Here is a 72,089-nt window from a genome sequence, read left to right on the forward strand (position 1 = left end):
AAAATATCACTGTGTAATTTCAAGTTCCTATTAGTTTTGTTTAAATTCTGCGAAAAGTATGCACTTAGGAACTTTCTACAATTCACCTCCCTCTTGTAGGGTTGTTCATAGTGCGGGTCTAGACCGCACCAAATCGCAATTTTGCGGTTTGGTGTGATTTGTGGTTCAAAAATTGCGATGCGGTTTTCGAAAATGTCCAAACCGCACTTTTGTGGTTTGATGCAGTTTTCAAAACATTTTAGACCAAACCGCACTTTCCATGATGCGATTTGCGATTTAGACTGTCAAACTGTTATACCAATTTTATACTATTTCTATTAAATATATACATTAAATAGCTTTAAAATATGATGTTTTTACTATTAGCTAATTAAAAGTTAAAAAAAGTTTAATATTTATATATAAATTAATAATCACAAAATAAAATAAAAATTCTTTTTCAAAATAATATTTATAATTTTCAAGAAAATGTGGCTAAACCGCAAATCGCACCGCACTAAACCGTATTTTGCTGTGCAGTTTGGTTATAAACGCGGTTTGAAAAAAATGCAAACCGCAAATCCCAAACCGCACCGCGAACATCCCTACCCTCTTGTAGCAGCTCATCTCTACTGACACTAAACTTTGATATATATAAGGAAAATTTGTCAGAAATAGCCTTTTAAAGTGTCCACTTTATTTAAAACAACCTTTTAAATTTTTTTTTTTGCAATTTCAGACCAAATTATAAATTTTTTTTTTATCAAAGACAACCAAATGTTACTTTCGGGCGTTGACTCTATTTTTCCCGATGTTAACCACGAGTGTGCGAGTCACGTGACCTCCTATATTGCTTAATACACCCTTTTTCCCTCCAATTAACTCCTATTAAAACCCCTGCTTCTCTTTCGTCCCTCTTTTAGTACGAGTGAATTAGAGGGAAAATTGGTATATTAAGCAATATACGAGTTCATGTGTGTTGCACACTAGTGGTCAACATTGGGAAAAATAGAGTCAACGCCGGAAAGTAGCATTTGGTTGTCTTTGATAAAAAAAAAATATATATATATAATATGGTCTGAAATTGCAAAAAAAAAAAAAAAAAAAAAAAAAAAAAAAAAAAAAAAAAAAATTAAATTAAAAGGTTATTTTAAATAAAGTAGACACTTTAAAAGGTTGTTTCTAACAAATTTTCCGATATATAAATCTGGGGTTTGATCCCTCAACTTTTAAAGGGTTGAAGTTGGTCCCTTAGAGCAGCAGCATCGGGACCTTTCCCAATCCTTTTAGGACCCTTTAGTCAATCCTGATGAATGTTGTGTGTTGGGAAAGGATCCTCTTAAAAAGAGGAATGACCCATTTCCTTTCTGGTAAAAGGAAGCTTACCTCGTCCCTTGTGCAAAATTACACATTAAAATATACAAAAACTCACGCGTGCTGCAATCTCCAACGGCTAGTTCCTTTTTTTTTCAATTTTTGGTCATACTTCATTCCGACAAGTGGCAGCATCTTATTGACTTTGATTTTTTTTTGCTCCAAAATATTATAACGGCTATAATTTGCAAACGGTAACTTATTTTTGAAATCCGAAAACATCAACGGTCATAAAATTTTTTTATCTATAAAATGAGTATAAATTTGCTATATTTTCACAAAATTTCAGTTTCACTTGTACAATACTGTTAAACACAAAATTATTCTAATCTCCATATTTTCAAGTTTATTTTTCTCCATTTCACTTCCAATTTCTTAGAGTCTTCAATATGGATCGTAATAATTCTAATTACGGTCGTAACCCGAATTTTCCTAACAATTCAAACTTTCAATTTAACCAATCTAATCCTCCTGTTGACCCTAATCTGTTGAGTAATCCTCAAATTCAAGCTGCATTTTTTCAATGGTGTAGTAGTCAACCAAGACCAACAAATTTCAATAATATTCCACCAATACAACCAAATTTTCCTCATAATTCCCAATCCTATCAATAAGCTTTTGGTAATACCCCTTTTTTCCCTATATCAGAACATTTAACTCAAAATATGAATCAATCTCCAGGTGGAGTTTGTAGTAGCAATGCTACTCCAATAGAGTTAAGTGGTGAACATGTTGAAGAATTAGCGGTTGCATCTAGGGATTTATGGATTTGGGTATGGAAAAATTGTCCAGCTGGATGGAAAGGAATGTATCAAGGCCGATCTAAAACGGCCACTGTTATCTTGGAAGCGGTTGCATCTAGGGATTTATGGATTTGGCATGCCTTCTTTGGGACTCCTGGGTCGTGCAACGATATTAATGTACTACAACGTTCTCCTGTGTTTGATGATATAATAAATAATCGTGCTCCACAAGTTCTGTTCACAGTTAATGGAAACACTTACACAAAAGGATACTATCTCACCGATGGGATTTATCCAAAGTGGTCGACATTTATAGATGCGGTTACTGCCCCTCAAACAACTAAGGATACGTTATTTACTGAACGTCAAGAGAGTGCGAGAAAGGATGTTGAGCGTGCTTTTGGTGTGTTACAAGCTCGTTTCGCAATAATCAAGAAGCCTGCTTTGGCATGGAGTGTAGATCTGTTGTGGAAAATTATGATGACTTGCACCATTATCCACAACATGATTGTTGAAGACGAGTGTGATACATATTTAAATTATAAGGATCCACTCTGAGAATATGTCGAAATCGTCCTCAACTAGGAATGCAACAACATTCACCGTAACTCCCGGACAGTATGATCCAGATAATTTCGGTAGATTGATAGCTTCGAGAGGGGAAATTCGTGATAGAGACGTCCATATGGCTTTGAAGAACGACTTGATCGAGCATTTATGGGCACAGTCTATGAGGTCCGATGAAAATTAAACATTTCAGTTATTTTTAAACTTATGTTTGTTATTTTCTTTGCTATTTTTATCAACGTAATTCATGGTTTTTTTTTTATTCGTGTCGTTTAATCAATGTATTTCATGTTTTTAATCAATGAATTTTATGTTTTTGAATTCGTCTCGTTTAATTAATGTGTCGGTTAATAGAACGATCTATTATTAATTATTATTAACAACATTTTCAACAATAATAATAATTAAGTATATTAATAAATATATGTAATTTGAAAAAGGAATAAATGGTGGGGTATATGTAAGTAGGAGAGAGAAAGTGGGAAAGGATACTCATTGATGTTGGAAATTTTTAAGGGAAAGGATGAGTAAAAGGATGGAAATAGTGGGAAGTGATGTGGAGGAAAGAGAAAGTGATGTGTCAAGTGTAGGAAAGGAGAGAGAAACCGAGAAAGGATATAAGTATCCCCAACACTAATGATGCTCTTAACCACCACTTAATAAGTTAATAGTAATTTTTCTGCTTTGACAAAAATTGATGACTGGGCAAAGTTTAGGGAAATAAATGATGAATTGGCAAAAAGATTGAAAGCTTAGGGACCTTGCACAGGTGATGTAACACACTAACACTAAATTTTAAAAAATTGTGAAAGTTTAGCGACATATAAGCATAGGTGGCATAATTGATTTTTTTTTTTTTAAAAAAAAGCATAGGTGGCATAAGACATATTTCCTAGCAAAGTTATTGTGAAAGTTTATCACCTTAATATTGACGGGTCATATTTTTCAATTAAATACTAAAGTTTAGGGACCTTAATTACTCTGTGCCTTTTTTCTTTCCTTTCTTTTATAAGCAGATTTACATAGTGATTTTATCATTTTTTCACCCAGAAAATACATATTTAATTCATCCATAAAAAATTTGAAGTTAAAGAAAACAGAAAACCATAGCTTACAGTTTAAGCTAATAAATCCCGAGTCATTAGATATATTAGCTATGGCTATATACCTAAAAACATTTTACATCGACCCACTTTGACAAATGTATGCGAATTATATATAAGAATGGAAAAATTAGCCTCAACACTCTAAACTATGCCTTTAGTGCACCCAACACCCTATACTTTGTGTAGAAGCCAAAATACCACAAACTAATAAATAACTTGGTGTGCAAAGTGGCCTTTAGTGAGCATTCCGACCACTTTACTATTTTCACTAGGGTCGGTGAACTTTCAATTTTTTTTTTTTAAATATAATTAATTTTTATTTTTTGATTTGTGTGCCGATAATGTTTCATTTAGATTTTCGATGATCAATTTTGCTCTTACAGAATGAATTGAGCTCAGAATAAGCAAAAGAAAAAATATATATATAAATGACTCATTTTATGTGTCAAGAAATTTCTCCATTTACGTTTCATTATTTTTTAAGTGGCGAAAAATGCTTAAGTAAGGTTTCGTGTTGAGAAATATGCCTTAAATTGGTGACCAAGTAGGTACACATGTAGACTATTGTACACGATCGTGTATTCAGTGTTATTATGTACTCTTCAATATACAAGTCCATGTGGTTTATGACTTCATGGTATATGGTCGTGTAGTTTCTCTACTACAAGATTTGTCACACGATCGTGTGATTCAGGGTACACGACCATGTAGATGGGCGCACTATTTCACTGCGCGATATACAAGGCCATGTGGGTCAAGGTACATGGCCGTGTGGTTTTGGTTTGTGTGGTTATTAATTGGGCTTTGGCCCAAATCGGTTTCTATTTTAGAGAATTCTATATATACCCCTTAGGGCTATTTCCTAGTCGTGACAATCATAAGTTGAGTGATTATTCAGAAATCTGAGAGTCTTTTGTGTATTTCTCATCTGTGAGATCTGATAGAGATAACATTAGAAATCTGATAGACAATCAAGTTGTTTCTGTGATTGGTCTCAAGTCTGTTCTGAATATGTAATCTGTATTCCCCAGGATCAATAAAACTATTACTCTCGCTTGCCCGTGGACGTAGCCAACATACTGTTGGTGAACCACATAAATATGTGTGTTATTTATTTATTTTGCATTCATTAATTTGTTTTTTCTCACATCCGTTATAACAAGTGGTATCAAGAGCCAAGGTTCAGGGCCTAGGGTTAAATTTTGGTGAGAAAGATGTTTGGCATGAATGTGACAATTGATAAATTCACAGGGAGGAATAGTTTTAGTCTGTGACATATCAAGATGCGGGCTTTGTTGAAGCAACACGGGCTATGGGCGCAGTTGAAGAAGAAGTCAACGGATCCTATAACCGCTGAGATGGCAATCTTGGAGGAAAAGGCACATTCAACAATCATGTTATGTCTGGAAGACGATGTTATCACCGAGGTCGCGGAGGAGGAAATCGCATCGGGTATGTAGTTGAAGCTAAAGAGTCTATACATGACGAAGTCTTTAACCAACAAGTTGCTGCTATTGAAGCAACATCTGTTCGGCCTGCGAATGTCTGAAGGTACATCCCTTAGAGAACACTTAGATTAATTAAATACGATTTTGTTAGAATTGCGTTATATTGATGTTAAGGTGGAGGATGAGGATGCTGCCTTAATTCTGTTAGTGTCTTTGCCAGTATCATATGAGAATTTTGTGTAGTCTTGTATTATTGGTAAAGAGACAGTGTCTCTAGAGGAGGTTAGATCTTCTCTCCATACTAGAGAGTTGTGCCATAAGGCGTCTAGTACAGGTACAGATGATCAAGTTACTGGATTAGTAGCCACTAAAGGTAGTGGACAGGGGAATTCGAGGAGAAAATCCAAGAAATCGTATTCTAGGGGTCCTAAACCTAGTGATGTCTATAATTACTGTAAGGAGAAGGGGCATTGGAAATCTGAATGTCCCAAGAAGATGAGACAACAAGAAAATTCTAAGTCTGCAGATATTACAGATGGAGGCACCTGTTCAGAAGAGGGTTATGTCTTGATTGTTGATGAGCGTGCGCATCAATCTAATGTGTGGGTTCTAGATTTGGGGGCGTCTCATCATATGTGTTCACGTAGGGAGTGGTTTACGAACTACAAACAGGTTGATGGAGGTGTTACTATGGCCAACAACGAAGTCTGCAAAACAGTTGGTATAGGGTCCATCAAAGTTCGAACACATGATGGTAAATTATGTATGTTGAACAATGTTAGGCATGTTCCATAGGTCACGAGGAATTTGATTTCATTTAGTCTTTTAGACAGAAAAGGGTTCAGTTTCAAAGGTGAAGATGGAGGGTTGTATGTCTACAAGGGTTCAAAGATAGTTCTGAAAGGTGTTAAACGGGAGACATTGTATGTGTTACAAGGGTCTACATTATCTGGTTTGGAGTCTGGTGCTGTCACATCATCTGTTTGTGGTAGTGTTGAGAAACATGTGGAGCATAGAGTCACTCTGGGTGGTCCACGTCTGGAAAAGATTAGTCAACACACACAATATGAAAATGAATCTGAAGCACCACAGTCTTCACCGTTGAAATTGGGTCAGCCTAGTTTGGCTCTTGGTCAGCAAGTAAGCTTTGGGAACACTCCCAAAGGAAAGGTCGGGAAGACAAGGTGGCTTTTACATTATCTGTTGGAGAGGTGGATATATCTGAGTCGTCCAAGGGAGGTATTTCTAGTGCTAGGAAGAAGCATTATTGGCAAGCCGTTTGTTTGAATCTGGTTCCGCAGAGTAAGTCACAAGCTAAGGTTGCTTGGACTTACAAACTATTCGAAGTTGTTAGTAGCCCTTAGGGGCTAGTCTATGCCCGACGAAGCAAATCTGGTCTAATGCTCGATGGAGCAAATCTGGTGCCTAGCGGAGGTAAATCTGAGGAAGGAGAATCTGTTTCTAGTTATCTGTGTTATGTTATATCCATCCATTTTTCTAGTACATTTGGCATCGTGTTTGATGCATCTGGTACATCAGTTTTATTGTGAGGGGATTCAAGTCAAGGTGGAGATTGTTGAGAAATATGCCTTGAATTGGTGACCGAGTAGGTACATGATCATGTAGTCTATTGTACACGATCTTGTATTCAGTGTTATTATGTACTCTTCAATATACACGTCCATGTGGTTCATGGTACATGGTCGTGTAGTTTCTTTATTACAAGACTTGTCACACGATCATGTGATTCAGGGTACACGACCGAATCACACGATCGTGTAGATGGGCGCACTATTTCACTGCGCGATATACACGGCCATGTGGGTCAAGGTACACGGCCGTGTGGTTATTAATTGGGCTTTTGCCCAAATCAGTTTCTATTTTGGAGAGTTCTATATATACCCCTTAGGGTTATTTCCTAGCCGTGACAATCATAAGTTGAGCGATTATTTAGAAATTTGAGAGTTTTTTGTGTATTTCTCATCTGTGAGATATGAGAGAGATGACATTAGAAATCTGAGAGACAATAAATCTGTTTCTGTGATTGGTCTCAAGTCTGTTATGAATCTGTAATCTGTATTCCCCAAGATCAATAAAACTATTACTCTCGCTTGCCTGTGGACGTAGCCAACATACTGTTGGTGAACCACATAAATATGTGTGTTATTTATTTATTTTGCATTCATTAATTTGTTTTTTCTCACATCCGTTATAACGTTTCGGCTACATCTCTAACAAATAACTTAAGTAATTAATTAATACATAATCCTTAATCATTATATTTGAGAGGGTGCACCTTAGCTTATTCCCAAATGCATACAAAAAATAAAAAAATTGGGATGGATACCACCAATTTTTGTTCAAAGGTTGATTAGTTTTGTACATGTTTTGAGTAATAATTCTAGAACAGTAGAACGTAGAACTTCTAGTCGTACGAAGGAGAATTTGTCAAGCCTACATGAATCTACTCCTAACTGATAATTAATCGGTGGAAAAAGGGTATAATTTCGTTATGATTCTGTCTTTCATAGAATCTTTCCAAGTTATAACTAATAGAATATAAAACTTGCAAGACTTCATTTTCCTGAAATAATAATTACAAGACTTTTATTAATTAAACTAGGTGTTAATTAAATGTGACTGGAACGACAAAATCACAAAACTGAGATCATGTAATAAAACCATGGTCCAACCACCTTACTTTGTTAAGCCAACGTTGACTTAGCCGCTTCCCTAAGCCAATAATGGTCCATGTTATGAAGAAGACTATTATTCCAACAAAGTAAATTTGAAGAAATCATTTTATGAAGACTATGTTGGTTATCATTAAAAAGTCTAAATTGAACACATTTAAGGTGTTTAGTTATTACTAGTTGAAGAAAAAAAATGGTAAGATTAACTTCATTTTATTATCCCGCAAATTTTTTCTTCGTGCATGTTTTTTGTGGTCAAAGCTTTGATGATATTCTTTATTGATTGAGAAAGGTAAAACTTTGATGATATATATAGTTTTATTATTTATAGAAGATTTTATTTGAATGTAGGATTTTACCTTTTTTTTTTTTTTTTTTTTTTTCTTCGTGTATTGAAAAGATAATACAAGTATAGTGCATCATCTTCAGTTGAATTTCTCTAACAATAATTTGATTAAATTAATTTACTTGAATTTATCTACACAAATTTGAACATAGAATATATATATTGCTCTTGTGTAATGAACTTGGATTGCCACAATGTTTCTTAACTAAATTGAAAATAGTATACACCTTTAATTTAACTTAATATTTAAATAAAATTATTTAACTTATAATTTGTACAAACTTGGTAGGGAGGCCATAGACTCTGAATTGAGTTGAACCTTAGTAAATCTATGTGTGCTATATTGTTGCTTTATGTTTTTGCTATGTAGAATAGAGATGTATGTATTGAAAAATTTGTAAAGCACTTCATCTGTTATCATAGTCACTTTAACATTACCTTTTAATCTGAGTATCAACTATACATTCAACTGTTATGAACTCTAAATCATGCATTTAAACTAATTTGTGATTTATATAAGAATAAATATTGTGTTGTGGATATTTGTTGAAATCGTCTAAATTAATATTGTATTAATAATTGTTATAATTTTTACTTAGAAGGGAGTGTATGTTTGGCATTTTTTTTTTTACATCATGTGGCATTCTCTTGTTTATGAGCATGTTGGTCTATTCTTTAACTGGGAAGCACCCTACCAAATGGGCATTTCTCTTTAACTGCTGGTAGCACCATCTTTATGAGCATGCTTATGAACATATTGGTCTATTCTTATTCTTCCTCTTCTCATGAACCCACCTTACAAATGAGAATATCTAGCTTGCCTTAAAAACTGAACTCATCTTAATCACAATAAAATCATGCACTTGTAACAAATAAATGCAAGAAACATGACTATAGATGGTAACGGATGGATCTAGCCAAGGCTCTAATGGATCCAAATTCATATCCGTTTTTCTAAATTAGATCCAGATCCGGCCCATAAAAATAATTCAACTTGTTAATTAGTCAAATAATAAATTAACTAAATTTATCTATAGATGAAGAAAACATCCACTTTGCGGGAGGCAAAAGATGCATGGGATTTCTCATGGAGTCATGGTGTGTGGTGAGATTTGACCCAAGAGAAATGAATCCTCTATTGAATTGGTCAACGAATATGCAAAGATGACAGTTGAGATCGGACATCATTTCTAGGAACATTAAATTTAAATGCTTGTCTTATTTTATATTATCAAATATCTACAAAGCAACATGCCATGTATCACAAATTATTTTTCTGACGCAGGAAAATAAAATTAAAAAAAAATAAAAAATCTATTGGTCCAATTTTAGTGTGCACCTAATCGAGCCACAATGCCGCATATAATTAGTTGGATATTTAAATTGTGATTAACAATTTTTATTTTGATTGTCAAAAAAAGTTATTTTGATCAGAACTTTTATTTGATTTAAATGAGATATAATGTGAAATCTTGGAAGATTGAATTATTTATAAATAAGACACTTGTTCACTTCACCTTAAAAAAAAATACCCAGTAAAAATAATTTCAGCTCAGTCAAAATAAGTCCAGTTCAGAAAAATTGATTTCAGTGCAGTAAAAATAATTTCAGTTCTGTAAAATTAATTTTAATTTCAGTTCAGTAAAAATCAGTAACTTCAAAGAAGAAATATAATAAAAATTCAGTAAAAATAATTTCAGTTTACCAAAAATAATTTCAGTTCAGCAAAAATAATTCCAGTTCAGTAAAATTAGTTTCAGTTCAGTAAAAATAATTTAATTTCAGCAAAATAATTCAGTTCAGTAAAAATAATTTCAGTTCAGTAAAAATAAGGTGAAGAGAACGGGGCCAAATGAATCTTTTTCGGAAATAAAATCAGACAAATCAAATATAATAAAAGGAAAAAAAGATAAGTGTACTAAATAAAATTGGAGCATAATGATGTATACATCTCAGATTGTGTCCTACTATGTTTCGTTGAGCTTTTTAACTTGCCACTTTATCCTTTTAACTTTTTTTTAATGAGAAATTTTTTAAAAAGTAAGTAAGATACGGCAATAAATAAATAATAGGGGGTTCTTCATATATAGCTCATTGTTATACATAGATACATGGCACAATGTTGTTTTGTGATAATACCAATAATGTATCACAAAGTAAGTGTATTATGATATAACAATATATAGAGTTACATATATATAGATAAAACAATGCCAAATTAAAGTAAGTGTGTTGTGATATATAACATGCCAATAATATATCATTGTTATATATAGCTCATTGTTATATATATATATATATATATATATATATATATATATATATATATATATATATATATATATATATATATATATATATATATATATATATATATATATATATATATATATATATATATATATATATGTGTGTGTGTGTGTGTGTGTGTGTGTATGAGTGCGCGCGCGCGCTAAGAGAACATCACGAAGGGCTAATTTGGTTTGGGAAAGGGTTGTGTGACCATAATCGATAATAGGAATGCGGTGACCATTGCCAACTAAAATATAATTATTAGTGCTCAAATTAAACAAGGGCATGAGATTACCTGAGTTATTGGTCATGTGAGAAGATGCACCCGAGTCCATGTACCATCCATCATTTGGGGTTGCCAAGGTCATGGTTGAGAAAGCATTCCCGAGATTCGTAGGAGTCATTAAGGGGCCATAACCATTAGGGGCAGCCACGTACGCCTTTTGTTGTGTTTGAGATGCGGTAGGTGAGGGCTGGGCCTGGCCGATAGTACCCTGCTGCCCATAGTGGGGGTGAGGAAAAGGAGGGGCAGCCCACCTTTGTGGATAGAACCATTGTTGAGGCCAAGGATAGTGGCCTGATTGTGGTGGGCCGGCCCATTGAGGTGCCCCACTTTGATTGTTGTTCTCACCTTGTTGATTTGGTTGAGCAAGAGAGTTGCTCTTTGATGAAGATTGTCCCCTGCCTCTGCCACGACCACGACCGGAACCTTTGCCGCCCCTCTCTGACCCGCGACCGGAGCTGCGACCACCCGAGCCTCCGCCGCCTTGGCTACCGCCGCAAGTAGGTGAGTTTTGTGGGGCATTAATAGGCACCGATTCAGATTGTTGGGAAACGAAAGATTGTGCTGGAGCCGACGAATCACTGGAACACCTCGTCTCCTCCAAAAGAAGACGAGATCTTGCTGTCTCAAACCTCGGAAGAGGTTCGGTTTGGGCAAGCATTGCGGAAACGGTGTCATAATCTGTGTTTCGGAGTCCGGCAATAAGGCGCATCACCAACATCTGTTCGGAAACCGGATGATCAACACTAGCAAGTTGATCTTAGAGATGGCAATTCATCTGTGAATTGCTTTTCAAGATAAAGAGCCCGAGTCGCTTTATTGTCCTGAAATATCGCCTTGATTTTGTCCCAAACTTGTTGAGCCGTGTCACCCTTTGCAAGAACCGTATCGAGAAGATAGGACGAGATTGTGTTGTAGATCCACTGCTTGACAATGGAGTCAAGGCGCTGCCATAGAGGGTCAGAAACTCCGGTTGGCCGCGATGTTTTCGAGTTAATATGGTCTAGCACATTATAGGCGTGAGCATGAACTTCGAACAATTCCTCACAATTAGAGTATTTTGCAAAATGTCGATCAAGAATTAAGGGTATGCAATTCTTGATGTTGCTCACAGAAAGCGCCGGGTGGAACTCAGGTGGTGACGGTGGACCAGAGTCGTGAGTCTGATCATCGTCTTTAGCCATGGTGTTGGGACGTTACTGCTAAGAAAGGAAAGAAAGAGATATGTGCGTGAATGCGGAAGGAGTAAGCACAGATCCCAAGAAAAAGTAAAATTAAAACCTAAGTTGTGATACCATGTTAGATTCCGGGAAAACTCCTCAGATTGGAGTGTGTACCATTGATTAATATATATAGAGGTTTACAAGGGTCGTGATCCTATTATAATAAGGATACGAGGTATAACAGAATATATATAAAATTATCCTACCCTGCGACAAATATTATCGTAAATATATACATATTAATAATATCATAATACACTTACTATGTTATTATAACAACATGCCATACATAGAAATAGAGAGGAAACGAAAGCAATTAAGCAAGTACTTTATGCTGATTAAGGGTCTGTTCACATTTACTTAACTTCATTTCAGTTCAGCTCCAATCAGTTTAGTTTAGTTCAATTCAGATCCTAATTTTCCTCTCTCATAAAATATTCAGTTCATTTTAGTTCAGCTCATCTCCAATCAATTCAGTTCCGTTCAGATCAATTCATTAAATGTGAACAAGCCCTAAATTTATAATTTTGTAATATTTGCATTAATGATTATAGGTATAGGTCATGCATATGAATTTTAACATCTTGTACCCGTGTCTCCTATTTTGAGATTGACGTTTTCCCGTATTCGTTTCTACCCGTATCAATGTCAGTACCCGTTCTCGTGCAACTTAGGTTTATATATCTTATCTAATACTCCCTTCGTATTTTATTAATTACTTGCTCCTTTCTTTTTGTAGTCGTATTTAATTATTTGATCCACTTTTCTTTTACGACCATATTCTTTTACTTGTTCTACTTTCCTTTTATGGCCGTATTTTATTATTTAATTTACTTCGATTTTTTAGAAACCTTTTACTATTTTTGATAATTTCATTTCTCCTACTAGACCTCGCAATTATCATACTTCAATATTTTTATTTTCTCTCTCTTCTCAAATCCCTATCATACATTATTCGTCCAATAACCCTTCCATATTTTACTCCCCACTTTAAATTAGAACAAGTAATAAAATATGTATAGTGGCGGAGCTAAGTAGCTAGCAGGGTACAAGAGGGAACATCTGTCTCTCCACTTTGAAAAAATTTCAGCTTATAAATCCAAGGAAAAATACAGTTTTATAATCACAACTATTGGCGATTTACCTATAATAATCCCAACTAACGTCTATTTTCTAATAATCCTAACTATTGACCCAATTTTCCTCCGGCAGTCCCAGGTCACTTGCCTACTAGTGCAGGTTAAAAGCCTACGTGGCATTTGTTTTCTTGTATTTTATTTTTAAATTTGAATTCTTTGTTTTTTTCTTGTTAGTAAGCTGAGTCAGCATTTCTGTAGGGAATATTTCAAGCGTTAACCCCTAGCATGAACCCCACTGTGATCATACACTAAAGTACGGTGGCGTCCAAAGGGAAAGAAGATAGAGCAAAAGAGTCGCCAACAAGTTTTTTAGGAACTTGTAAACCGTTCACGAGGTGAAGGTTACACCCCTTAACGATCCAAGAGATCGTTAACTCCATAAGGTCTTGAACCAAACGGGGTTCGGGGATGAAGGTACAAATCCAACCTAAAAGAGATTGAACCTGCCCTAATAATAGGCCTCTACTTTATTCTGATCATATTCATGTGCGCTTTCTGACTAACATGCAATCAATAGGTTTACCCTAAACCTGTTTATCTATGTTGGTTGAATATTAATGCACAAATAAAACTATTATTGACGATCACTTGAATTATAATCATATTAACCCTAACAAGATTGTTAATTATCTTATTAAGCGTAATTACAAGTACCAATTCCCTTTAAACATGCATAAAAGGCGTGATCAAGCAATAAAAATAAATATCAAGCAACATAATAAATCATAATAATTATAACAATAATTATAATCATAAAATCATAATCATAAATCATAATTAAAATAACCATATCGATGTTAAAGCATAATACTAGCAAGATCCTAGGCATGATACTAACAAGATTAATAACAAACCCTAGCATGTCACTAAACAATAAGAATCAAAGCTTTAACCCTAACATGATACTAACAATCATAAATATTAGGAAGAATACAAAAGGCAACATAACAATCATATTTAATATTAAAGTTACCCTAGACATGATACTATGAATAAAAATAACAATCTAAACACGATTCCTACATCATAATATTAATAAAGCAATTAAAGCACTTACTTTGATGTCTCGTACCTCTTTCTAATAACAAAATACACACGTTAGTGACTTCAAGGAAAATAATAAACAAAATAATTAAATTAAATAATTGAAAGAGAGATTTGGGACCAAACCCTCAGAAATTAAACCTTTCACGTCTAGGGCGAAGGCAACTTCGAATTTTTATATTTGAGAAGGCTTGTTTAGAAAAGAGAGAGAGAGAGAGAGAGAGAGAGAGAGAATTGGTAGATTGTAGATGATTGTGGGTGAATGAAAACGGAGTTTTTACGACGTTATTTATAGAAAAATCAACCAAAAAGATAGAATATCAAAAAACAGAGTTCTGACGCAAAAAACTAAGCTGGCGCCAAACGCTGACCTTGGCGCCAGACGCCAAGGCTAGCGCCAGGCGCCAATCGTAGCGTCAAGCGCTATAGCTGGCGTTTGGCGCTGACTCAGAAATTCACGCGTTTTCTTAAAATCAGATAGAAATTGCCGTACAGGAGGATAAAATCGTATTTTTCTTCAAAAATGCTCTTTGATTTTAATTAAAACTCTAAAAAGTCAACAAAAGTCAATTTATCAATGCTAATTGAATTAGGAATGAAAAGAACCTTCTAGAAGAATTTAGAAGACTAAAATCATTCCTAATTGCATTAAGAATGATAAATCCATATTAGGCCCTCCTCTAGATCATTGGGCCGCACATAAGACTCAAACCGGGCCCAGTTCAGTAATTTGGCCATAACTTCCTCAATATTCATCGGAATTGGGCTTATAATATATCGTTGGAAAGGTCTTTTCAAGCCCTATCCAACTACACTGCTATTAGACCCATATCATGGACCAACCAAACTGGATTGACTGTTTTCTTAAAATAGGTTTTCAAAAACAGAGAGAAAAGAAAAGAAATTAAAACTATCCGCAACACTAAACTTTCCACACTTTCACTTCATTCGATTATGATTCGACGTGAAAGTTACTCATCACTGGGTTTGGTTTTGGGGAGACACAAATGGGTGTCTACACTTTCCTAATTTTTTTTGCCCGTTTCTTCTCTCTTCTGTCATCTATCCTCCTCTCCCCTGTTATTTCCTATTTTTTTTCTTTCCTCTTCTTTTGAATTAACCATGGCTACTAGAAGGAATCAATTTGATGGGTCCCCAGCATCATCTTCAAGCTTTAAGGGAGGATTGTATGCTACCACGAGATGCAATCGTGGGCTAGATGCGGTTGTGCGTACGGTGAAGAAGGGCCTTAATATTGGTTGCAAATTCTTTGGTTGCCCTAAATGGTCTGTAAGTTAATTGATTGTTTGTTTATTGAATTTTAGTTTTTGTTGTTGGTAAATTAATTGTTGTAATGTTGAAGGTTGAAGTTGAAATCTGATTGAAATTAGGGTTTTTGTGAAATTATACAGGATACAGAGTGTAATTTCATGAAGTGGGTTGATTGTACCAATGGAGATGACTTGCGATTTCAGATCTTTGAAAGGGAAACAACTATAGTTGAATTGGAGATGCAAAAGAGTATATTAGAAGACAAAGTGCGAAGGTTGCAAGGAAAAAAGGGAAATTATGAAGAAGTACAAGAAATGAAAGCTGAAGTTAGACAACTACAGATTGAGCTAATGAGGTCTTCAAGGAATGAATACAATTTAACAATGGCTCTGTTTTGTTCATGGTTATTCTTTGGCATTGTGGTGTTGATGTGCAAGTAGTGTATTGTAGTGTCAATTATTGTTTAGTGGCAATAATCTAAGTAGCTTAGTATTTTGACTTTGAATTAATCTGTGATGTTGTAGGCAGTTAACAATGTTGTTTGTAACCTTTGCCTTTTAATGCAATGAAATAAAGTTTGGTTTATGCAATGAAATAAAGCTTGGTTTCAAAACATTAGCATAATTGTGTAATACTTCATAAATTACTAAATTTGAAGAGTCATGATATGCCATACAAAAGTACCCAAAATCCAAAATAACTAGCCAATTCACCATTATTAACATGCTTGAAGAGCCCACTATGCCAAAACTTCATAGTGATATATTAAATCACACATTTCAACCTAACAATTACAACAATAATTCACAATTACTAACACACCCAGCAATAATCAACAATAAACCCTAACATAATGAATACATTAAACCACAAAAAACAACAATCAAAATTGATTATAATTTACAAATTATCACAACCCAGAACAACTAACCACATGCACACATAATTATACTCAACAGTCACAATTCATCGCATCAATATGCAACATAAATCGACAATCTTTGCGAAATTAAACAAAACTAAGGTTTACTTGAGAGCAGCTTCACTTCACTTCTTCAATGGCGTCGCACCTTTATCCCTATAAATGGAAACGCAATTTCGCTGGATTTTTGCCAATTTTGGAGACTGAATTCTGGTTGAAGAAGTTAATTCGAAGGAGGAAGTGTTAATGGCGGGATTTAATTTTTGTAGAAGGTGGTTGAGGGTGATGACGTGGCTTCAAATTTGGGTGGGAAATGAAAAATGAGGAAGGTCAACTAAAGTTTTTGTCCAAGTCAATAATCCTTAAGGGAAAAAAAGGGGGAAAAAAAAAATCTGGGGAAAGGTTAACTTGGCAAATCGGTTTTCAGTCAACTAGGACTGCTAGAGGAAAATTGGGTCAATAGTTAGGATTATTAGAAAATAAACGTTAGTTGGGATTATTGTAGGTAAATCGCCAATAGTTGGAATTATTAAACTGTATTTTTCCTAAATCTATTTGTGTGCAATAACAAAACATAAGAACAAAGATGGTGCAGTGATTTTAAGTCTACTATATTGTCATCGAAATTAATTTTTTTTATCAAATTATAGGTAGGGTCTTTTTATTTACCAATCTTGTCAATTGACCCATCAATATATCAAACATATGTATTAAGAAATGTTTCATACATAACAACACTACAAATTAGTCCGCAAGAAAAATGGGGAAAGATAATGATTTTTCCATTGACATCCATGCATGCATGTTCACTTATTCAGCATATGATTCGTCTTCTATATATCTTTAAAGGACATTAGGATTATTTTATCTGCTTTTTACAGTTGGCAAATATATTTACTAAGGCGAAGAGAAATCAACAATTTGAATTTCTCCATTGCTAGTTGGCATGTAATTTGCATACTCCAATTTGAGGATGGATCTTTACGTCTATATTACTTCATTTGTTTTAATATAAATGTCGCATTCAATGCAAAATTTTGACTTTACATTATTAAAATTGATGTTTTAAAGGTAAATACTTCCTCCATATTTTAATAAGTGTTACACTTATCAAATGTGGTCATGTTTTAATAAGTGTCACACTTTAATTTTTTACCAAAAAAAAAAAAAAAAAAAAAAAAAAAAAAAAAAATTATACTCCCTCCGTCCCTTAATATATTTCTTGTTTGTGTTTTTTCACGGTATTTAAAAAATATGATGAGAACGTAAATAAAGTACATTAATAAAAGTAAAAAGTACAATCATAGACAAAAGTTAGAGAGAAAAAGTGGAAAAAAGTACTTCCTCCGTTCTATTAATATTGCAACAATGGACTTTTTGCACCATTCATCACTCTTGTTTGACCATATAATATGATTTAATTTATACGTTAAGCAAAATATAGTCATGTGGGATCTTATTGGATTCGTCTCATAAAATACTTTCACAATATTAACTTTTTATAATTTTTACTCTTACACAATTATACATATTTAGCATATAAAATATGTTTTGGGATGTGTAATTTCATCCTTGTTGCAATATTAATAGAACGGATGAAGTATAAGGCATGTGCAAAATTCAAGGTAATTAGGAAGAACAATGAATAATGTTAAAAAAGTGATGGTATAATGGTTTTTACATACTATCCAGAAATAGAATTAGGACCAATATTTTGGTTCTCCAAAATAGGAAAACAAGAATTATATTATGTGACGGAGGAAGTATATTTTAATATTATATCTTTCTTCTCTCATAGTCCTTATCCAAACTCACTAATTCCGCCGTCCTTTTATTATATGTCTGTATTTCTTTTTTGGGTGATCAAAATTAATTGTCTGTTTCTATTTATAGGTTGTACTTTTTTACAATATTATTCTCTTTTTGATAATTTGTCATCCTTTTTCTTTTCTTTTTTTTGTACTTTAACATCAATTTCCAATTCTTTCTCTCTCCTAATTTTCAACCATTTTTTTTTCTTTCTCTCTATCTCTTTCTAACCCCTCATGCATATTTATACTCCCAATTATTAGTTTTAAGGAACCTTTAACTTTCTCAAGTCCCGTGCAAAATGAGAAATAGGCATATAATAAAAGGACGGATAGAGATTATTATTATTATTATTATTATTATTATTATTATTATTATTATTATTATTATTATTATTATTATTATTATTATTATTATTATTATTATTATTATTATTATTAAATTTCATTTATCTCACATTCATTACTTTTCAATAAATTATTAACCCACTATATTTTTTTTACAACTTTTTTAATATTTCAACTACCTTACCTACCTCTTATTTTATAGAAGTCAATTGATTTGCCTAAAAAAGTGTAACATTTATTTAAACACGGAGGAAGTATTGAGTTAACTTTAACATTTGTCTACGTGAATATTATTTTTCTTATGTATAAGGGCATGTTATTATACGATTACTTTCAATTCAGTTCAGCTCTAATAAGTTCAGTTAAACTCTTAATTCCCTTTTCTTATAAAATATTATACTCAATTCAGTTCAGCTCTAATAAGTTCAGTTCAACTCTAATATGTTCAGTCCATTTCAGTTCAGTTCAGTCAATCAAAACAGGCCTTAAATCAGTAACATGGACAAAGTGAATTATGTGAAGACTAATGCAAAAAATATATTAACAATTAAAATAAACAAACAAACCAAGCAAAGCTTGGTATAGTTGGAATATTTGCATCTCATAATCAAGAGGTTGTGATAAAATCCCACTAGAAACACTTTGGGGCAGGGATCCCCTTATCCTTCTCCCCCATTTTCAAAGTGTCTATCTCACTAACTCGGACAGGAGGATCTATGAGATATTTTCGCCCGATAGGGCCCTTATGTAATAACCTTGTGTTTTATCGATCGCTTTTCTAAGATAGTTGACCCCATAAAGTCTTTATAGGAAGCAAAACAACTACTCCATAAAATTTAAAAAAAAAAAAAAAAAGTTAACTAAATACTCAGTAACTATCAAATTTACTTTAATACGGAGTACTTTGTATTGTATGGCTTTAAAGTTTAAATTAGAGCATGATACTCTTAAGGAGCACTCTGCACCCCCCTATTATTAAAATATTCATAAACTCACCCCACCAAACCATTTCCTTTATATATATATAAACGTCGAAGCCGTGTATTTCTCATCATCAGTCGTCCTTTGATTAAAAACAAGTTTGCTCAAACAATTTATAACTTTTGGTTTCCTTGAAGTTGCCCAATTTATTATTAGTCTACTAATACTCGTTTTTTGGAGCACACCTATATATATACCAAGGTTTTATCCATCTTTTTATACAAACGGTCCAAAACTAAACTTGTTTCTATTATCTTAGTGGGATGTACATAATACTACTTCGTATTGTATTATCTCTCTCCCTCCTTTAGAAATCAAGCTAGCTAAGTTTACTTCTCAACCTCATTTTACAAATAACTAATTTTAGAGAGTTTTATTCCTTGCTGATAATTCTCTCTTGCTTCTATTTTTCCCCATTTTCGAGGCTGTTGATATTATCTCTTTCTCTCTAATCCTTAGAGATTACATCTTATCGTTTTAATTAACAACTCATTCTTTTTCATTACCTCTTCAATGGCAACTCTAGTTGCACGACAAGGCCGCCATAGACAACTTTACGAGGACAATCGTCGTCTTGTTTCCGGGTATGTCATCATTTTCGCATCGAATCAATAATTTGTTTCTTTATTTCACCGTATTTTTAATTGCAAATATTGTTTTTTATTCTCGATAAAAAGTTATTTTCAAGCCGTAACCATAAAATAAAATGTTCTTTTCTGTTTAGACGGTGATTGTCATATTTTTAAAGACGGAATATAGGTTTAGTAATTATGCGATCTAATTTATGTTGGATTAGAGCTAAATCTAGATTCTATTTGTTTTAACTGTTTATTTCCGTGTTTGTTTTTTGTTTACCGCGTAGTTTTGGTACGTTATTGTTGAATTAGACGTTGGTGAAGAACGATGCTCCTTCCTCGTCCCTTCTTTTTGCTTTGGGGCAAATTGAGAGAGTTGACTTGTTATGATTAAAATAATTATAAAACCTTTAATGATTGTAAGAGGGTAATTATTCGCCGCGCTTCGACACAGAAAAGATTCAGTATAATCTCTACACGCTACAATGACAATATGAATTGAGAAGAAACAATGATGATTACTCATCCCAAAAATTTGATATATGAATATTAAATTATAAGGGAAATAATTGAATAAGAAATACTGGTAATTCTTCACCCCCAAAATAGCTAGTAGTCCATATATTCTCTATTAATTACAGAAAGTTATGTGCAAGACAGTAGACATATACAATCATATCATTCAAATGTCACAATCTAAATGGACGGGATTAACACTCTAAAGAAAAGTAGTATTTAATTTGAGATAATTTTACTGTATATACATCAATGATTAATGACAATAACAAGCATATATAAAATAAAGAGTTAGGTATAATTTAGAAAAAATAACGTTCATACTAATTTTTCATATTGTAATCCACATCAGTTTTCCTTTACTTCGTTATCTGCATGAACAATACGGAGTTGTTTATATAAAATGACTAGTCTCTTACTTTTAATTATACTTGTAAAAGATAAGATTAATTATTTTAAATAATTAAAAAAACGATGACTAATCTTCTTTGTCGTCTACTTTAGTTAAGAATTAAAACAGTGCAATCGATTGAAGATTAAAATATGTGACGAAAAAGTTTATGATGAGACAAAAGAAATTAAAAAAGAAAAACTTGCACTAAATTAAATTACAATTCTATTAAAAAATGAAAATATAGAAACAAGGCAAAAAAACACACATTGACAATTTGTCCTTATCCTATGGTGTTGTCTTTTCCATAATAAACCTTTCATTATTGTATTTTTTTTGTTGGGAGTTTTCTGTGACACAATATGTACATTGGTGCTATTGTGGTCCCCTTTAATAACTCCAATTTGATAAGGATTCATCCCAAACCATACGCTCCTTTCGTGGTCTACTCATTTCCACTAGCATTAGATATTGTGTGTGTGTGTTTAATTTTTGACATGGTCTTCATTGGTAATATGTAGCTTTCCGTTGTTGATTGAGTCACTTGGCTTGTTCGTTTAGTCAGTTTGATAGTTGTCTTCATGTTCATTTTAGTTGTGTATGTATGTAATACACTTATGGGTGTAAACTTTTCGGCTTATAAAAACAAATTTCAAGATTATTAAACGCAATTAAAGTCCAAATATGTATAATCATAAGGTAAAGTCAAGGTTAATAAGATTTAAGAACTTTATTTCACTTAAGTTCAGGTTAAGATAACATGTCATGTAATTGATTGAAAAATTTGTTAATTGTTTATGTGCCAATGAAATAACATTCGAACAAGAAAATAGTAGCTTCACTAAAGTATTAATCGAACTAAAACTTATTAGCAGTGGCAAATGAATCTACTTACTACGAAAAAACAGATTCACTTAATCATATTTGAATCTAATAAAATATATAAATTGATCTAATACTTCAATCATCAGCTTAACCTCTTGATTGAACTGATTCTCTAACATAATCTATTCAATAATAAAGTAACAGACCGTATATTACATGAATTTCTCAGTAAAAAAAATTAATTTCAACATATAATTTACACTATTAAAAAAAAAAACAGTAGTTATGTTTTCCAAATTATTAATGGTAGGGAAAATTAAAACCTCAATAATAGTCACCAAACATTTAGTTGAGAGGTTTGAAGAGTTGACAACAAGAGATTGATGAATCAAAGATTCATGTCGGAAATCATTAAATTTGTGCGTGGGAAAATAAAAAAACTTATGCAATGGGGCCGTTTACTTTAGCAATTTGGTATTTGGTAGTACTAATTTCAGTAGGAATTTCACACCCTTTTGCATGTGCCTTAACGTGGCCTAGGATCCAATAATTTCCATTCGAATATTTTTTTTAATAGGATGTCTTAATCGGGCAGGTTTTCTTTTCCTTTTATTTTATTCTTTTCTGATTTTGTATGTCAAGAAATTAGTTAGGAAATTACCAGTAGAGAGACCATTAAGATGATACGAATCTTTCATTAATTTATTTAGGTTGGAAGTATCAAATTGAAGAGCTTATCTAGTTATCTATCATACTTCCTCTGTTTTTGTTATAGCATCTGCGTGATATTTTAACTTATGTTACTTGTTATGCATAACCCTGTCTATTAAGTAATAATCACTTATGGAGCTCCAATTTTTCCTCACAAAGTCATAATAATGTAATCATAGTAATATTGTATAACTCGAATGTTTAAAAATTGATTTTTGTCAATCGAGAATTTTTATAAATTTATTTACAATAAACTTACTATCAGTTAAGATTTAATGGCTTTGAATAACATTGGTTTCTTTTATCGGTGTAAACAGATGTATTCCTTATAGATTAAGAGACGGATGTGAAGATTGTGAATGTAACAAAGAAGATTCTTTAGAAGTTCTAATGGTATCATCACCAAATCGCCACGATCTTGTATTTCCAAAGGTATGCCTCCTCTCATATCCCTTTGAGTAAGATAAAATCCCATAAAATGGAGGGATAAAAAAGGGGATTGAACTCTCAAGTAAAGTACTTAAGTGAGCTTATGTCTTATTATTTGTTGTTATGTGGTGTAGGGAGGATGGGAGAATGATGAGACTGTGCATGAAGCTGCATGCCGCGAAGCCTTTGAAGAAGCCGGAGTTAAAGGAAACCTAAATGTAAGGCTCTACTTAATTCGCCTTCCTCGGAAATTCATGAGCTAGGCACCCCTAAATTATTTGAAAATGTCTGTTGTGTAAGAAAATCAATTTCATTATTTGTGCTTAACTACTCCTTAACTTACAATATCTTCTGTAACTTATTGCAGACGACGCAATTGGGTGTTTGGGAGTTTCGTAGCAAAAGCAGGCAAGCCATAAGCAGCATTGAAGGAGGGTGCAGGGGTTATATGTTCGCTCTGGAGGTTACTGAGGAATTCGAGACTTGGCCTGAACAAGAAAACCATGGTCGACAATGGGTATGAATCTGATGTGTTTTTTTCAACTTCACCTTACATTCATTTCTACAATTACGTAAGACAATTTCTGTTCTAGTGCTCATCGTCTTCCTATTGATGTTTACAGTTGAACATAAGAGAGGCATTTCGACTCTGCCGCTATGAATGGATGAGGGAGGCATTAAGAGCATTCCTCGAACTAATGGACACCGATAGGCAGCAGCCAAAGACAACGAGCAGCCAGTTGGGTAGGGATCCCAACGTCACTCTTGCTGCAGCGTTAATGCCAGATCGCCAAGTTGCTAAGACTACACCTGCAAATCGACCTTTAAATTCCACTGCTGTTATTGCAATAGCATTTACAATCGTAGCACCGTGATTAGCTCTCCAATTAGTGTGTCATCAGGCATCTTATATTGATTTCTTTGTGACTAGTTCCTTGGGAAGATAACGATAACTGTACAAAAGGAGGAACTAGATTTTGAAGAAATCATAGTGATTCTTAGGGATGTTAAATCTTGGGAGGTAGTGCACAAGATCTGTCATCTTCTCATCCATATCACTGCCTTTCGCGCCTTGTAGATGGGGAGAAAAAAAAAAACCGAAGAAAAAATGTTTCTAAGTCATCATGTTACAAAATTTCGACTTTCTCGAACATAAATAGTTAGCCTTCAACATGTGCATCTTACACTTCTTGGCATTTTAGAAAATTTCTGCCATAGCAATCTGTAATGCTTTCAGTCCTTGAACAGATAAAAATTCGCCAAGAATATAATCTGTAATATGTATAAAGCATGAAAGTTCACAATAAAGCCAAACATATCTAAGCAATATATCATTACTGCAATAGTCTACAATTTACAGTAGAAAATTCACTAAATGACCAAGTCAGTAAACACATGCCAACCTATTAAAAATTGGATGAATAGATCAAAAGCGAAAAAATTCAACCTATTCAACCTACATCTCTGTATGTAAAAAAGCTAATCAGGAATTTTCTAGCATGGAAATACAAAACAAAAATATTAACCACCTACAAAATTCTTTTGACCCCTTCATACTTCAAGGAGATATTCCTGGAATATGAGGAACAAGAGGTTTGGGTTCCTTAATTTTATCAACTAATATAGCTTGAGTTGTTAGGACAAGCCCTGCAATAGAGACAGCATATTGCAAGCCACATTTCGTGACACGGCAAGGGTCAATTATACCAGCATCAATGAGATCTTCGAATTGTCCAGCCATTGCGTTGTATCCAAATCGCCAATCAGAAGTACGTATCTTATCTACTACTACTTCCCCATCAACCCCAGCATTCTCCGATATAGATTTGGCAGGTGCAAGGAGTGCCTGAAATTCGTAATGAACCACCTTTAGCAATGAATGGCTTTTGGACTGTCTCACATCAAAATTACTAACAAAAGACAGTCGTGTGAAATTCTAATGATAGAAATACCAAATATTACAGTCAGCAGAATTCTCAAGAAGACTAATGAGCAAAACCAGAACAATATTTGATCCGAGGTTTTTTTTTTTTTTTTTTTTTTTTTAATTTTTTTTTTTTTTAATTTTTTTTTTTTTATCATGTTTTCACGAAATTATAATCAAGGTTAAATCAAAAGACACAGGCTGACTGGCATATCTACAAAATACAGCACCGGTACAATACATGCGTTATACTAAAAAGGGGAACACTGAAATTTACCAGCTAGTTGAAAGTTTATGTAAAAAGCTGAAAATCACTTGAGTCCAAAGGTAGTAAGTCATAATAATATAGCTCTTAAAGTTGTTGAATGGAGAACTACATTAACACACACGGGCAACATGAACTGCAGCCAACAACAAAAAAGTACTAATGCTGGGATTTTAAACAAAGCAATTTTCATAGTCTGAGGCAATGTTCTAGGGTTACCAAACTCTCTGAAAGGGAAGTTATCTGGAGACTTTCTTATTTGAGGGGCCGATAAACAGCAATGAGAGTAGAAACACACTAACTTCCCAATTAAAACCCATGCCCTTGTCGGTAACTTTCTCCTTTTACTCTACACCACAAACCCTTATCGATAACTTTCCCCTCGCATATTTTTCAACATTAAAGTATTCAACATTTAATCGCACATAATAAAACTGAACACAAGCAAGATCATTCATCATTTGCAAAGCACTGTCAATGTCACATGTTGACAGGCACAAATTCATAGGGAACTTTCCTGCCAAACTTTGTATACAGCAGGTAGCCAGTGAAGATGCAGCTTCACAGCCTGATAAGTAATCTCTAGCCCAAACTGTTTTCTAATTCGAAAAGGTAAGCAATAGGTATGTTGAATCTACCACCTTAAGTCGAGAGATCTGATCATAGCCTGACCATTATTTACAGACTGTTCTGCATTTCTCTTCCCAATCTAAGCTAATTAATTTCTACACTCAACAACCTATTTGTCCTATAGCGAGCCCTGCTGGAGAATATACCTCTCTAAGCTCTCAACTCAATGTCCTATTCTATTGCATCCAAAATCCATAACGCTTGCTTCAACTCAGATTTGTTCAAAGCCAATACCTCAAGTCCCAATCTCTTGCCTGGCCCACAACATAGTTCATTCCAACCAACAAGAGACACTATGGGTGGTTCATGTATAAAAAAAGTAAAAATCCACAAAAAAATTCCACGCAAAGTAGTTGTCTCGTTTAAAACTATGCAAACAAAACTAAAGCTCCCAATTTCTGCACCCAAAAGATAACTGCAAGTTAGAAGTTTTCCGCCAACATATGAAAGAAGCCCAACCTCGTTGTCACCTGGTCTATAAATCTAATAAAAGGAATGCCATCAGTTACGAATCCCCTTTAAAAAGCTAAAGTGTAGAAGAAAACCAAAATCCATATAAGGAATGTCTTCTCGAGTGATAGCAATAGCATGAAGAATTTGCCTTTATACATTATTATCACTACTCCCTACAACATCCTCTAAATCCCTGCAAATGCATTCCCACACACCACATACACCCATTTAGCGGAAGGAGAACATCAGCAAAAAACTTGATGTATCAGATTAATCTCTTACGACTAGGAATTATATTCAAAGTCACTACAGACTGCATTAGTGAAGACATGCATACACAGCACAAAATAGGCAAGGAGCAAAAGCATCCTCTTGCCTTAGCTTGTGCTTCCCATGAAATTCCCCACATAATTGCCAGATATATTTATAAGAAATTATTGAAAAGAAGCATGTTCCTACATGAGATGACAAGATGAACAAGATAAAAAGAGAGCTTATAAATAAATTTATGCAAATCAAGCTTTATCATTACACCCAAAGACATGCATCAACTCGTAATTCTTCACAAATTCATGAACTAAATCACATCATGCAAAAGCCTGTCAAGGCTTAATGAAGGAAGCTTCCTTTTAAGTCATCCAAAACACCCAACCCAAAATTAAAAGAAAAAATAGAAAAAAATCTCCTTCAAAATCCCAGAAGGTGTTTTAGAGACGAATTTGTACACCATACTAGGGCTTTAATGACAGCTTTTAATGTCATCCAAGGCACTTAAGATCTACTTCAATTCCCTAAAGGTGCTTGTAAAAAAATAATATGTACACCATACTATACACAAGAGAAAAGCCCGTGATTGGCAATGAGCTATTTTATGTAAGAGCTTATTTGCCTAGTTGATGTCAGCTAATTTTTTCATTTTATGTTTGAGATTTCTCAATAATGATCATGTGAAGAGCTTCTATGATTTCTGGATACAAAAAGAAATAATGACAAAAAATAATTAAATTAATAGATACAAGAAACTATTAAAACAATATCAAATTTACTCCAGATCCTGAATAGTATTCACACCAAACAAATAAATAAATATGCAACAAAATGATCAGTAAAAGGGGAAAATATCCACAAAGAAAGGAGATAAACAAGAGGTTATACTTGTAGACCATCTTTAACTATATTAACACGGTTAAAATTAGTCAAGAAAGACTGAAAGCGAGTAGCTGGAGCAATACCTTTCTTATTATGTCAGCTCCGATAAGTTCATCCATATCTTTCCAGGAAGATGTAATTGTGGCAATCTCTTCCGAAAGATGGATATAAGTTGCACCACCACCGGGAACAATTCCTTCATCCATGGCAGCAAATGTGGCATTTTTTGCATCCTCAATTCTAAGCTTACGATCCTCAAGTTCTGTCTCAGTGAAAGCTCCAACCTGAATTTAACACAAATTACTTTATCATAAAAAATAATTCATTGTATCAACTAAATATTAGAGCTTCATAGTACATTCAGGATAATAGTATACATAGATATAATATGGCTTGCATCCATTTTAAGTACCCTATGCTACTACACTAGTATTGGAATGAAATGTCCAGACCGAACACGTTACATGCCAACTTCTGACACAAGAAAACTAATGAATATTTATTGGATAATCAACCTCGATGAAAGGTTAATATTATTATACTAAATATTGCTTTTGTAATTCAAACTTATTCACTTAAGAAAAATGATATGGAAATTACAACGTTATTTTCGATTTTTCATAGAATATCTCAACCATGAAAAGAGAAAAAAAAAAAAATGCAAGATGTTACAGTTTCCAAACAAACACCACTCAATTAGAATTGCCACTTTGCTCAAGTGCTCCTCTTACACTATTGAAATTCTAACTTTTTTTTTATAAAAAAAAAAAATTATACATCCTTTGTCCCTCACAATTCCACTAAATAAATGAGCTTAAGTGTCCAATCTTAATATATGTTGTGAGCATGGAAAGCATTGAGAATAGTGATAAACAAGACTTGCTTTGAGTTTTGCAAATGACAAGGAATCTTGCCTTTTGGGTACTTAGTTATTCACATCTTGTCTATGTTACTCGGACTCTTTCATTTACCTCACGTGTCCGTGTCGACACGACACGTGTTGGACATCGACACTTGGACACTTCATTTTTAACTAAAAACACAACTTTTTTCAAGAAAATGGGCGAGTCCGATGCTTGGACACCCATGTCTAATTTGACACTTCATCCGAGTCCAAGTAACATAGCATCTTGTCAAAAAGCTTACCTATAGTCAATGTAAGCCTCTTGTGGAGAAGATCAAAAGCAAAGCTCAACATTATCCTGCTAGCTTACTTTCCTATGCTGGAAGACTTCAGTTGATAAAATAGTGTTGCATATAGCATGCAAAATCTTTGATGCCAACTCTTTATTCTTTTGATGAAGGTTATTAAAGAGGCTGAATGAGCCAAATTGTTGACTTTTTTTATGAAGTGACTGCTACTAGTAAGACTCTTGTTGCTTGGGAGGTGTGTCTTCCTAGGTCAGTTGGTGGCTTTATGTCAAGAATCTGTATTAGTGGAAACACAGCTGTTACAAAACCAATTTGAGCTTTAACTTTAAACACAGAAACAATGGGTTTGATGGGTGCAGAACTATTAGAGTGAGTCCACTCTGGGAACCTCAATTTAAAGAAGATTTTCAGACAAGCAGGGACATCATAGATATGTGCCGTGGTCAGACTTTTTGGGACAAAACAGAAAAAGTCAGGGATTTGCTTTACTGAAAAGTGAGGTGGAAGTGAATATTTTGCAGCAAATTAGCAGGCCTGTAGTGTTTGTTTCTGATTGATTAGCACTACAGGACTGATAAGCCAAAGCAAATAGATTTCAAAAAATGGAATGTGCAATGCTCTGGTGGGTAACAATTTTACTTGGTTGTAGTAGACAAGTGCAAGATTGTGTCTTGGAACAACAAATTCTTGTGGAGGAGGAAGAAACTGCAATTACTTTACAAGATTATTCCTACGTAGTGCTTCTGTATAGTGAGGATTCATTTTTCTAATATGCCAGCAGGCACAATGAAAAGACAACAGCTGCCAGTTTCTTGATCAGCTTGTGTCTGCAATATTTCATTGTAATATTGTTGAGCAATTATTTTTAACTATTTATGTGCCTGTGGGTTCAGAGTTGGTAACTGTTTTGAACTTGCTGCACATGCTCCCCTAGGAAAGGGACACTGGTTTCTGTTTTCTTAGCTTCTTTTATCATGGTTAGTCCTTGATATGTTATACTGTTTATTTTCACTTTAGTTAAGACCAAACCCATGAAGTGTTTCCTAGCAGGTGATGGAGGTTGATTCACATGCCATTGTTGTGAACTATCATTGCTTTTTAGTTGTTACCTTACACAAGTAAAAAGTATCAACTGGATAGCACAACCCTAATGAATACACACTAAAATCTACTTACCAACCTTAATTACTGCCACACCACCAGAAAGCTTTGCGATTCTCTCTGAAAGCTTCCTAGAGAGATGAGAGCTCTCTGTTTCAGCTAAATCCTTCTTAATCTGCAAAACCCTTGCTCGAATTTCAGCTTTTGTGGAAGGGTCTGAAACAATAGCGGTGGAGTTATTTGTTATAGTCACTTTTCGAGCTATACCAAGTTGGTCAGAGGTAGCATCTCTTATGCACAGACCCAGATCTCCTGACAAAAAATCACCACCTGAAACCAACATGACAACAAATATAACTTCAGAAATAAGATTAAGCATTGATAAGAAGATACTGTTCCAAGAACAGTATTATATGTACAATTCTGCTTGTGTTATTATGCCCTAATATATGTCAAATACAATAGAGTGGAATTAAGGCTAAGAACAATAGAGGATACTATTAATCATCTAGAATACTACACCAAAGTATTGAGCATTAGAAATATAAATGCCTTTCCTCTCATCTCATCACCATTCTCCAACTCAGATGTTGAATTGAATTGTACCCTACCTCAGGATTTCCATACTGGAGCCACAAAATTTTTAATGAAATATATATCAAATTTAAGGTAGTCATGTAAAAGAGAAACTGACAGAAGTCATAGAACCGTTAAGAATAAAAAAATGTCTCCTAGTTTCAACCCAAAGTCATGTTATGTGGACATGAATAGAATTGCTTGCAAACAGTTAGGACTTAGGAAGTTAGGAATCACATTCTATTAATCATTTATCCCAATGCCAAAATTATAGATTAAATGGAATTTATAAGAGGTTATTTAACAAGACTTGCCCAAACCATATATACTAATAGAGCCAAGTAACAAAATTAGTGATTTAATTTTTGTACTTAATTGTTGGAACATGCTAAGTTGAACTGAGTTATTTTCTATCAAGCCAAACACATGATAATTAAGATCAAGGTGAGGCCTAGTTCAAGATTGGATTTGGTATGATTTAATCAAGCCAAAATTAGTTTGGCTAGGTTCATGACCAGCCCTAATTACAACTAAGACAGTAGGTTTTATGTACTTTTACCTGTCATGAGAGCAATATCCTGTAGCAAAGCTTTTTTAGCATCCCCAAACCCAGGACATTTGACAACAGCTGCTTTGACAAGTCCTTTGCTTTTATTTACAATCAGTGTTTCCAATACTTGATTTGAGATATCCTCAGCAATGATCAGTAAGGGTACACTTAGTTGAGCAGCCTTTTCTAACAAGGGAACAATTTCTTGCACTGTTGATATTTTTTGATCAGTTACCAGAACTTTGGCATTATCAAACTCCACTGTAGATTTGTCCTGATTTGTAATAAAATGAGGTGACATATATCCTTTGTCAATCTGTGAAAAAAAGCTATCGATCATTAAAAAAGCACATTAACTGAAGTTACTAGAATTCAAAGATGTACACATCAAGACTCAAGAGATACTATCCTTCAACAGAAATAGCCCAATTAAAAATAGCTGCCAAGAAAAGCAGCACTTAGAGAGTTTTCACATTTATAAACGATAAGACATTTCTCAGCCTTGGTACAATGACGACAATCCTTCTGTTGGCAAGATTTGAGAAGCCGATTTATTTGAAAAGTGGTTGCGCTAAATACACAAGTTCCATAGTTTTTCTTAAAGATTTTCTTATTACTCCCTAAAAAAAAAAAAAAGTCTAGTTGGAATCTTCTCAATGAATACTTTGTTAAAATTCAATTGTAATAAAGTATACTTATTGATAATAAAGATATAATTGGTCAAAGTTCTGCATCGACATACATGACTGGTCTACAAACAGAGGGAGTAACAGGAAATAGCCTATAACATGTAAGGGAACATAACAAAAGAACCATGATTTTTAGCTTTGGTACAGTGTACTTCATGAAGGCTCATGAGATCAAAAGTCTACCAATATAGGTTGCAATAATTCTCGGTGTTCAGTAAATTAAATGTTTGGGTGAACAATTCCAAAAATTTGTAAACGATTTTATAGGGTTCCTGAGTCGTTTTGTAGGCATGATATAGAGAGATGAATTTAACCTTTGAATTATCAAGATAATGCTAAAATCTGAAAATATGAACTTTGATTTCTACATCAACCAAACACAATTCTAGAACTAAGATAAATAATCTAACACCACACCACGCTCCCCCCTTCCTATTAAAAAGAAAAAAAAAAATTATTTATTTAATGAAGAATAAAGTACAAAAACAGTAAGTTTTATATTCTCCTTAAAACAATCAATCCACTGACTTCATCACATATATACAGAGGTACACAGGCACTTCTTATTTCTTAAACCATAAAAACCCCTATTTACCACTTGATACAGCCCTTAATCGATAGATGTTTGACTAAGATTGATTTCAGAGCCTTTCTGGCAAATCAGGCGACAAGTAGCTCCATAGAACACGTGTACCAATGTTGAGTTCATGCTAAGTGGTTGAAAGTCTGATCTCTTGCCCATCTTAGGAGCACAGAGGCCATCAAATTGGTGCTGATTTCTAATGTTGTATTTTGATCTCACTAAGACAAAGAAAGACCCTTCCCAGGAATGCTAACAGACATTAGTGCTGACTGCTAAGTTCTTTGTTGCCTCTCAAACCTTATTTAGAGCTTCAAATTTCTCCCAATTGATCCAAGAATCCAAGATCACTTCCATAACAAATCAAACTGTGATGGATCACCATATGAGGGTCAACAGTCAAGAAGCGGCAACCGATGAGAAAGGGACAGCAGAAGCAAAGAAAAGGAAACAAGCAACAAGCCTTAACAATGTCTAATTATGGTTTTGCCATTTTAGCTAAATGTATCCATCGTTAGTCTTAGATGTCTTGATTATATATAAGGTAGTAAACTACGTAGTTAGAATATATCCAGAAAATTGACTGAACATCTTGAGAGACTAGTAGCCTCAAGCTACTAGAGAGATTTGTAGCCTAAAGCTACTGAGAGATTCATAACCTCAAGTTATGGCTATCCTTATGTAATCCAACCTTTAATCAATCAAATGTTCAAGCTTTCAGCCTTAAATTAATATTAATTGTGCTTAATTAAATCAGTAGAATTCAGTCTATAACACAAACCTTATTGTCCCTAACACTCATTTGAGAAAGAAATCTTAGAAATGTGCCAAAAACATTCAGAAAGAAGGGAAAAGGAAACACAAATCGAGCCAATAGTGCCTCAAAATTTTAACCAAGGACGCAAGAAACTTATTTGGTACAATGTTAAAAATAGAGATGAACATTCCTATATCAAACCCTCTCTCGTAAACATACATTCCCTTAAATTTCTTAAGGCAGAAACCAAGTATGTGAACACTTCATTCATTAAGACATTTAAACTTTTGAACTTTAGCTACTTGGAGAAAAAAAAATCTCCTTGAATCAACAAGCTCACTCAGTCCTAATGAACCAAATACTTCAATGATGAGACGCCAAGAAATCCCCACATGACTTCTAAATCAAGCTCCATCACTCCAAGCTTTCTTATATCTTTGATACACATGTGAAGCAGGAGAAACATGATAGCCTATAAAGGTTGTCAATGTAAAGATAACCAATACAGGTTGACCATCAACCCAAGAGGATGCCTTTCATCATATCACCCTTATTCAAGTAAAATATTTAAATTCTCTATGCATTCAACATTCTGCCATGGAAGAAATTTATAATTCATGCTTTGCAACACGTACCCCAAGTTTATGACATAAATCAGATCATTCACACTCAGCTCAAGTTGCTTTAACAACATTACTCACTAAATGAAGTTCAAAATAAATAAGAGACCAAGGTAGAGGAGAGGCAAACTGGGGAGAAGGTAAGCGAAGATCAATAGGGTTTCTCTTTCTCTCTTATAAATACCCCACCACTTTTTTGTTTCATAATCTAGATATAACAAGGATCAAACACAAATTTGTGTCCATGCTGTGTTACACTCAAATTATTTCTATGCCAACATAACATGGCCATAAGATCTAATTGAATGTCAACCAACAATCAAGGAGGGGTAAAAGCAGCTTGATGTTTATGAGAATGGGTATGATAAGGATTTTGGGAGAGATGATAAGGGCACACAAAGGGGAGGGTTTCAAGAGCTGGGAAAGAAATGGAGCAAATCTCCAACTCTCAACACGACCGTTAAAGCGATCGCTACTACATTCACGTCTCCAAGATTTTTTTTTCTATAAATGGACCCATGAACACACACACAAAAAGTGAGAGAAAAGAGTCTACTACAAACAGCCAGCTATCAGCTTATCACTCCTTGCATGAAACTGGTGCACAGAACAATTATTTATTTTGGGCAGTAAAATACACAAAATGGAGCAGCACAGACCTTCATTCCTTCTTCAACAATTATGTAAGTTTCAGAAGTCGAGGACGACTCAATAGAGATAACACCATCAGCCCCAATCTTGTCAATGGCTTCAGCAAGAATACTCCCAACAAAGTCATCATTTCCAGAAGAAATTGAAGCCACAGCTGCAGGCAACATATATAAGTTAATATTAAAACATTTTCAAATGGAAAATATTTACATAAAACCTTTGAAAACATTCACCTCGTATATCATCTCTCCCCTTGACAGGTATACTACGCTTCTTCAGAATTTTGATTAGTTCTTTAACAGTCTTTTCCATTCCTCTTCTCAAACCACTAGGGTTAGCACCAAATGTAATAGCCAATAACCCATATTTTATCATTTCTCGAGCTAAAATTATTGCTGTTGTTGTACCATCACCAGCTGCATCATTCACCTTAGATGCGACCTGTATGCACACTAAAATGCATGCCATATACTATTACCAGCACAGAAATAACTTCAAAGCGTAAAGAATCAAACAAACAACTATCTATCACCTCTTGAATAAGCATTGCTCCTGCATTCTCAATTGAATCTGCAAGTTCTATAGCCTTTGCAATTGTGACACCATCATTAATTACTTTCAAACTTTTTGAATCCGAAAGAATCACATTACGCCCTGAAAAACTAGCATTAATTAGAAATCAATTTAACTATATTCGGAATAATCTACAAATAAGCAGGAATGGTATAAAAACAAGGCCGCGACGTCTTGGTTGGGCTGTTTTGTAAAGGAAATTCAATTGACCGAACCGAGATTGTCCGCATCAACAAGGGGTATTAAAAAACCCCGCGATTTTGTCCGAATCAAACATTTCAACCCTAAATCACCCCTCATTGAAAGTTACACCGATTATTTCACACAAAAGTTACTTTCTATTCAAAGATATAGTGAAGGATTCCGCATATCTCCCCACTAATGGCTCAAATATTTTATTATGCCCCCATATCACCTCACTAATGGCTCTAATCCTCTACTATCAAATTTGCATCGAGACAACCGTGACATGGTCCGCGATCAACGCATCATAAGCATTCCCGCGACACCGCAACCGTTCCCGTGATCGTAACCGAAACCGCATTTTTGAACCATGGGAACAATTCATATTTTACAAGAAATCATATTCGTTAATTGAGGCATATGCCTAGCTAGTCTAATCAATTGAACAAATCAAGGCGAATATGTGATGGTCACGATGAATAAAGAAATATTTTGAAAATCAATAATTAACAAAGAAAAGCATAATGCCTATCTGACCAATTCCCTTTTTCTCACCAGCCCTTAGCCCGAACCCCTAACCCACTAATCAATTTCTTCTTTCCTTCCACCATTCACATGTCTAACTGGCCTCTAAGCTCATGACACTAATGTGTTCTTCATGGCCTTCTACATCAACCAATAAGATATTCGTACACAATAGGAGGTACCTAGATAAGTGTCCCCTAATCTACCTATACTACTAGATGCTGGAGACTATAAGATTACCAGAATTGAATATGCTACAAGATATGAATTCTCCCAAGGCTGTTAACACTTATTAACAACACAACATGGTAACACATTTTTGCTGAGCTAAAAATATTAGTATTTGATATAAGAATGTCTAGTCTGTCAAGCTATATTGTATTCAATACTTGTGAACAAACATATTGCCCTCTACATATCCTAATGTCAACTATTACGACATGGTTAACAATGCACGAGGCAACCTGCTAAATGCTGTACAATGTAACATTGGTCCCTCAAAAATAATAACTACCAGTTTCCACTTCTCATGAGCTTATCGATAACAAGACACGGAACAAAGGAAATGTAATGTAAGTATACCTCTGGGTCCTAAAGTCACTGAAACAGCATCAGCAAGCTTATCGATACCGGTTTGTAGAGCTTCTCTACACTTCGTATCGAAAACAATCCTCTTCGGCCCAGCTCTTACAACGAAACTGTTTCTCAGAAAACCGGCCCGTACCTGAGCCACGGCAGGAGGGGCAGCCACCCTGGAAACAGGGAGAAAAGGTCCGGTGTTACACTTCCATCCCAACATTATAGAGTTATATATACAAATTCCTGCAATACATTAGCAACAAAAATTGATTCAATTATCAACAGAATAGTTCGTTATATGTTGCATAACTTCAGTAAAAACAACCAAATAGTTCAGTAATCCACTCAGGAAGAACCCTAAATTGTACTGAATTAAATTAACGACAAACCCTTTTAGGAAAATTGATATTCAAGGATTTACAAAACAAAAAGTAGAAGATATCTTACCTCAAAAGCTGCTTCAATGGTAGAGAGAGCTCAGAAACCGCTTCAATGGAAGAGAGAAAGGGAATGATAGATAGAGAGGTGCAAGCGCAACGTAAAACTGTAAAAGTAACCAAGGAGGGAAGGTAGTATTTTTTCTGTAAATACAAGTTGCTCTCGGTGATTTACAGAAAATGTTAATTTTAGGGCTAAAATCGTCAACATAGCATAAAGTATGGGGTGAAATGATGGACTGCTACCCTGTATAGGCTACCCCGCCCAATACCAAGTGACGTCAGTTTTTTTTTTTAATATATTTTATTAAGGGTAAATAACAGTAATGACTTAATAACAGTATTTGATAAATTAATAACAGTAGCTTAATTTAAAATAACAGTTTTTAATAATACATTGATTTTTACTATAATTCGATCTGATAATTACTTAAATGACTTTTAATGGTACTAGTTATCACAACTCTACTACTTATACATCAAAATAAATTATTTTAACAGTTTAAAAGCCCACCATGCTTCGCAATAATAGTTATTTAACTAGAGAATTTTGACCAATACCTGAACTTAGTCGACAATGGAACCTCCGGCGTTCTGAGCTTCCGGCTTTACCAAGGTAGCTAACCCCAACCCTGTCTTCCTTAGATCAGGCTCAGCACAGATATAATTCGTTTCCTACCTTAGACCGTAATCTCTAATTAGACAATCCTTACTGTGTTTATGATAGAACTTTTTAAGCAGAAAGATAACTCCTTTGATATATAAGGTTCAAGGGGATAACGTTCCCTTCTTGAACGAAACTTTTATTCAATTTGAAAAGATTACAACACTCATATATTACAACAAACACACAAATTGAAAGCTTAAAAATACATAAGCTGAACTAGAGTTTTCTCTACTTTAAGAGAGATGGAAAACCAATCTGTCTCTTAAGGTGAGTATTTTTCTCTAGAGGACTCTTTAATGCTTTCAGAGCAATTCTCTAGCTAACTCTTCCAACTCTGCTTTCAGTTCTTTTCTTAATGCCCTTTATATAGGGGAAGGCTCACAAAGGTCACTGACACTTTCTATGGTTTACTGAAAACCATGACTCAACAAGTGAATATCATTCACTGCTTTTCTAAAGATTCTTTGAATTAACAACTTAATTTATCTTTTAACCGTATGGCTCTAATACCAAATCACGCAGCTTAACGTTTCTAATTTATAATAACTGTATTGTATTCCTTAATAACAAATTTCACTTATATAATAACAGCATACAAATATAATACTTAATTTCTAACACAAATACTTAGCCTTTTAATATATAAGTACTACTGAAAAGAGCAAAATAACACCTCGAAAACAATATTGAAGAAACATATAATAGTATTAAATTTTATTTTAGCAGGCTCAAACTTAAAATAACAATATTAAAATAGGAAATGACGTTTTCCAACACTTAGCGAAATTTTATTTTCAACGTTGGTATGGACCTTCCTAGTCCCTACCTGGTAGTGGGCAATACTTTCTCGAAGATATCTTACCTTAAAAGTTGCTTCAATGGTAGAGAGAAAGCTCATAAACCGCTTCAATGGAAGAGAGAAAGGGAATGATGGATAGAGAGGTGCAAGCGCAACATAAAACTATAAAAGTAACCTCAAAGGAGGGAAGGTAGTATTTTTTTTTCCCGGTAAATACAAGTTGCTCTCGGTGATTTACAGAAAATGTTAATTTCAGGGCTAAAATCGTCAACATAGCATAAAGTATGGGGGTAAAGTTGCCATTACAACATTAACTTACACTAACAGACTAACGGAGCAACTTTAACGTGGAAAACCACGAAAACCATTCAACTGAGAAATCGAAACCCTAGGAGCGAGAAGGCGAGGGCAATACTTGAATCTTCTTGGTGTAGGATGATTTCGGCTTCCTTCCAGTAATTTTGAGCTTGCAATGTTGTTAACATTCTGTTGTTAAGTGACTGAGATTGAAAGGAATGGTGTCCTTCGAACAAGTGTATTATTCTGATAGTGGGTTCAAAATTATTAGAAAGCTAATATATTCAGTAAGGTCAAGTGATCGGAATGCCTAAGTGGAGGCCGCTTCCGATCAGTAATATTAATATATAATTAATATTACAGGTTAATCTTGACTGAACCCTTCGGGTCACACCCAAGCAATTAACAAACCAACTCGACGAATTAATTCTGAAGAAATTAATGAGTCTCCTGAGTATTAAATATTTAGACGTCGGAAATTCTAGCTTAGAGCGTCGAAACCGAGCGTCGGAAGTCGAGTCAAAATAGTAAATGACGAGACGCGCAAAATAATAATAAATCGATAATATTCCCAAAATACCCCTAGCATCGGAATGCCCTGAGCATCCGAATGCTAGGGACATAATATGCTAGCACAGGTGGCTAGCATGCGCACCATGCCAAGCCAAGGGTGGCTGGCTGGTGCGTGCTAGCGCACCATGCTAGCAGCCGCAAGCACACCAAGGCAGCAGCTGCTAGTAGCCCGCACATGGTGTGCGCGTCGTGCTAGCAGCATCCCGCACTTGGAGTGCGTGGCTTGCTAGCCATAGCAGCAGCCCACAACTCCAAGTGCGGGGCTAGGCTTCGGTTGGGATACGGCTGGGCCTATGGCATGGGTAGTTGGGCCGAAAATCATGGGAAGAAAATGGAAGCAAGTGGGTGAGGGACAAGTGGCACAAGAAGAGTATAGAGTGGGGAGCAAGTATGGTCCCCTACTCTCCAAGTGGTCCTCACTTCCCTTTTCATGTAATAGTGACACTTGTAAATTTATTATTAGTTTGCTTATTTATTTTAATTTAGCTTTAAAATAAATTGTGGAATTTCATCCTCCCACATTGATGGGATAGAAATTCCCACTCTCCCTCTTGCCTATAAATACCCATCTTGGGTTTTTGGGAAGAGTGCTTGAGTAGGAGATCAATAGAGCATTGCATTAGCAAAAACTCTTAAACTCACATAATACTCGGGTTTTGGTCGGACCTCGCTAACCTCGAGGTAACGGACCTAAAAGTTGGTAGTTTTTTTGCGGGTGGATCTCCGTCGGAGGATCTCGTATTTTCGGGGCTAAGCTTCTCAAGTAAGAGCCCATTTTGTGGGGCGAAGCACGCGCCAAAGGTAAATTTCCTATTTTGCCCTTTTATGTTTATTTAGCATTTGTGATATTATTTATTGCGAGCGAGATCCTTGGCTCGGGTTTTTTCCACGGTGAATGGGACTCACCAAACCCTAACAGAGATTTCGCGATATCGAAACCCGTGCTTGAGTTGTTCGCTGTGTTGTGGTCAGTAGTTCGTCGCTTTTAAGGTATGTATTTATGGCTATTAGGTATGTACATGTTGTTTGAGATGAACTTTATGTCAATGAGTTTCATGTTGTTTTAACTTGATTCAATTGCTGAATTGCTCGGTTGGTTAGCTCAATTTCTTCTATGGCTCAATTGTTGAAATGCTCAATTTTTGAAATGCTCAATAGCTGAATTGCTCCGTTGGTTTGCTCAATTTTTGAAATGCTCTATTATTGAATTTCTTGATTTCTAAATTGTTGAATTGCTCAACTGATGAAGTGCTTAAATGCTAAGCTGAATAATCCTCCTAAGCTAATCATAATAAATGGTTTATGATGTAGTGTAAAATTCTCAAAAACTCGTTTGTAAATGCAACTTTTGGATGTTAACTAGATTTATAATGATTCTAGGATTTCTTTGCCTCATGATTTGCCCTCATATTTGGGGCACCCCAACATTCACACATCCAGGTCATTCCCCTTCTCTTTTTTTTAATTGTAAATGCACTTTGAACCCTGCTAACTCCAAAGCCACATTGCTCTACGTATGATTTATAATATTCCTCTATTTCCCGCCCACCATTTAACACCATTCCAACTTTTGAAGGTTCAACAGAGGTCATCACAGAGACCTTATTTGTTGAAACAGTTTGAGCGGTCTGAATGGTCTAAATTGGCCCAATTGGGGAAGAGGTCTCCCCAATTGGTGTAAGGGAAATGTTATCCAACTTGTATGTATTAACAATCTCATCATCTTCACCACTAGGGCCTATTTCAATCAATGCCCCTATCTGATCACACCTCCTATTTCATCCTATGCTGCATCCCTTCCTAGAAACTTGTCTATCTTTGACCTTCCTAAATTACTTCCTAAGAATACTGACCCGTCCCAAATACTAACACCACAGGTCACTATATTAAACTTATGTTGTTTAACTTACTTAACAAAAACATGAAGATAGTAAGACCAATTAACACGACCTGTCCCAAATACTAACACATATCTAGCCTTACTAAATTGGTGAAATGCTCCTTTAGTTTGCTCAATTTCTGAAATGCTCTATTTTTTAATTGCTTGATTTCTGAATTTCTAAATTGCTCAATTGATGAAGTGCTGAAATGCTAAGCTGAATAATCTGATCATAATAACTGGTTTATGATGTAGTGTATTGATTTTGCAATGATTTTAGGTTCTCAATTGGAGATAATGCGAAAATGTTCAAAAACACGTCGTGGGATTCCAGGAATGGTAAATTAGAATAGTTTGGTCTTCAATTCCAATTGAAAATGTGTTCAGTGTAGTAAATTGGTTAGTGAACAGTGGATTTGTGCAATTATTTTTTGTACAGGTTAGGACTGATTCAACAAGTCCTCAAGTTAAAGTTCTCTAAACTGAATTGTTTATGGTATGGCTATTGATAGATAGTGTATTGATTTGATTAGTTTATTTGAACCCAATTCAAATTTAAAACGAACCATTTCAAATTGATGATGTTGATCTTGTCAAGGATGATTCTATTAGCATTGGTGATCAAGTGAAGACAAAGGGTAAGGTTATTAAGCAGCAAGTTGAAGTGTATGGGAGGGTATATTTTAAGTTAGTGTCTTGTTTTTCATTTTTATCTCCGAACTTTAGAAGGTGAACTAATTTTAGTAATTATATCTGCTATCTTATTGTTGCAGCCACCGAATATGCATGAATTGCCGTATTGAGACCTTTTCTATAATATGTCACACTTTTGATGATAGAAGGATATGCTGGGTTAATGAAATGGGTTTAGGTGGGTTATTAACAACTCCAAGTGACATACACTTACCTCGGCAGTTGGGATATTGGATAATGAGTCGCATAGATCCTGTGAATAAGGTGCTTATTGCACCTGATGGGAAACAATTTAGGTTATCTACTAATTAAGTGCATTAGGTCTTAGGCATTCCTAATGGTGGTTTAACTGTCGCGACCGGTAAGTGTAATTCATCTATTTTGCAAGAAAAGGTGAATAAAATCCTTGACAAATATGGTTAACCCTCTAACACAAGTTCAAGGAAGTTTGTTGGTAGAGTTTATACATCAGTAGGCATACCCGTGAATTCAAAGTTTATGGAAAGGGTAGAGGGGAAATGGGAGGCAAATGAGGAGGAAGAATTCAAGACATTGTTCTTGTTTTTGTCACTGGAAATGGTGTTGTGCCCTACACAGTCCCCTAGGTTGGGATGTGATTTGTTTCCTGCCTTGACTTATGCTATGGACGCTTCTTCGTACAACTGGTGTGAATTGGTGTTGAATAAGTTGATGGAGAGTGTTGCCAACTATGCTCATCGGTTTTACTCAAATGGTTTTGTTGGTGGGTGTGGTGGGTGATAAGTGTTTTATTTGTCCACTTATCATGGCATTTTAAACACGATTTTGTACTCTTTCCCTAAATTTAATCCCTTTTTTCTAACTCCTTTTATGCTAATTTGCATCTTTTTTCTTTCCCGTTTCTTTTTATGTGTGTGCTCGTGTTTGTAGATGCAATAAGAAGCTGGTTAAGTAGCATGAACTTGAAGACCTCCTTGAGGGAGCATTTACCAGGCAGGAGCGGGCGTGCTCCTTGATAGGAGCGGCCGCTCCTAAGCCCAGTCCACAAACTTACCCCCTGCATTACAAGGAGCGGGCATGCACCTAAGGAGGAGCGAACGCTCCTCCTTGAATTTCAACATTCTTCCATCCTCTTCATTACTGGGAGTGGGCGCTCCTAATTGTGCTCCAACATTCTGCCTTCTGTGCTGCAGCAAGGAGCGGGTGCACATAGAGACCAGGAGCGGGCGCTCCTATCAGTAGGAGCGGACACTCATACTGTTCTGAACTCGATTTTTGACGGATTTTACAATGTAATTTTTGGGGCATATAAATAGGATGCTTGACTTCAGTTTTTGGGGACCTTCTTCCTCCTCAACTCCTTTAGACTTATATTCTTAATTAGTTTAGTTTCTCAAAAACTCAATCATTTGTAAGAATTATTGGAAGTTTGTTCCATCAATTTCAACATTTTCTCAACTTTGAAGCTTATTAAGTAATCTCTTTCTCTCTCCTTTGCTATTTAATTTTCTGATTTTATCTTTGATTAATATTAGCTAGGTCTTGCTTTATCTTTGTTAATTGTTCTTGCATGCTTAATCATTCTTGTCTAATCTCTCTCCTAGTTTAATTGAATTCATGTTAACCCTAGATTTAATTGTTAGATTGTTTTTTACCATGTTTAGTGAGTAGTTTCTTAGTTAGGGGTTGGGTGAAAACCCAACCAAGATATGGTTAGTTGACTTGGATTTATTCATGTTCTACCTTGGATTGATATTTGTTTGTGCTTGAATTGATTATTGCATGCGTATTTTGATGGCCACTTTACACTCATGTGTTCATCCCTCTTCTCACATCGAAAGATGGGGATTTGGAGTGAGTCCTTTCTTGTGCAATTAGATTATGCTACCTTCATGACTATGGATGTTTGGTTTCATTGAGTAGGATGCTTTAGTGTGGTAATTAGGTGAGAAATCCCAATTATTTGTGCTTCATTCTAGTTCGGAACGATCGAGAGACAAACTCGAGCTAGAAACCCACTTCCTATCCTTGATGCTTAATCCTTGTTATTTTGGTGCTTAATCTAGGAAATATTTATGTTGTAACTTTGAAAGGAGACAATGTTAAATTCCTATTCTATCTTCCATGTGTGCTCATGATTTATCCTTGTTATTGATTCTTTGGTTTGGTTAGTGTTGAATCCCGTCTCCCTTAGCGTTCCATTATATATTAGTTAACTAATTAAAATCCAATTTGTGACCGAATTAGCTTACAACCGTTTCATACTCTTGGTGTTCTTTACCCATTCCATGTGGATACGATCCTCTACTTATCCTAGACTTGTCTTAGGTTGGTTTAGGTAAAAATATTGTTTGGAATTAGGGCGATTGTCCAACGACCGATTACCCCTTTACCAAAATGGCGCCGTTGTCGGGGAATAGCGTTAAGCATTGAGTTACTTGTGAAATATGTGAGACTAGTTCATTTTATTGCTTTATTTTTTCTTTGTTTTCTTTGGCTAACCTACTAATCTCCCATCTAGTCTTCTTTGTTTTATGCCCAAACGCAGAAATAGGACACTTCCTCTTGTGTCGTTGAACCTCGAGCATGAAAAAGTTGTAACGACAAATCGAAGAGAAAAGAGGGAGATAGCTAGTGGTGCTACTTCAAGTGAGCCACAAGTGGTAGTTGAGTCCAATCATTCTAGTTCTAGTGAATATAGTGGAGACACCATTCTATTAGAATCACCAAGGAAAAATTCTCCAACTTCTCCACCTATCCGCCAATTCGAAATGGCTAATCGAACAAGACTTTGAGAGAGTTTGGTGTCCCTCCACCATATCAAGAAGCGAGCGGGATTGTTACTCCCACCACCGAGGCAAACAACTTTGAGATAAAGCCCGCCCTTATCACCTTGATCGAGGGTCATCAATTCTCCGGGGACAAGCATGAGGATCCCATTGCACATCTTAAGCAATTCACACGGTATTGTAGCACCGTGAAGGCAAATGGGGTGACTCCGGAATATATTCTTCTAAGTATGTTCAAATTTTCTCTTACGGGGAGTGCAAGTGATTGGCTTGATAGGTTGACTCCGAACTCATTGACAACTTGGAATGAGGTAACTTTGGCATTCCTTGGGAGGTTTATACCTCTTGGAAGAACGACGGAGTTAAGATCCAAAATTTCAAATTTCCAACAAGAACTCGATGAGTCTCTCTATGATGCTTGGGAGAGATATAAGAGCTACCAAAAATAATGCCCACATCATGGCATGGAAGATTGGCTCTTATTACATGAGTTCTATAGGGGTCTCTTGAGGGAGGATTGTATACTATTGGATGGAGCATCAGGTGGTCCACTCATAAACAAGACACCATTGGAAGCACTCAAAATCATCGAAGATGTGGTGCAAAACTACACCGATTGGAGTCATGATTAGAGGAACTCCAGTAAAAAGGGAGGAAGGTATGAGGTTAGTGCTATCTATATGCTTAGCTCAAAATTAGATGCCTTGTCCTCTAAATTTGATCAAATGCAATCTTCTCCTCGTCCCATATAACTCACATGCATCTAATTCTTCAAATGATAATGTGTTTATGCAATTGATATCTTGTGAAGTGTGTGGTGGTGAAGACCATATGTCTTCGGAGTGTCCCTTGTTGAATGAGCAATGTTACCCTTCACCTTCTATGGAACAAGTTAATAATGTGCATGCTAACCCGAGGTTTGACCCCTACTCCAACACCTATAACGAGGGATGGAAACATCACCCCAATTTTGGTTGGAGAAGTGGCCAAACCCAAAGGCAAGGTAGTGGTCAAGATCAAGGTCAAGCTAGTGGTGGTGGTAACTATATATGTGTCTATTAATCAACGGAATTATAGAAATGACAATAGGTACCAATAAAAAGGTCAATACTCTTCCACTCACAACCCACCCGGTTTCAATGGAGGTATAAGACAATTTCTAGCTCCTATTCTTAAACCACCACTTCAAATTCTAGCTCCCCCTCCTCCTAAGTCTTATTTAGAAAGCATGATGGAGCAATTCATCAACACCCAAACTAAAAAGACAAATGACTTAGAGGAAAGCTTAAAACAAATGCAAACCCACAATAAAATGTTGGAAAATCAAATGGCCCAAATAGCTAGTGCCCTCAAAGGAAGTCTAGTACCTCATTGCCTATTCAAGGTCTAGATCCTAGAGAGCAAGCCAATGCCATTGTAACTAGAAGTGGGAAAAGCTTGGGGGAAGTTCAAGGGAAGGGAATGCAAGTATGCAACATGACTTAGGAGGTAAGAAGTCAAAAGAAAAAGTGATACAAATGAGTGATTCCCATGGAGAGTTGAGAGTGGAAAAATAAAAAGAGAAATAAGAAGAGAAAAACAAAGAAAAAGAAGTTGAAAAAGAAAAAAAAGAGTGAAATCCCGCTTCATGTGGCAAAGCTTCCTTTTCCGAGAAGGTTTGCCGGGTCTAGACTTGACGATCAATTTGCTAAATTTTTAGAAGTCTTGAGAAAGCTTTATGTTAACATTCCATTCACCGATGCTATAAAACAAATGCCAACTTATGCTAAATTTCTTAAAGACATTTTGAGTAATAAAAGAGAAGTTGACCTTGTGGAAACAATTAACATGCCGGAAAATTGTAGTGCAATTATTCAAAATAAGTTGCCCACTAAGCTTAAAGATCCCGGTATTTCTATTCCATGTGCTATTGGTGAAATGGTAATTGATCGTGTTTTGTGTGATCTAGGTGCTAGCATAAGCTTGATACCCCTCTCTATGTGCAAAAAACTTGGCCTAGGAGAGTTAAAGCCCACTAACATTTCCTTTCAATTAGCCGATCGTTTGGTTAAGATCACTACTAAAATTCGGCCGAATTGCGACCGTTTTTCTACGACTGTCATAAAAACGGTCGCAAATTTGCGACCGTTTTGGGTTATAAAGCGGTCGCAAATTTGCGACCCTTTTGGGTTATAAAACGGTCGCAAAGGTAATAAATATATTTTAAAAATAAAATGCATGTGAAAATTTATTTAAAATTAAATTAATTCTGTTACGACCGTTAGTAGCGGTCGCAAAATGTCGCTAATTACGACCGTTTGAGAAACAGTCGCAAAATTACGACTGCCATACTGGACGCAAAAGTTGTTAATTACGACCGTTTGAGAAATGGTCGCAAAAGTACGACCGCCATACCGGTCGCAAAAGTGCTTTTTTAAATTAAAAAAAAGGGTATAAAAGGAGATCCACCCAAACCCTAATATTAGAATTAGCCGTCTACTATCTATCCCCTCTCTCTCTCTCCTCATGTATTCCCCTTCTCCTCTCCTCTCTCTCTTTCCTCTTCTCTTCTTTTCCTCTTTCCTCTTTTCCCTTCATCTGATCTTCTTCTCTTTAACCGGCGTTGTTCAGAGCACCATTTCCTCCATTTTAATTTTCCTTTTCTTCTTCATTTTTTCTTTTTCTTCGAATTTTCATCAACAAACGGGTAGGGGTGTTTGCATTTTCGTCAACATACGAATAATTATGGTTTTTATGGTCAAATTCGACCATAAAAATTCCAGATCTGGAGTTTTTATGGTCGAATTTGACCATATAAACCCAAGAGGAAAATATATTGGGAAAGGTATGTGGTTTTTATTTCGTTTCTTATGTTTGAGTTTGTTTTCGATTTTTGTTTGAATTATGTTGATTTTGGGTTTGATTTTGAGTTTTTGTTTGAATTTTTGTGAACTTTGTACCCGAATTCCAATTTTCGTTGATTTTGTTCTTAATTTCGGTTATTTTGTTCATAATTAAGTTGATTTTGTTATGTTTTTTTATTTTGTTCATAATTTTGGTTAATTGTACATACATTCATCGATTTTGTTTTTATTGATTTCGTTCATGTTTAACTGATTTCGTTCATACTTTTGTTAATTTTTGATAATTTTGCATTAATTTTTGTTAATTTTTAATGATTTTGTGGGTCTGTTTTATAAATTCAAATGTTTTGGGTTGTTTTGGGTGGGTGGCGATGGTGGATGGTGGTGGTAAGTGGCGGTGGTGGGGCTGGAAACATGTACTGACACTTTGGCAGTGAGTGCGGTATTTATTATTTTTTTAAAAAAAGTTTAGCGACGGCCAAAAACGGTCGTTAATGTTAAAATTTGTGACTATTGCAAAGAACGGTCGCAATTTATAATTATTTGCGACTGTCTCACATGCGGTCGTTGAAAATAAAGAAAACGGTCGCAATAAAAATTTTGACCGTCAGCCAGTCGTAATAATTTTTTTTTTACGACCATATGAGTAACAACCACGCGTTATGACCGTTGACGGTCGTAATTATTTTGCAATCGTTTTTGCTATTTTCAACGACCTTTAGAGGCGGTCGCAAAAACCTTGTTGTTTAGTAGTGAGATGCCTTGGGAAAACTAGAGGATGTCCCCCTTAGGATGGGCAAACTTTACATTTCGGGGGAATTTATTGTGCTTGGTATGGATGAGGACTTGAATGTCCCCATATTTCTAGGTAGGCCTTTCTTAGCCACGACAGGGGCTATTATTGATGTGAAATATGGTAAATTGTCTTTGCTTGTTAGAAAAGAGAAAGTGGATTTTAAATTGAACCAAGTTATGAAATGTCCTTACAACATGGATGATTGTATGAGTATTGATATTGTTGATAATGTTATTGATGAATCTTACAATGGCATTTGCATAATACTAATGATTCTCTTGAGAGTGAACTTGAAAGCAAAGATAGGTCTTGTGATGAAGACATGCAGATGGAGCCAATTGAGAAGAATCTTGACTCCACCCCCATGGACAAGGAAGAAGCAAACCTTGTGATTGGAGAAGAAGAAGTGAAGAAAGAACTCATGAACGACAATGGTAAGGAATGTCCAAGTGTAGAGCTAAAACCTCTACCATCCAACTTGAGGTATGAGTTTCTTGGTTCATCTTCTACTTTTCCGGTCATTGTTAATGCTTCATTGGATGAGGTTCAAACCTTAAAATTGTTGAATGTATTGAGGATGCATCGCAAAGCTTTGGGATATAAAATGGATGATTTGAAAGGTATAAGCCTAATGCTTTGCATGCATCGAATTTTATTAGAGGATAATGCTAAACCATCAATTGAAAGACAAAGAAAGCTTAATCCTCCAATGCTTGAAGTGGTCAAGAAGGAAGTTCTCAAAATACTTGCCGCCGGTATCATTTATCCTATTTCTAATAGTAGATGGGTGGCACTGGTGCAAGTAGTCCCTAAAAAGGGGGGATGCCAGTTGTTAAAAATGAGAAAAGTGAGCTCATCCCTACGAGAACTATTACCGGTTGGAGGATGTGTATAGACTATCGTAGGCTAAACACATCCACCACGAAAGACCACTTCCCATTGCCTTTTATTGATCAAATGTTGGAAAGGCTAGCGACTCACAAGAATTTTTGTTATCTTGATGGTTATTCCTGGTTCTTTCAAATCCCAATTCACCTGGATGATCAAGAGAAAACAACATTCACTTGTCCATATGGCACCTATGCTTACCGTAGGATTCCATTTGGTTTATGCAATGCCCCCGCTACTTTCCAAAGATGTATGATGGCAATTTTTGCGGATATGATTGAAAAAGAAATGGAGATTTTTATGGATGACTTCTCGGTAAGGGGAAGTTCTTTTGATGATTGTTTAATTAATCTCACACGATGTTTGAAAAAGTGTGAAGAGGTCAACCTTGTCCTAAATTGGGAGAAATGTCATTTTATGGTTCAAGAAGGCATTGTTTTTGGCCATAAAATCTCTCATGAGGGGATTGAGGTTGATAGGGCTAAGGTTGATGTAATAGAGAAGCTCCCACCCCCCTTCAAATGTGAAAGGGGTGAGATCTTTCTTGGGACATGCCGGTTTCTATCGGTGCTTCATCAAGGACTTCTCTAAAATAGCTAAACCTCTTACTACACTTCTTCAAAAGGAGTGTGATTTTGTATTTGATGATGCTTGTCTAGATGCATTTTGTAGGTTGAAGAATGCATTGGTCTTGGCACCAATAGTGCAAGCTCCGGATTGGAGCCTCCCCTTTGAATTAATGTGTGATGCAAGTGACACGGCGGTTGGTGCCGTGTTGGGGCAAAAGAAAGAAAAGAGGGTGCACGTGATCCACTATGCAAGCAAAACATTGAATGATGCACAAAAGAACTACACCACAACCGAAAAGGAACTTCTTGCGGTAATCTATGCTTTTGACAAGGTTCGTTCTTACCTTTTGGGTTTAAACACAATTGTCTACACCGACTATTCGGCAATCAAGTATCTCATGTCCAAGAAGCATTCAAAGCTTAGGTTGATGAGATGGGTGCTTGCTTTGCAAGATTTCGATATAGAGGTGAAAGATAAGAAGGGGAAGGAAAATTCGGTAGCGGATCATTTGTCAAGGTTGGAGATTCGAGATGAAGATGTTAATTAACTTTCGATTAATGATGAGCTAAAAGATGATGTTTTGTATGCTATCCAAGCAAAGTCATTGCCTTAGTATGCCGATATAGTGAACTACTTGTCTTGTGAAGCAATTCCACCGGAGTTCACCCCTCAACAAAGAAGAAAGTTGAAGCATGAATCGTAAAGGTACATATGGGATGATCCCATTTTGTACAAGGTAGGGGTGGATGACCTTTTGAGAAGATGTGTTCCCGATGATGAAATTCAAGATGTGCTTCATATGTGTCACTCATCACAATGTGGTGGTCATATGGGAGCAAACAAAACGGCGGCAAAAGTGTTGCAACGTTTGTTATTTTGGCCTACTCTCTTCAAGGATGCATGGGTCTTTGTGAAGACTTGTGACAAATGCCAAAGAACCGAGAACATTTCAAAGAGGAATGAGATGCCTCAAAACCCGATCTTGGAATTGGAGGTATTTATTGTTTGGAGGATCGACTTCATGGGTCCCTTTCCTTCATCCTACGGTAATCTCTACATCCTTGTAGCGGTGGAGTATGTGTCCAAATAGGTGGAAGCTCTTGCATCACCAAATAATGACTCAAAGGTGGTGATGAAGATGTTTAAAAAGGTCATATTCCCAAGGTTTGGCGTTCCACGGGCTGTGATAAGTGATGGAGGGTCTCATTTTGCTCATAGAACATTCAAGGCTTTATTGGCTAAGTATGGAGTTCACCATAAGGTTGGTTTGTCCTACCATCCTCAAACAAGCGGCCAAACGGAGGTTTCAAATAGAGAAATCAAGCTCATTCTTGAGAAGACCGTGGCCAGAAGCAAGAAGGATTGGGCAGAAAAGCTAGATGATGCCTTGTTGGCATACCGTACGGCTTTTAAGACTCCCATTGGAACCACCCCTTACAAGTTGGTTTATGGAAAGTCATGTCATTTGCCTGTAGATTTGGAGCACAAGGCTCAATGGGAAATCAAAGCCTTGAATTTTGATCTCAAAAGTGTTAGAGAAAAGAGAATGCTAGACTTGCATGAGTTAGAAGAATTGAGAATGAATGCATACAATAGTGCAAGTTCCTACAAGACAAGGTCAAAGGAATTTCATGACAAATACATCATAAAGAGGGACTTCAAAGAAGGTGATAAGGTCCTTCTCTACACTTCAAGATTAAAGCTTTTTCCCGGAAAGCTTAAATCAGGTGGAATGACCCTTTTCAAGTGGTTAAGGTATTTCCCTATGGTTTAATTGAAGTTTTGAGTGAGAGCACCGGAACTTTCAAGGTGAATGATCAACGCCTCAAGGTCTATTATGAGGGTGACAAAAGAGGTGTGGTTCACTCCATCAAAATGAAAGAATTCAACGACTCCGATTGATGTGATCGGAGAATCGTCAAGCTAGTGACGTTAAAAGAGTGCTTCCGGGAGGTAACCCAAGTTTCTCATCCTTCTCCCATATTCCTTTCCTATTTTTGCTTCTCTCAATTTTTATTTTCACTAACTCTTCCTTTTTTATACTTGTAGGTATGTTTGAAAGAGTTATTTAATTAAAGAAAAAAGGGGAAGGGGCAGATTCAACAATTCAGTTAGGAGCGAGTGCTCCTACAGAGATGCATGCTCGCTCTTATATGTTTTGCAGCAATCAGAATCAACAGCAAAGAGTAGGAGCGGACGCTCCAACCTCCCTACACGCCCGCTCCTAGCACCTTCAACAAAAACAAAACCTTCAGGTCAGCTTAGGAGCGGGCGCTCCAAATGATGTGCACGCCCGCTCCTCCTTCAAAAAGAATAAGGCAGAAGGTGCAACAAGTGTTAGGAGCGGGCGCTCCAAATGGAGTGCACGCCCGCTCCTACTTGAAACAGAAGTAGGCAAAACCTACAGCAAGTGATAGGAGCGGGCGCTCCTAACACCCCGCACGCTCGCTCCTCTCATTAGTTCAAAATATTTTTTTTTGAAATTTTGAAAGAGTCATAAGGTCAAACCAAGTATAGGAGCGGGCACTCCGAGTGTACAGCACGCCCACTCCTCCATGCACAAGCAAATCAGAAGGTTTGTGAAGAAAAAGGAGCGGGCGCTCCAATAACTCTACACGCCCGCTCCTCTGTTCGAAACTAATCAAGGAGAAATTTTTATAATAGGAGCGGGTGCTCCTAACACCCTTCACGCCCGCTCCTACTGACGAAGAGAACCAGTAGCCCATTTTAAAGGGAGGAGCGGGCACTCCAATTCGAGAGCACGCCTGCTCCTCATCAGTCCGAGTAAAAAAAAAAAGGGAGGATTTCCCTCTTATCTCTTTTTCACCTTTTTCACTTTTCACCTCTCATCTCACCTCCTTCATATTCTCTCTCATCCTTACCCACCTCTTTCTCACTCTAAACCCTCACATTCTACACCTTCTCTCTTCAAGATCATCATCAATCCCTCACTTTTTTCACTCAAAATTCACAAATCCTTAATCTCCATCCAATTCTCTGTCTAAAAATCACAAAATTTCACAAAATTGGTCAAGAATTCGAAAACCCACAAATTCTCCATTGAAGAACAAGAGCAAAGGGTGAAAGCTTGAAGAAGGAGTAGCAAATTTTTTGGTAGTCTTGGAGGATTTTAGAGTATTTTCATACTCTATTTGGTATAATTTACTTCTTTACTTAACTTTCTTCTTCAAAATTTCTTATTTCTTGTTTTCATTTAGATTGTGTAATTAATTGCATGATTAGGTGAATTTAAACAAATATTGTTGTTTATGGAGAATTGTTAGAAAAATTTGTGAATGATTTTTGGAGTAGTTGAAATTGTGGTTGAAAATTGCATAAACTTTGTGAATTTGTGATTGTGATTTGTGTGAAATTGGTGAAGTGCATTGTGCTTGAAAAATTGGTGTGTTGGGATATATTGTTGGTTGTGTTGCTATTGTGAAACAGGTAATTGGATTTTTAAGGGAGTTTGAAGTTAAGGGTGGTGTGGAGTTTTTTGTTGTTGAGTGATCTTCCTAAATAACCTTTTCTAAACTAAAAATGAAGAACTTCATTGGAGGGATTAAGAAAAGAAAAACAAGTGAACCTCAAGCATCCTCATCCCCTTCACAACAATAGAACCCTAACCCACCTCCAACACTAAAACTCCTAGAACGATATAAAAATCCTTTCAATGACCTCTCCCAACGAAAAATTATCCCAACCCGATTTTATCATCAAGAGTCAATGCGACTTCTAGGGGTCGATGGAGGAATTAGGAGGGTAGCCTAAAACTTCAATTGGATAAACTTCTTGAACAATAGGGAGGAAACTTATAAGTCCCTAACTCTTGAATTTCTCTCAACGGTCTCTATGAAGCACATAAACCTAGAGGGGGAGCCATTAGAGTGTGAGATAAAATTTAGAATGTTCAATAACGAGAGGACCCTAACCTTAACGAGATTGAACGTTCGAATGGCCCGCCCTTAACCAAATCTATTACCCCAATGGTAATTACTTCTCAATCTATGAGGAGCAAGTTTGGTGGAATACCATTGCGGGGTATCCCAATTTCACAACCCGGTATAGCCATGCTAGCCACATCATCCACCCCGTTCTTCGAATCTTCATGAGAATCATAAGCTATGCTTGTTTCTCTAAACAAGACTTAGGGAAGCTAACTAAAGAGGAGATTAAATGCCTCTTTCTAGCTTCAAGGTTCGAAGGAAATGTGGAAGGGTACGTAGCGATCTCATGGATCGTGAAGGGGTTTAACCTTCACCCTGTGAACGGTTTACAAGTTCCTAAAACATGTTGGCGACTCTTTTACTCTAGCTTCCTTCCCTTTGGACGCCACCATGCTTAAGTGTATGATCACAGTGGGGCTCAAGTGTGGGATGCTTGAAATATTCTCTACAGTAATCCTGTGAGAAGTGTTTGGAATAAGCTTAAGCTTGTTAAAGAGAAAATGAAAGATCTTAATAAGAAAAACTTCGGTAATGTTAATATTAGAATTGAGAAAGCTCATCATAAATTGCAGGAAATTCAGAATAGGCTTGAATCTCGTTTCAGCTCAAGCTTGTTTGATGAAGAAAATAATTGCATTCAGAGCTTGAAATACTAGAGTAATACTCAGGAAAGTATCTATAAACAGAAATCTAGAGTGGATTGGATTAAGCTTGGTGATTTCAATACTCATTTTTCTTTGCTGCAATGAAGACTAGAACAAGAACAGAATTGATTTTGTGTTCACTAAAGATTAGGTTCTTTTAAAGAAGCATGAGGATATTGAGAAGGAATTCATTGGTAACTATAAGAAGCTGATGGGGTCTGCTACTAGTACTCTACCTGTTGTTGATCTTATGGTGTTAAGGAAGGGTAGGCATTTATCCTTCTCTTCTCGGCAACTTTTGGTGGCCTTAGTTTCTAAGCAAGATATTGATACTTCTAAAGCCCCTTACATTGATGGTTTCAATTCTCTTTTCTTTTCGGAATTTTGGAAAATTGTGAAAACTGATGTTTATGATGATGTTCTTCACTTTTTCAATACTGGGGAGATGTTTAAGGATTAGAATTGCACTACAGTCACTTTTTGGTGCCTAAGGTGTCAAATCCTTCCTATGCTAAAGATTTAAGGCCTATAGCTTGCTGTTCTGTTCTCTACAAGATTGTTTCTAAAATTTTGACAGCTAGATTGGCTAAGATTATTAGGGAAGTGGTGGATGATGCTCATGCAAGGTTCATTCCTGGAAAACATATCTGTGATAATATTTTGCTTGCTAATGAGCTCATTAAGGGGTATGATAATAAGTTTATCACCACAAGGTGTATGGTTGTAGACACCCATTTGTGTCTCCCCAAAACCAAACCCAGTGAAGAATACCTTTCATGTCATTTGATTATCAAACGAAGCGAAAGTGTGAAAAGTCTAGTGATGAGGATGTTTTTATTAAAATATCTCTTCTTTCTGTTTTTGAAAATATTTCTTTTCTTATCCTATTTATGAAAAACGTACATTCCAGTTTAGTTTGGTCCATGATATGGGTATAATAATAGTGTAGTTGGATGGGGCTTGAAAAGGCCTTTCCAACGATATATTATAAGCCCAAATCCGATGAATAATGAGGAAGTTATGGCCAAAATACTAAACTGGGCCCGGTCTAGTTCTTACATACGGCCCAATGATCTAGAGGATGGCCTATTATTAATTATCATTCCTAAAGCTATTAGGATTGATTATAGTCTTCTAGAATACTCTAGAAGATTCTCTTAAATCCTAATGGAGTTAGGATTGATAATTATGTTTCAAAGAGTTTGAAATTGAATAAAACTACTCCTTTTAAGAATCCTTGTTTTGTACGAAATGAAATATATTCAGATTTTATTTTTGTGACTCATAATATTTATCAAAATCTTATATGGTTGGATAGGTCTTGAAATTATCTTTCCAATGATATATTATAATATTAATTCTGAGCTATAACGAAAAAGATATGAATGGAATATGAAACTCTATCCAAAATTGACACCCTTCCACTATTTCGGTCATATATTTTTATCTACAAAAGATTTTAATCGGATTCTAATAGGGTTAGAAATTAGAATTCAAGAGCTTTCCAACGACATATTATTTGCCTTATTTGGACTTCTGGATCAACAGATATGATAAAAACAAAATCCGTAAAAACTGTCTTGCAGCGCCGGACGACAGGCCTGTCGCGTGGCGACAGACCCTGTCGCACAGCGACAAGGGCAGTTGCGGCGACAGCGGCGTGTTTTATTCCTCTTCGAACTCTGATTCTTTTTTATCAAATCCGGACTATTTTCGTTATAAATAGCGTTCTTAGACCTCCGTTTTTAATCACCAACTCTCATCAAGAATTTCTTGATATTCTCTCTCTCTTTCTAAACCACCTTTTTACAAAAAAAATTCCGCATTCACAAGATCTAGACACACCTAGCATAATTCGAAGTTGCCTTCGCCCTAGACGTGAAAGGTTTGATATTTCTGAGGGTTTGGTCCCAAATCTCTATCTCAATTATTTAATTTAATTGTTTAATTTTTATATTTTCCTTGAAGTTACTAACGTGTGTATTACGTTATTAGAAAGAGATATGAGGCATCCAAGTAAGTGCTTTAATTGATATTATGATATAGAAATCCTGTTAGGATGTTTTATTACTTCCTAGTATCATGTTTAGGGTAACAACTAAAAGTTCCTAATATCAAGTATAACTAAAAGAATGCTTCCTTTCCTAATATCATGTTAGTATCATGTTAGGGTTAAAGCTGTGATCTTTAATGTTTAGTGACATGCTAGGGTTTGTTATTAATCTTGTTAGTATCATGCCTAGGATCTTGCTATTATTATGCTTTAACATGATTATTTTAATTATGATTGTTATTTCAATTATGATAATAATTATGATGATTGTTATTATGTTGCTTGATGTTTATTATTATTTATTGTTATTGCTTGATCATGCCTTTTATGCATGTTTAAAGGGAATTTGTACTTGTAATCACGCTTAATAAGATAATTAATAATCTTGTTTAGGGTTAATATGATTATAATTCAAGTGATTGCCAAAAATAAATTTATTTGTGCATTAATATTCAACCAACATAGATAAATAGGTTCAGGGTTAACCTATTGATTGCATGTTAGTCATAAAGTGCACATGAATACGAGCAGAATAATGTAGAGGCCTATTATTGGGGCAGGTTCTTTCTCTTTTAGATTGAATTTGTACCTTCATCCCCGAACTTCCAGTCTTGGTTCCGGACCTATTAGAGTTGACGATCTCATGGATTGTTAAGGGGTGTAATCTTCACCCTGTGAACGGTTTACAAGTTCCTAAAATTTGTTGGCGACTCTTTTGCTCTAGCTTCCTTCCCTTTGGACGCCACCATGCTTAAGTGTATGATCACAGTGGGGTTCAAGTTTGGGGTAATGCTTGAAATATTCCCTACAATGGTCAAACTGGATCTTAAAAAGGCTTATGACTCTATTGAATGGATTTTTCTAAAGACGGTTGTAGACACCCATTTGTGTCTCCCCAAAACCAAACCCAGTGATGAGTACCTTTCACGTCGAATCATAATCGAATGAAACGAAAGTGTGGAAAGGTCTAGTGTTGCGGAAAGTTTTTGTTTCTTTTCTCTTCTTTCTATTTTTGAAAACTTTATTTTAAGAAAACAGCCAATCCAGTTTGGTTGGTCCATGATATGGGTCCAATAGTGGTGTAGTTGGATGGGGTTTGCAAAGACATTTCCAACGATATATTATAAGACCAATTCCGATGAATATTGAGGAAGTTATGGCCAATTTACTAAACTGGGCCCGGTTTGAGCTTTATGTACGGCCCAATGATCTAGGGGAGGGCCTAATATAATTTATCATTCCTAATGCAATTAGGAATGGTTTTAGTCTTCTAGAATCTTCTAGAAGGTTCTTTTCATTCCTAATTCGATTAGCATTGATAAGTTGACTTTTCAGAGTTTTAATTAAAATCAAATAGCATTTTCGAAGAAATTATATTATTTTATCCTCCAGTACGGTAAATTTATCAGATTTTCGAAAACGCGTTGAAATCAAGTTTGGCGTCCAACCCCAGGCCTTGGCGCCTGGAACCAGGCTTGGTGCCAGACGCTAGCCATTGGCGCCTGGCGCTAGCCGTTGGTGCCTGGCGCCAGCTAACCAGGGTTGGCGCCAGCTCTGTTTCCTGAGCGTCAGACTCTGTTTTGTTAAATTATCTTTTTTGGCTGATTTTCTCTATAAATATCGTATTAAAAACTCCGTTTTGAGAGATCATTCATCATCTACATCTATCATTCACCAATTCTCTTCATTCACAAGTTTAATTAGCATTCTTTAATACATTCAATTTTTTCTTGCTTTGTTTTCATACAAAATTCCGCATTCACAAGATCTGGATACACCTAGCCATATTCGAAGTTGCCTTCGCCCTAGACGTGAAAGGTTTTAATTTCTGAGGGTTTGGTCCCAAATCTCTATTTTAATTATTTAATTTAATTGCTTTGATTATTATTTTCCTTGAAGTTACTAACGTGTGTATTTTGTTATTAGAAAGAGGTACGAAGCATCAAAGTAAGTACTTTAATTGATTAATTGATATTATGATGTAGAAATCATGTTTATATTGTTATTATGATATTCTTAGTATCATGTCTAGGGTAACTTTAATATTAAATATGATTGTTACGATGCTTCCTATGTTCTTCCTAATATTTATGATTGTTAGTATCATGTTAGGGTTAAAGATTTGATTTTTATTGCTTAGTGACATGCTAGGGTTTGATATTAATCTTGTTAGTATCATGCCTAGGATCTTGCTATTATTATGCTTTAATATTAACATGATTATTATTATGGTTAATATGATTGTTATTATGATGATTATTTCATTGTTATAATTTTATGATCATGATTATATTTTATACTTTGATTATTATGTTGCTTGATACGATATTATTTATTGCTTGGTCACACCTTTTATGCATGTTTAAAGGGAATTGGTACTTGTAATCACGCTTAATAAGATAATTAATAATCTTGTTAGATTTAATGTGATTATTGTTCAAGTGATCGCCAATAATAGGTTTGTTTGTGCATTAATATTCAACCAACATAGATTAAACAGGTTTAGGGTTAACCTATTGATTGCATGTTAATCAGAAAGCGCACATGAATACGATCAGAATAAAGGAGAGGCCTATTATTAGGGCAGGTTCAATCTCTTTTAGGTTGGATTTGTACCATCATCCCCGAACCCTTATTTGGTTCTATACCTTATGGAGTTGACGATCTCTTGGATCGTTAAGGGGTGTAACCTTCACCTCGTGAATGGTTTACAAGTTCCTTAAAAACTTGTTGGCGATTCTTTTGCTCTATCTTCTTCCCTTTTGGACGCCACCGTACTTTAGTGTATGATCACAGTAGGGTTCAAGCTAGTGGGATTAAGGCTTGAAATTATTCCCTACAGTTTTTGGCGACTCCACTGGGGAGGATTTCTATTTTAATTCCTGAATTTGTTTCGGCAATGATTTAGAATGAGTGGATGAGACTCGAAAAGTTCTAAGTATTTCATGTGCGTAATTTTGATTAATATTATTGTCATATGCATAAAAAGGATCTCATCGGAAAGACCATCTGTAACGAGTCAAAAACATAGGATTTTACACGTAGGAAATTTGAGGAATGTCTTTCACAACTAGGACTGAAATAACACCGCGCGAAACTGGAAGATTTTATCGAGCACAGAAAGCTGCTGAGGCATGTGGGAAGTAGCGTTAGGGGCCAGAGCTTGGCCCCACACTTTTATCCGTAGCGCCAGACGCCAGTATTGGCGCCAGACACTACAGTTAAAAGTTGGCGCCAGTCTCTGTTTGCTGGCGCCAATTTCCCCCAATACCGAGCCAGAAATATGCGTTCTAATTTCGACCGGTTTTTCGTATTGTTTGCTCGATCCTACTTCCTGATTGAATTTTTTCTCACTTTTCTGAAACCCATATGTGTTCTACATATGGACATAACCCTTTGGGAATTCATGCTCCATCTACCCGATTGAACGCTCCGTGCAACAAAGGATACATCCGAGATTGTTGAATTCACCAAACCATGGAAGCGAGTTTTTCTAAAACTCGCGGTGTCCCATCCACTCGCGTCAACCCTTCACGGTTAGGCTTCTGCGCGGTGCATCCGGACAATTAACCATGGACCCTCTATTGACTAAACTATATCCCGAACTTTAGAGAACTAGAGCCATGGTTAGGTTGCGAACGCATTGCATCATATTGTGCCTACTTGACTAATTGTGCATTATTTGTTGTGCATATATATTCTATGTTTCTCTTAACCGTTTGTTGATTTGTGTTGAGAATAAATAAATTAATGACTTAATGAACTTTTCCTAATTAATTAATTAATTGATCAATTATTTTGAGTCAATAAAGTCTAATTTTTTTTAATCGGAATTGACCTAGTACGACTTTAGGCTAACCCCAGTTGACTAATAATACCGAAAACAGTCCCAGACCGAAGCTCCACTATTGGCGCCAAAGTATGAGCTGTAGCGCCACACTATGGTGTGTAGCGCCAGACGACAGCTAAGTTGTCTGGCGCCAACCTCCACAGTGTGACGACAGTCCTGTCGCTTGGCCGACAGTTCGGATTATTTGTCGAGTCGTCACCTAAAGTCTAATTAATCAGTCCTCTGTTTAATTCGGTTAATTTTGCTGACAATAATGCTTAATTGAATCAATGATCGAGTTTAGGCACTAAGTCCCATGGTCTTACACAAGAGTCCAAGCATGTCACTTACACTCAATGCACACACCAATACACATGCTTTGACCATGATTAAGAGAGTCTTGTATGCGCGTTTTGTCCGTCATTTTTTTAGGGGGGTAAGTCGGATATTAATCCTCCAATATAAATAATAATACTTAGTTCCCTAAAAATATGTACGTTATTTTTGCACCCCTTTTTTCTTAAAACAAACCATAAAGTCAAGTTGATTCGAGTTAAGTAATTAAAACGCAAAATGGTTTAATTCACAGCGCGTGGTCAAGAAAGGAAGGACGATTAATCAAAGATAACCTCTTCGTACAAGTCCAACTTTTCGACAAACCTATAGCCCGCAAGAGGAAAGCAAGAGTTATAATGGCAACTCAAGAAGAAGTCAATGATCTTAAGAACCAACTGGCTACTGTGACCGAGACACTGAAGCTTCTCGCACTTAAGATCGATGATCCCGTGAAACAACAACAAATGGACCTCATGCAAGAGAGCCTAAGCAAGTTGTCCAGCGACTACAAGTTTCAAGAACTCACATCCCAAGGGGTCTCGATGGATAAAGATCTTCTTCCGCAGAAGTTCAACGCCAACAACATCCCAAATTTCAGAGCAATTGACAACCCTTACTTCCACTTAAGAGCATTTGAAACAATAATGAGTATCAAGGGTATTGATAAGAAGATCTTCCCTTCTCTTTTCTCACTATCTCTCGAGACCGTTTGCCAACAATGGTTGTTTTCTCTCGAGAAAGAAAAGACCTCTACCTGGGAGTCTATAGAAAACGCTTTCGTTGATAGGTACAAATGCAACATTCAAGTCGAGACTGACCATAGAGAACTTGAAATCCTCAAACAGAAAGAGAATGAAGGCTTCACTTCTTTCTTTAATAAGTGGAGAGAAACCTCAGCTAAAATGATTGAGGTACCAAGTGAAAAAGAGTCTGTGAGACTGTTTATCAAGAATCTCCAAGAAAAATATTCCAAACATCTTAAATATCAAAATAACCTCCATACCTTTAAGCCTGTTTATGATATTAGGATCAATATTGAAGATGACTTGGCTAAGTCAAAAGCTGCCAACAATAACTCCAACAGTGGCTGGAAAGGAAAGAAGAACGACAATCCTTCTTCTTCCAAAACCGCCCACTCAAATAACGTTAGCACCTTTAATCTAGGAGAAGTCCTCGCCATGAACAACCAAGGACAAAGGAAACCATTTAGGAGGAACTTCACTCCTATTGGCATGAGTTATGACACCGCATTTGATCGATTAAATGCAAAAGGTCTTATAACTCCCATTGGACCATTTGGGGATCCACCAGTTGAGAAGAGGTCGGTTAACTGGAACCCCAACGCACATTGCAAGTATCACCAAGGTAGGGGCCACTCTACTGAAAGCTGTTGGAAGCTTAAGGAAGCTATCCAAGACCTAATCGACAATAACAAACTGCCGTTTCCCCCTGCCAGTAAGAAGCCAAGCATCGATAATGCACCTCTAGCTCATACTTTGGCTATCTCCGATGAAGAAAACGAGGTTGACCCCTCATCTCTCATTAAACCTGTCGAACAAATCAATGTCATAGAAAAAGAAGAGGAGATCTTTTTCGATGTCAGAGATAACCTTCCAGAACCGGCGAATAAGGAAGACATACAATTGCTCACACTGTCTATGAAGGAGGCATCACAACTACTACGTGAAGCTCTATAAGTTATGAACGAACTCCATTGGAAATATGATGAGCTTCCACTTCCGAAAGAAGAACCCTAAAGAGAATTCACACCAGTAAGAACGACTTATGAGGCAAAATATTTTCCCTTACAAGTCACCGAAAAACCCAAGAAGAGCAATAGAATTTACACTCCAATTGGGATCCCATATGTGCAAATGTTCGAAATGCTCTCCGAGAGTGGCGAGGTCAAACCTCTCGAACCGAGACCATTTGAGTCATTAAAAAGGACAGATAGATATTACTGTCAGTACCATCAATCAGGGGGACACACCATAGAAAACTGTTTCAAATTCAAGGATTTGGTACAGAAAATGATTGATGAAAAGAAATTAGTCCAAGTTCAACAAGAAGAGGATATAACCGTTAATGGAGTGTGGGACAGTGATGAAGAAGATGTCTACCTAAAGGACATAGTAGGACCTTCACCTTCTGTATCATACACCACAGACGATATTTGGGCTGAAGAAGATTCATCAATAGACGTCCTCACAAGATCCGGGAGGATGCAATCTCCCATCTCAACACAACTTATGCCTACCATACAACAAGTTCCCATACCTATCATCGAAGACAACGACATTGTTAAACAGTTTAAGAAGACAAAAGTTGAGATGAATGTGTGGAAGCTCCTGGCAACATCCCGAAAACATAGGTTGGCTGTAATGAATGCCTTGGATAAAATCGGGATAGATTCTGACACTACTCCTGAGGGACTAGCTAACTTCCTCACAAGTGACCTTCCTAGTCCGATTAATCTAATCACCTTCTTTGACAAAGATTTACCCCCAGAAGGTGACAAACACTACAAGGCATTAAACCTCACGGTAGTCTGCAAAAGGATGAATGTTCCCATGACTCTTGTAGACAATGGATCAGCTATCAATGTCTGTCCACTTAGAACTGCGAGGATGCTTGGAATAAGGGATGAAGATTTAACTCCGTCCACACAAGGAATAAGAGCCTACGATAATACTCGCCGTCAAGCTCTTGGCAAAATAACTCTAAATGTGACGGCAGGAGCAATAGAACATGCTACTACTTTTCAAGTAGTAGACATCAAAGCCTTATTCAATTTGTTGTTGGGACGCCCTTGGCTTCATGATCTAAAGGCCGTCCCTTCATCTCTCCACCAACAAGTGAAAGCCATAGTTGGAGGAATTCCAATCACTATTGATGCTTCGCCGATGAGAATCAAATCCATAGAGAATCCAATCATCAATGTGGAGCACGACGAAGATGATGAAGACCTATGGGGCTTTAATGAAGAAGTCTCCTTAATCCAAGAGGATGAAAGGACATCTCTTTGCCATGACCCCCATTCCAACATGATCGTCAACACCATGCTGAAGAAACAAGGACACTTCCTTGGGATGACCCTAGGAAAGAAGAAGGGGATAGCAAAATCGCTGGAGTCACCTGGCCTCCCTAAGCTAGATACTTTCGGACTTGGTTTCAAACCGACTCGGAAAGATCTCAAGCGAGCCCAGGACAAGTTGAAAGCACGTAGAGACGCTCGCATTCAAAAGAAAGCAATTCCAATGGATCAGTACCCTCTTACGCTTAATGGTCAGTTCATAAAAGAAGGAGAGGACTATCCATTCCATGAATTTCCCGAGCCATTTGTTGTAAATGGCATACGACAACCAGGATTCGAGATTTTCTTGGATTGCTACTTCACTGATGAAATCCCAACTCCCGTCCGTAAGGAGAAAGCACCCCCATGCTTTGACTTTAACGTCATGGGATTACTGTTTGGGCGAGAAAAGAATGAGACAACTTATGAAGAGGATAACTCCTCGCTCATTCAAACAGTCCTACAAAGCGAAAACTTCGACCCCTCGAAGCTAATTACCCCCGCCGAAGGATCACTACAAGGGTGGCGCAAGACTATCAAAGTGACTACTCCAAGTGGAAGGAAGATATCAATCACGACAGGGCAAGGGCCGATGTTCGAAGAGTCGTCTGAGTCAGAGTCCGAGTCAGAGTCTTTCCCTTTAGAGTCTTCTAAGTCTTTAGCAATAACACCTCCCCTTTCTATTTCTCCTCCTAGGATAGTTAGTGATCCAGTCCCTGAGGACATATCACTCTTTGATGTAATGATCTCAGAGTATAATAATATTTCTCGTTCTCCTTACTTCTTGTGTTCTTCCCTAACCCAAGATGACGAGCATTGCTTAGCTAACGATGAAAAAGACAAAGAAATTATTAAAGCAATGGAAACACTCAAAAAGAAAACACCAGTAATCGAAGAAACTGAAACAGTTGACATCTCGAATGATTCAACTCATAAAAGAGAAGTTAAAATCGGATTAACATTGAATAAACAAGAAAGAACCGATTTAATTAACTTACTTAAAGAATTTATCGATGTATTTGCTTGGTCATATGAAGATATGCCAGGCATTAACAGAGAAATAGCTCAATACACTATACCACTAATCCCAGGAATGAAACCTGTAAAACAAAAGTTGCGTCGAATGAAACCTGACGTAGCACTTAAAATAAAAGAAGAAGTTCAAAAACAAATAACTGCAGGTTTCATCAAGGTATCCAAATACCCCGAATGGGTCGCCAACGTCGTCCCAGTTCCAAAGAAAGACGGAAGGGTAAGGATGTGTGTCGACTATCGAGATCTAAACAAGGCAAGTCCAAAGGACGACTTCCCTTTGCCACACATCGATATTCTGGTAGACAACACGGCAAATCACGCGCTTCTCTCATTCATGGATGGATACGCAGGGTACAATCAGATTCTCATGGCAGAAGAAGACATGGAGAAAACAACCTTTATCACACCATGGGGCACTTACGGCTACACGGTAATGCCATTTGGGTTGAAAAACGCGGGTGCTACTTACCAACGTGCAGCAACTGCCTTACTCCATGACATGATGCATAAAGAAGTCGAAGTATATGTCGACGACATGATTGAGAAATCAAAGGACCGTCCAGGCCATCAAGTAGCCTTAAGGAAATTTTTCGAAAGGCTAAGAAAATATAATATGAGGTTGAATCCATCAAAATGTGCTTTTGGAGTCACCTCAGGCAAGCTCTTGGGATACGTCATAAGCTCTAGAGGAATAGAGGTAGATCCAACCAAGATTAAAGCAATCATGTCGATGCCACCGCCCAAGACTGAGAAACAGATTCGAGGATTTATTGGCCGGTTGCAATACATAAGTAGGTTCATATCAAAACTGACAACGATATGTGAACCAATCTTCAAGAAGCTCAAGAAGAATGTACCAGTAATATGGGATGACGAGTGTCAAAAAGCCTTTGACAAGATCAAAGCCTATCTCGCAAATCCTCCCGTATTAGCGCCAGCACTTCCCGGAATACCTCTTAGGTTATACTTGACGGTTACCAAAGAGACAATGGGAGCCATGCTAGCACAAGAGGTAGAAGGTAAAGAGAACGCAATCTATTACCTAAGTAAAAAGATGCTCGAATACGAAACACGCTATACACCGCTTGAGAAATTGTGCCTAGCCTTGGTATGGGCCACAACTAAGTTGAGACATTACATGTTGGTACATACCGTTTTCGTAGTCTCCCGACTGGATCCACTCAAGTATCTGTTCAAGAAATCAACACTCAATGGACGTATTTCAAGATGGATAGTCAATCTAGCCCAGTTTGATGTACGGTTTATGCCACAAAAAGCTATTAAAGGATCCGGAGTGTCAGACTTTCTGGCAGACTTTCCAATAGAAGACCCGACACCAATACAGGACAATGAATTTCCAGATGAAGATTTGATGGTTACTAAAGATGATACCTGGACCTTGTATTTCGACGGAGCCTTGAACCAAAAGGGATGTGGTGTCGGAGTGCTACTAGTATCACCTAAAGAAGAGCACGTTCCAATCTCAATAAAGCTTGATTTCGACGTTACCAACAACGTTGCTGAATATGAAGCATGCGTGGTAGGCCTTGAAACAGCCCTGGCATTGGGAGTAAAGAAGTTAAGGATATTCGAAGACTCTTCTTTGATCATCAATCAGATATCTAAAAGGTGGAAAGTAAGGAGCGAAAGCCTAGCCCTTTACCAAACCTATCTGGAAACTCTTACCGATCAGTTAGAGAAGGTAGAATACACATATCTACCTAGAGAAGAAAACCAATTTGCTGATGCCTTGGCGAGATTAGCCTCAATGGTTAGGATTCCCACAGAAATCGAGCAAATGCCTCTAACTATCGAAAAAAGGCATAAACCAGCGTATATCCAGGCTATAGAAGACGACGACTTAGTCCAAGACGAAGAAGAAGAACAAGAAGAAGAACCATGGTACACAGACATACTCAACTATGTTACCAATGGAGAATACCCTCCTCATGCTGACAAAAGAGCAAAGCGAGCACTGAGACTTTTGGCTTCTCAATATGTACTCATAGACAATGAGCTACATAAAAGGGTACCTAAAGGTCGAGCTCTCCTATGTGTAAGAAAGGTGGATGCACAAAGAATAATGAGAATAGTTCACGAAGGAATCTGTGGCACTCATGTAAATGGCAAAATGTTAGTCTAGAAAATAATGCGAGAAGGATATTATTGGACTACAATGAATAAGGATTGCCATCAATACGTAAAAAGATGCCTTAAGTGTCAAATTTACGCCAATTTAGAACATGTCCCTCCATCTTTGCTCTACACCTACACATCGCCATGACCATTCTCTACATGGGGAATTGACATAATTGGCAAAATCACTCCCCCAGGGACAGGAGGCCACGAATTTATTCTAGTAGCAATTGATTACTTTACGAAGTGGGTCGAAGCGTAATCATACGCTAAAATCACTGCAAAACATGTAGCACTCTTTATCGAGAGAAATATTATTTGTCGATATGGAGTCCCACATGAAATGATAAGTGACAATGGAACTCACTTTCAAGCCGAATGTGAAGAATTGCTACAAAAATATGGCATCCAACATCATCATTCGTCCCCTTATAGACCTCAAGCAAACGGAGCAGTCGAGGCAGCTAATAAGAATCTAAAGACTATCATCGAGAAAATGACAGAAAATTATAAGGATTGGCCTGACAAGCTCCACTTCGCATTGTGGGGTTATCGCACGTCAATCCGTACATCAACGGGAAATACGCCATTTTCTTTGGTATATGGAATGGATGTCATACAACCTGTCGAACTAGAAATACCATCTCTACGCATTGCGCTAGAGAGTAAACTCGATGAAGTTGAATGGACTAGGGCAAGATATGAAGAATTGATTCTACTCGACGAAAAACGACTAGAAGCTCTACATCACACTCAGTGTTATCAAACTCGTATGGCTAGACATTTAAATAAGAAGGTCAAGACAAGAAATATCAAAGTAGGGGATTTGGTATTAAAAGCACTAAGGAAAAATGTTTTAGACCCAAGGGGAAAATTTAGACCTAACTGGTCTGGCCCCTACATTGTCAAAGCAATCCTGTCAGGTGGTGCAGTAAAACTAACTGATATGGATGGCAATGAATTCTCAAACATGACCAATCTTGACCCACTTAAAAAATACTACCCATAATTACTTGAGTAGGATACCCAAGAGAGCTACGTTCGGCCTGATTCCTTAGGAAAGGATACGTAGGCAACCCTTTACGGGTGCGGCCACTTTATTTTTCGACATCTCCGCATTCCAGAATCAATTAAAAATTCAACAGAAAATTGGCAAATTATTGGTGTCGCAGAGCAGAGCCTGGCGCCAGCCAAAGGTCATCAGCGCCAGCCAACGGAATTGGCGCCAGACCTCCATAGCTGGCGCCAAACCCCAATTATTGGCGTCAATTCGGAAATAAAATCTGGGCAAATTTCGGTGTTTTTCGGAAAATTTTCGACTTCTGTAATCGAAGAACTTCTGGAAAAATTAATTTTTTTCGATTTTCATTGCTTTAATAAAATAAATTTAAAGTAACAATTTAATTGAAAGCTGAAATTTCATTATTGATGGAATTTAAATAAGGCTGAAATAAATTAACTTTAAATAAAAGCGACAATCTAAGTCTAATAAATCTAAAGCTAAGCAATGCTTTCAATCTTTCTTTTCCTTTTTAGCTCTTTTCCAATTCTTTTCTGCTTCCTCCTCTTCATCCATTACTTTAGCTAATAGGCATCCTTTAGAGGACCTACATTCAATTTTGGAATAGATTGTCTCCCCTTCAGCTAGCACTCTATGCTTCTTTTCCACCCAAGCCTTTTTGTCTGTGGTGTTAGCTTTCCTTTTTCCTTTGTCTCTAGTAGTATTTTTCTTCCTAGGCATTGTAGGTGTTCTGAATTCAATTCTTGCACCTAAGCGTTCTTTGGCAGGTGTCACCCTATCACCTAGACGATTCTTCACATCGGTTCTACCCTGATCAATCGAAGATTTCTTCAGCAACCACTTCTTTACATCATTAGGTAAAGAAGGGGGAACCTTTTGGGTAATAACTTCCCATAAAGGTCTAGCGCTCCAGTAAGCGTCGAATCTATCTACTTCTTGAGATATAGGATACTCATAGGGAGGACGAAGATCCCCGGAAGGAATGTTTTGAAGTAAGTCGTATTGTCTCTTTACCCTGCAGGGATAATAATATGTTACGCGAGACAAGCTTGGAAGACGACAGAAAGGTTGCTTGTTAACACCAACCATCCTTTCTATTTTCCACCATGGGATGACCCACTTGATAGCAAAATCACGTGATTCAAATACTTTTCTCCACCCATGGCGCCCAATATTAGGGATGCGCTTCTTTCTTCTCACGAAGCAATTGGGAGAATATTTTTCGATGTCATCCGGAGGGCTAATTAATCCTAGCCTCTCCATTAGCCACATCTGTAAAAAAATTGCAATGCAAATAAAATTATTATTACAATACAAAAATACATTTTTTTTATTTCTGTAATTAAAAATGTTATTTTTCTACCTGTAATAAAATTGGAGAACCGCAAAAAGGCGTTTTTGGGTCCCTTTTCAATTCATCGAGACTAATCATGGTCTCTCCAACTATTAATGGCATTGTCCCTGATTCAATTTGTTCTAGTACAGTGGTGATAATTGATTGACCCTCATTACTTTTACCACTACTAAGAAAAAATTGATTGAGCATGCAAAATAAAAACGCCCTTCTTCTATATATATGAAAGGATTCAGAAAGAGGTTTATCAAAATAATAGCGTGCGAATTCTTTCAAATTAACTATATTGCCATCTACTATTTTTGATAAATCCCTTTCCTTTAAATTAAAGAAGCGCTCGAAATCCTTATAGTAGTATGCATCTACTCTAGGGATTACTACCAGGTATATTGCAGGGTAGCCTAAGATAGCACCAAATTCCTCTGGCAAAGGGCTAATCTCATCATAGCCTATTCTGAAACAATGCGTATCAACATTCCAAAATTCTAAAGCGGTATGTATAAAGTCTAGGTCTAGGTCTACCCCTTTGATGCCATAAATTCCCCCCAAGTGAAATAAATCTAATTCCTTTTTGTCTCTAGCATTAAGAGATCGATACCATTCATGAGTGTATTGGGTGAAGGTTTTAGTGGCTAAAGACATGATTATTATTTTTTCTAAAGAAGATAATAAATTTTTTCGCTGGAATTATGAGAAGAATCGGCTGAGCAGGGGACTATTTATGCACAAATTGCGAAGAGTTTTAATCAGACCGAAACACGGAGTCAGCGTCAATTGGCGCCAAACCCCCGAGATTGGCGCCAACCTCCAGAGCTTGGCGCCACACGCTAAGTGTAGCGCCTAGCGCCACGCGCCATAGTGTGGCGCCAGCTGGCGCCAAGTCACCATGACAGCCGTGCGTGCTCAGTTTGCGTTTTTGATATTAAACTCGAGTCGGTTAATGACTTTATGGCTCCGTTTACTATTCCTAAACATATTCTCTATCTTTTTTCTTAATTAATTAAATATAGCTATTATTGTTAATTTATATTATTCCTTTTTTTTGGACTTTATTTTAAATTCCAAAAAACCGGCATTTTTTTCGTTTCTTTTCCTTTTTATTTTTTCTTTTTGGGGGAGAGAGTCGGATAATATCCTCCATCAATAATAAAAATGACGGAATTTTTGCGCAAAAATTGTTATCACACTTCTTTTGCACACACTAGCATACACAATCAAATAAATTTACGATAACATAAAAATACAAAATGTGTCTAAATAACAAGTCAAAGGCAAATTTCTATAAAAAGTCAAAATAAAATATATATACAGAAACAGACTACGGCGCCGGAGGACATAGGCCCATCATGCCATAAAACTGCGCCGTACGAGGAGTCACCTCTCCACCAGCACCAGCTCCAGTCTCCGTAGGAGGAGGAAGACTCAAGATAGGACCACTCCAGCCAGGATCAACCTGAGGCTGAGACCGCGGAGGCTGCTGCGATGACGAGCCGACCTTGTACATCCCACCACCTCTGAAAGCCGAGGTAGCCTCTCCTACCGGTGCAGCAGGAGCACCCTCAGAGGAAGATCCCGAGCCCTCAGCAACGTCGGCCCGAGCAGCCTCAGAACGACCGCCTCTACCTCCTGACGAAGTACGACGACGTCTCGAGCTAGACCTTGCCGGATCTCTCCGCCCCTCAGGTCTCGTACGGGTGTGAGAAGCGATAGGCTGGCCCTGCAAAAAAAAAAAAAGAATTAAATCAGAAACAAGGTAAAACTGAAGCCATAACGCAGAAATAATGAGTGAAGAAAGGTTACCTCTCGGACAACGTCATCCCGACGACAGGTGGCCGCGTTCCTCATCCGAACGAGCTGGCTCCGGAAGGCATCTATGCATCGTGCCATAGCCGAAACCACCTCGCGTGAAAACTGATAGAAAAATAAGTCAGTGAAAATGCATGATAAATAAACACAAAAAATTCCGAATTAAAACTAGGCTTACACTAGTCTGGTGGCGAGGAATCGACCGCTCTACGAAGCGCTCGCCCTCGGGAGCCGGAGAAATCATCTCCTCGATCGGCCCGCATATTCCCTGGTAGTGAATGGACATACGGGGCGGCACAAACTCAGCAGGACCATCCTGATAAAACAAAAAAAAAAAATCAGTAAAGTATTACTTGGGGGCTACTTGGCGAAAAATAAAAAAAAAGCTAAGAATCTTACCCTCACATCCTTAGCCGGTACAGGGGCTGGAGCTAATAAAGGTAGCAGCTCCTCAGCATAACATCGCCCGAGGATCACATAGGACCGCCAAAGGGTACCAGCTCCCTCAGCCATGCTCGACAACCGTGCCTCGTCGAACATGTGACGTGGCGGAGGAATAGGAACGACGAAGACATCAGAAGAGTGCTGTCTAGCGACTCTCTCTTCTAAGTACGCGACTGCTCCATAGGACCCCAGAAATAGCGACGCTCAGCAGAGTACTGTGCGGCTAATCCAGGGACTGTCCAACCGCCCCACGGTCGGTATACCACCTAAGGTCCCTATAAAAAGCATCAATCAGGCAAGAATATATCTAAAGCACCGCAAAAGAGCAAGATAAACATGTAAAGTCATACCGAGATGATCCAGCTCCGGACACGTGCAGTAGACATGTCCACGTGGTGGCCGCCCCAAGTGGCGCTCACCAGAAATCCCCTTGGCGATGGTCTCGCCGGCGCAACAGAAGGAAAGTACTCGTAGAACCAGATCTACAAAGAGTTAGAAGTGTGAATAAAGGCTAACTAATATGTAGGGCTAAACTTTATAGGGAATAATGTTTACCTCTACGACCTTCCAAAAAGAAGACAAAGCAACATTCGTCCTAAAGGACCGATGACGACACGAGTCCCTCAGCGCACGAACGAAATCAGCATAGGCCAAGCTGGCCCAGTCATAAGTCCCGATCCGCTGGAGATCACGGACAGCAGGGAGGTAGTAAAGTAATGCCCTACTACCCTTGTCAGGGGAGAATGTCCCTGACAACAACATCAGCACAAAGATGCGCACCCGCTGCTCTCGGGTGGTCGCATCGTCATCAAGAGCCGCTGCCAGCGTCGAGCGGCGAATCCCTCTAGCACTGAACTGAGTCGTCTCGACCTCAGCTCGGGCCCGAATAGCAATCGGCCCCAACAACTCCTCGACCTCTGAAGAAAAGACGTCGATCCCACCGTCGAATGGCAGCGGCACAGAAGTGAACTCCAGTCCTGTGATGAGACTGAAGTCTGTAGGGGTGACCATCATCTCGCCCCAGGGAAAATGGAAGGTGTTGGTGGTGTCCCAGAAGAACTCCACCAAAGCGCGCACTACGTGATGACCCCCGCTGGAGGCGACCATAGCCTCGGAGGTCTCAAACAGAGTAACTAGCCCGCAAGACTCCCATAGGAGTCTCGTCTCAAGGTCCCTAGCGATATGCATCCTGTACAAGTCGCCTAGACCGTCACAGCCAGAGCCGTGAT

The 72,089-nt window shown here is 36.8% G+C and overlaps 4 protein-coding genes and 1 non-coding gene across 5 annotated transcripts; 2 read left to right on the forward strand and 3 right to left on the reverse strand.

Annotated features, from left to right (window-relative positions):
- The first annotated feature begins 2,018 nt into the window (after nucleotides 1–2,018).
- On the forward strand, nucleotides 2,019–2,654 carry LOC145630365 (uncharacterized). The gene has a single exon (XM_081682629.1). The coding sequence runs from the start codon at nucleotides 2,019–2,021 to the stop codon at nucleotides 2,652–2,654; it is 636 nt and encodes a 211-aa protein (XP_081538755.1).
- An 8,923-nt stretch (nucleotides 2,655–11,577) lies between these two features.
- LOC145630373 (uncharacterized) lies at nucleotides 11,578–12,015 on the reverse strand. The gene has a single exon (XM_081682639.1). The coding sequence runs from the start codon at nucleotides 12,013–12,015 to the stop codon at nucleotides 11,578–11,580; it is 438 nt and encodes a 145-aa protein (XP_081538765.1).
- Nucleotides 12,016–19,649: 7,634 nt separating this feature from the next.
- On the forward strand, nucleotides 19,650–24,221 carry LOC145642912 (nudix hydrolase 12, mitochondrial-like). The gene is made up of 5 exons (XM_081694072.1): nucleotides 19,650–20,152; nucleotides 22,904–23,018; nucleotides 23,150–23,233; nucleotides 23,383–23,532; nucleotides 23,639–24,221. The coding sequence occupies exons 1-5, from the start codon at nucleotides 20,082–20,084 to the stop codon at nucleotides 23,888–23,890; spliced, it is 672 nt and encodes a 223-aa protein (XP_081550198.1). The 5' UTR covers nucleotides 19,650–20,081; the 3' UTR covers nucleotides 23,891–24,221.
- Nucleotides 24,222–24,333: 112 nt separating this feature from the next.
- Nucleotides 24,334–36,545, reverse strand: LOC145642905 (chaperonin 60 subunit alpha 2, chloroplastic-like). Its single transcript, XM_081694067.1, has 9 exons — nucleotides 36,420–36,545; nucleotides 35,976–36,215; nucleotides 34,645–34,766; nucleotides 34,346–34,553; nucleotides 34,121–34,266; nucleotides 30,825–31,131; nucleotides 29,769–30,019; nucleotides 27,520–27,720; nucleotides 24,334–24,861 (listed from the first exon to the last, which is right to left on the reverse strand). The coding sequence occupies exons 2-9, from the start codon at nucleotides 36,190–36,192 to the stop codon at nucleotides 24,574–24,576; spliced, it is 1,740 nt and encodes a 579-aa protein (XP_081550193.1). The 5' UTR covers nucleotides 36,193–36,215; nucleotides 36,420–36,545; the 3' UTR covers nucleotides 24,334–24,573.
- Nucleotides 36,546–44,444: 7,899 nt separating this feature from the next.
- LOC145564332 (small nucleolar RNA R71) lies at nucleotides 44,445–44,551 on the reverse strand. The gene has a single exon (XR_014094803.1). It is a non-coding gene; the product is annotated as a small nucleolar RNA R71 (small nucleolar RNA).
- Between the last annotated feature and the right edge of the window lie 27,538 nt (nucleotides 44,552–72,089).

The sequence above is a fragment of the Chenopodium album genome, chromosome 1 (genome assembly GCF_948465745.1).
Source record: "Chenopodium album chromosome 1, dcCheAlbu1.1, whole genome shotgun sequence".
NCBI classification, from domain to species: Eukaryota; Viridiplantae; Streptophyta; class Magnoliopsida; order Caryophyllales; family Amaranthaceae; genus Chenopodium; species Chenopodium album.

What these genes read in the sequence shown, in the direction of transcription:
- LOC145642905 (XM_081694067.1), bottom strand. Translation starts at nt 36,192, where the DNA reads ATGTTGGGATGGAAGTGTAACACCGGACCTTTTCTCCCTGTTTCCAGG. An exon ending in GGGGAGAGATGATATACGAG is followed by an intron (nt 34,267 to 34,345) that starts GTGAATGTTTTC and finishes TGTTGCCTGCAG; the next exon opens with CTGTGGCTTCAATTTCTTCT. An exon ending in GTGGTGTGGCAGTAATTAAG is followed by an intron (nt 27,721 to 29,768) that starts GTTGGTAAGTAG and finishes TGTTAAATTCAG; the next exon opens with GTTGGAGCTTTCACTGAGAC.
- LOC145630365 (XM_081682629.1), top strand. Translation starts at nt 2,019, where the DNA reads ATGAATCAATCTCCAGGTGGAGTTTGTAGTAGCAATGCTACTCCAATA.
- LOC145642912 (XM_081694072.1), top strand. Translation starts at nt 20,082, where the DNA reads ATGGCAACTCTAGTTGCACGACAAGGCCGCCATAGACAACTTTACGAG. An exon ending in GAGTTAAAGGAAACCTAAAT is followed by an intron (nt 23,234 to 23,382) that starts GTAAGGCTCTAC and finishes AACTTATTGCAG; the next exon opens with ACGACGCAATTGGGTGTTTG. An exon ending in AAAACCATGGTCGACAATGG is followed by an intron (nt 23,533 to 23,638) that starts GTATGAATCTGA and finishes TGATGTTTACAG; the next exon opens with TTGAACATAAGAGAGGCATT.
- LOC145630373 (XM_081682639.1), bottom strand. Translation starts at nt 12,015, where the DNA reads ATGGCTAAAGACGATGATCAGACTCACGACTCTGGTCCACCGTCACCA.